This window comes from Ictidomys tridecemlineatus, chromosome 8 (assembly GCF_052094955.1).
Source record: "Ictidomys tridecemlineatus isolate mIctTri1 chromosome 8, mIctTri1.hap1, whole genome shotgun sequence".
Taxonomy (NCBI): domain Eukaryota; kingdom Metazoa; phylum Chordata; class Mammalia; order Rodentia; family Sciuridae; genus Ictidomys; species Ictidomys tridecemlineatus.
The window spans coordinates 68,982,760-69,054,848 of NC_135484.1; positions in this window are offsets into that span (position 1 = coordinate 68,982,760).

Genomic DNA, 72,089 nt, shown 5'->3' on the forward strand with positions numbered 1-72,089 from the left:
AAATGCAATGATTTTATTTTTTTTAAATTCTGAGTAAAATTCCATTGGGTATATATGCCACATTTTTTTAATCCATTTATCCACTGAAGGGCATCTAGGTAGGCTCCACAATTTAGCTATTATAAATTGTGCTGTTATAAACATTGATGTGGCTGTTGACTTTACAAAATTATTTTCACATTTACAGGTTCCATATTGCCACATTTATTTTTTTATTCAGTTTTTTGATTTTGGTTCTTATTCTGAAAAGTCTTTTCTAAAAAAAGAGAAAATGTGAAATATAATGTTTTATATAGTTCTTATATATGTAAAAAAAATTAGATTTAAATAGCCTTCTTGATCTCAGTATAAGTTTAAGTGGTACAGTTTTTCTTCATGCTGTGTGTTCATCATATTTATTTATTTTACTTTTATTAATTTTGCTTCAAAATATTTTTATGATAAACTACTGTCTGTCATGTGACTTATGCATTAGATGTTGATTTTGTTGTTTTATTATTGCTTAACATAATAAAGTCACTTTAAAGTATTATATCACTCAATAAAAAGGCCACTTTTCTGATTTTAGGATAAAAAATACATTATCTCTATTAAACCATGCCTGCTAGTTTTAAAGATTCTATTTTTCCTTAAATTTTACTTAATTATTTTAAAATTAATTTGTAGTCAAAATTATGTGTTTTGAAAATTTCCTTCTTTTCTGTGTCTGCACAAACCTGACATGTTCATGATTTAGCTTTGTAAGTCACAGATGTGTGATTTGGCATAGCAGTAATATCATTAGCTAATGTAGCTAACAGTATAAATATGATAGACACTAAATAGTTTTCTTTTCCTTTGCAACTCTGGTATTCTTTTTCTTGTCAAGCCAAGAAGTTCAACTTTCAGCCCTACTACATCATCCAAAGGGGCGAGGGCACTCCTGATTTACCCACAATCTTGTGTTTACTACTTCAGATGTGGGGGGTTAATGTATTGTGTTCAGAACCTTGGGAAAGTCTTCACACAGTAAAATTATATGTTATATTCTGAGAATCCTCTCTAGACCTATTCAAGACTCACTATAAAAGTACAGCTTGAGGTTTAGTTGATGAGCAGTTTTCCTGTTGTGCTACAGAAGAAATTATTTGCTTTTTAAAAATTATTAATTTGTTTCTTGAGAAGAATGGGAAAAATGATTTTCTGAGCAGCCATCTCAAACTAGAAGAATCAAATGTCTTGCTTAGGGAGAGTTTGAGTTTCTCTTTGCCTATGTGTATGTAAAACATCAAGTTTATTTATTTCCAGTCATTCTCATTCACACACAAAATACACACACACACACACACACACACACATATTTTTCTGGCTTTTAAAGGACCAAGTATAGTGTTAATATTCCTCATTTGTACCAAAATTAAGTATAGTTAGCATAATGTATGTTGTCCCTTTGGAAAGAAGAATATTAGTTGGTCAAAATAAAAACCATTGAGGTTTGTAACATCTCACATAGGAGATGAATATGTAGAGGAGGAAAGAGAGAGGGTGATCTGTTTAGACACAAAGGACAAGTGACTGAAAACAATACATATGTAGTCTGTATCTACAAAGAGGGCTCATATGAACACGTATTTTAGGAAAGTGGGTGGAGTCAAAATCTTAAAAATCTCCAGAGAAAATATTCCACATACCTACATCTTGGATGGATCTTTACAGATGTTTGTTACTCTTGTACACCTTGTACATTTATTGAGATTAGTATGATATAAGTAGACAAATTCAGAGTTTACATACCTCTATAGCAAGTAAAATTTGGGTAAAGAAAGATATTTCATTTTGGTACCAGGAAATAGGATGAAACAGTAATAAAGACACTCCTGAATTTTGCCAAAACTTTATAATGAATGAGTATGTTCCATAAAGGACATTATGTTGCTAGGAAATGGTGGTAAAATATTCTAAAGAAGAAATTAAAGGTCCTCCCTTCTTCAGAATCCTTTAAAAATAGAGTTGCATAAATATAACTGTGTGTGTGTGTGTGTGTGTGTGTGTGTATTTGGCACTACTATAGGCTCTTAAGGAAAATAGAACCCCCCAAAAAATATTTACAGATTTCTAAAAGCAAAACTAGAAATCTCTACATGTCTTAGTGGGCCAACTTGCTTACCTAATCATCTTTACATGTTTTACTTCAAGGAAAAATTAATTTCTCTCGTTACAAAAAACTATGCATATTTCTGAGTAGACAAGTCAGTTTTTACTTTGTATGAGACAAAGAAAGAAAGAACATCAACTCTGTCTCCAGAGAGTTGTTTTTCTAATCAACTTTCAAAATATTTATACATTGAAACTTTCTAAACAATGTTTGTAAAGAAGTGTAAAGAAGGTCAAAATATGAAAAATTAAACAAATACGTGTTTTTAATGCAGACATAAAGGCAAGACAAGATTCCAGAGAATCAGCTATTGCACTTTCCCTTCTCTCCTTCCCCAGGTTATGCCCTAGGCAATCTCAATGAAATCCTGCAAATCTATTGGAGCACTATATTAAGTGCACTGTCCAGCTAAAGCACAGCCTTACTCTTCTTGATATTACGGTAATGTATTGTTTTAAATAGTGGCCCACCTAAAGGATACATGCACATCTTAATCCTCAGAATTTGGGAATATAACCTTATTTGGAAGAAGAGATTTTGCAGAAGTAAGCAAAGATCACAAAATGATATCATCCTGGATTATCCAGATAGACTCTAAATATATAAGTATTATTTTAATGAGCATAAAGAAAAGAGAAACACAGAGAAGAAAAGAAAGTCATGTTAGGACAGAGACTAGAATTATGTAGCTACAAATCAAGAGACATCCAGATCTACCAGAAGCTAAAAGAGGTAAAGAAGTTTTCTCCCTATAGATTTTGGAGGGAAGGATATGACTTTATTTCATATATACAAGAGTATTTATTAGTAAATTTACTCTAGTAATGCATATGTAGAACAAAACCAACCTTTCATCTAGTTATTACTATTATGTTAAATAATTATTACTATTATTTAACATACTATGAAGCAAGAATTTCAGAAAGACTCATCCATCCACTTATCTATTCAGCCAATCATTTCTGAGAATGTACTAGGGTCCATTTTTTTCAAAGGATATAATAATTTAAAAAAATCAAAGATGCCTGCTCTTGTAAAATTTGCATTCTAAGGGAGATCACTAAATAGCAGTTTATCAAAATAGCATATTTTAACCCTAAAAATATATTATTTTTGACAGCCCTTTGGTTAATATCACTAAAATATATAGGAAAATATCCTTAGACACTAAAATAATAATATAAGACTTTGAAACTCTAATCAATGTAATGTGTACCTCCATGTTTCTCACAATGTTACATGTGTAAGAAGTTTGTGTTTCTTTTCAATATTTTCTAATAAATTACCATCTTTTTAGAAAACCAAAATGGGAAAAATAAAAAATAAAAAGAAGCAGCTGAAAATTAAATGTCAGAATAGATGAAAATAAATATTTAATAGTGTGACTAAGTGTAAGGGTATGGTGTTATTAGAAAAATGTTGAACCAAGAGTACTTCAGAGGGTATTTTAAGCTTTTCTTTCTTTTTTGTTGATGCCAAGCAACCTCAGGCAATTGAGACTCAAGAGGTTTCGTGGTATGAACTGTTAGGCCATAACTTAGTGAACTAAAACACAGCATATGGCAATTAGTGGCGTGTGGTTTCCTTTAAGCTATTCATTTGGCGGGTGTCGCAGAAGCACCCAAATTCCTTCAACTTATCATAATTTGGTGTAATGGAGGGGGTCCAGTGCAAAGAAGGGCACTGCAGGAGATGAGTGTTTCAAATGCACCAAGACTCAGATGATGAAGGATAAGGAGCAATAACTAGGTGCACGAGGCAAATTAGACACCAAAGAGAGTAACATCCAGAGAAGATATATGATATAAAGAATTAAGTCCTAGACATCGGAGACTCTACAGAAATTATTCTGACCTATTACCCTTTATTATTTCACATTTCCATTTTATGAATTTTTAAAGGTGATTCTTAATGGGTGTTCTTTTGAAGGAGTGAGTAGCTGTGGATTATGGTCCTAAATTTAAATTTTCTGCGATTTTGTTTTTAGTTGAATACATCAGAAATCTGAAAGACATCTTCAGAGCATTAGAATGAAATATCTAATATAGTAATTGTCCAAGAGAAATTTTATTCTGCTATTATAGTTGAAAACTTATCTTGCTTTCATAAATTCTATCATTTTATCACATTTCCTTTATTGCTTATACAGATATTGGGTGGTATTCAATTCTTCAATCCTGATGATGGGTTTTATTTCATTACTGATGAATAATAAATAAACATAAATCTGCAATAAATAACATTTGTATTTTATAAACAAGATTGTTTTTATAACCCAAACTATAATCATTAAAAATAAAATGAAGATTTCTAATCTTATTTTTTATGCTATCTTGTTATTAATTTATGAAAATAATAAGGAAAAAAAGTAATAATGATGATGACCTGGAATATTTGGTGAACCTGTATGTGCAAGATACGATGTCAAATGATTGACATGCCTATTCTTCCTATCTTCACAGTGACTTCACTAGATTGGTGGTTGCTGGATCATTTGTTTACTATTTTCTTCAGCTATAGCTAGCCATGATTGTATAAAACCACTTTCTTAAACTAAAATCTATAAGCCTATAAAATGTGTTCATTTTGCTGCTATTTTATTCAATAATGGAGAGCATTACACCAATACAATACATGGAAAGTGGTGGAAACAATAGCTTGATAAAGTACTATATGCATATATATTGCTTGTAGCTTGCTTTTGGCCTCATTTCATAGCTTTATTCAGAGAAATAAAATTACTCATACACCTCAAATGAAACAAACATGGACAAATCATCTATATTTGTGGCACTCATCAAGACTGCCCATGGTTCTTATTTTATTCCATCTCTTTGATTGGGAAGGAAAGTTGCATAATAACGACACTGGAGATGCAGTCCTCCAGTGTCTTTTGGTTCTCATCATTCATTATTGATGCAATCTTTTTGTTATGTTTTCCTTTCATTTTCAATGTTGGTGGTCTACAAAGAGCTGTGCTTTAAAGGTCCATCAATGCAATTGGACAATTACATTTATCTCCTTCAAATGCCTTGGACTGTCATCAGTATTTTACTATTGTGAAGGTTTAGAATTTTATTATATCTGCTTACATTCTTCTTCATTATTTTCAGTATATTTCTAATCTATTTCTTTGAATTCATTTATAAATCATAACATTCTAGCATTAAAATGCACATAATATATGGTGCCTAGGAAAAAGATATCCCATTTTTTACTCTATTTTGGTAAAAATGTATATTGAATTTTTGGATAAAATATATTCATTTAAAAAATAAGTAGGAATAAACAAGAACAATTTAAATGGGATTGTATAACTAAGCATTAATACTTAGTAATTATATAAAATGCACTTATGAGTATATGTGGCAATGTAGAGATTATTTTGTAGTAAAAGATTCCAATGACTATTAAAATCTGAGGAAACTGGTGTGTGAGTATGTGTATCTATGATGGTAATAATGGTGTATATGTGTATATGCATACAATGATCCTATCTCCCACGTAGAAGAAATTCTTGTCTTTATTTCTTTAGTAATAAAGCCTTGGGCTGGGGCTGGGGCTCAGTGATAGAGTGCTTTCCTAGCATGTGTGAGGCACTGGGTTCGATTCTCAGCACCAAATATAAATAAATAAATACAGGACCATCAACAACTAAAAAAAAAATTAAAAAGTCTTTAAATTATAGACTTGGGAGGATAAAAATTAATCTCATTTACATTCAGCTTAATTAAATCTCTATATAAAGGTAGTATATTGAAAACAAATACCTATTATGTGCTCAGTAAGGTAATATGGTGGTAAACATAAGATGTAACCTCAGGCAACAATTCAGTGGGGAGGGAAATCCTAGACCTGAAATCTTCTTAGTAAGAACTCTTAGGGAAATTAAAGCTAGGCTTAATTAATTGCTTCCTATGTGAAAAGTCTATTGATAAACAGCTAGTTTCTATCATCATATAGAATTCGTGAAACTGAACGCATGTCATCAAGACACAGGGGACAATAAAGAGACTACATGTCACCAAGACACAGGGGACAATAAAGAGACTACTTATCAAGAAGAATTTGGATTCAGGAGGTGAGGAGAGCCAGCAGTAAAGGATTTGGACCACATATGTGGAAAAGATGGCATCTAGTTCCCTGTTCAGGGAAAGGAACACAGTGCTTCAGATAGAGGGAGTCTATCCTTTCAGTATGGTCTGGAATGATGACATAAATCCAGTGAAATTGTCATTACAAAAAAGGGAATCCAGTAGCTTAGTGTACAATGGTGGTATGTGAAAGAGAAAGAAGAAAAAAGAAACAACTTAAGTCAGGACTTCATTTAACTTGCTTTAAGGAAAGGAGGATAACTAAAATGTTTCAAAATTTCTTATAAGTACAATAATTTCTTAAACATTCACATGGTATGTTCATTGCTATCAATGTGTGTGTGTGGTACATGCTTGATAATGGGGAGCAAAGACAGGGGAACAAAATAGGTAACTAAGTTGTGGCAATGTAGAGATTATTTTGTGGTAAAATACTCCAATGACTATTAAAATCTGAGGAAACTGGTGTGTGAGTGTGTGTGTATCTATGATGGTAATAATGGCAAAAGCCAAAAACATATGCAAAAGAAAATTTACAAAGAGCAAGATACAAAACAACTAGAAAAGCTTAAAGGAGCCCTCTTAGCAGCTCAGAGGGCTGATTAAGGGGGATCCCAAATTTAAAGCCAGCCTTAGCAATTTAGTGAGGCCCTAAGCTACTTAGCATGACCTTGTCTCAAAATAAAAATTAAAAAAAAAAAGGAATAGGGATGTACTCAGCGGTTAAGCATCTCTGGGTTCTGTGTTCAATCCTTAATACCAAAAAAAAAAAAAAAAGAAAAAGAAAAAAGAAAAAGAATAAAACTCTTAAAAGACACACACACACACACACACACACACACACACACACACACTCACAAGTTTGGAATTAGGGGAAAAACAGGAAAGTCAACAATTGAATCAAATTCATAGTTCAAAAAAATACAGCAGTTCTACCTATCCATGAACAGGGTATATTTTTCCATCTTCTAAGATCTTCTTCTACTTCTCTTTTTAGAGTTCTGTAGTTTTCATTGTATAAATCTTTCACCTCTTTTATTAGGTTGATTCCCAAGTATTTTATTTTTTTTGAGGATATTGTGAATGGAGTGTTTTTCCTTATTTCCGTTTCAGAAGTTTTGTCGCTGATATACAGAAATGCCTTTGATTTGTGTGTGTTGATTTTATATCCTGCAACTTTGCTGAATTCATTTATTAGTTCTAGTAGTTTTTTTGTAGACCCTTTTGGGTCTTCTAGGTATATAATCATGTCATCTGCAAATAGTGATAATTTAAGCTCTTCTTTTCCAATTCTTATGCCTTTAATTTCTTTTGTTTGTCTAATTGCTCTGGCCAGTGTTTCGAGAACTATATTGAATAGAAGTGGTGATAGAGGGCATGGCAATATTACCAAAAGTTCTCTATAGGTTTAATGCAATGCCAATCAAAATCCCAAAGGCATTTCTTGTAGAAATAGATAGAGCAATCATGAAATTCATATGGAAAAATAAAAGACCCAGAATAGCAAAAGCAATTCTAAGCAGGAAGTGTGAATCAGGTGGTATAGCAATACCAGATTTCAAACTATATTACAAAGCAATAGTAACAAAAACAGCATGGTACTGGTACCAAAACAGGCAGGTGGACCAATGGTACAGAATAGAGGATACAGAGACTAATCCACAAAGTTACAACTATCTTATATTTGATAAAGGGGCTAAAAGCATGCAATGGAGGAAGGATAGCATCTTCAACAAATGGTGTTGGGAAAACATGAAATCCATATGCAACAAAATGAAACTGAATCCCCTCCTCTCACCATGCACAAAAGTTAACTCAAAATGGATCAAGGACCTGGATATCAAATCAGAGACTCTGCGTATGATAGAAGAAAAAGTTGGTTCCAATCTACATATTGTGGGGTCGGGCTCCAAATTCCTTAACAGGACACCCATAGCACAAGAGTTAATAGCAAGAATCAACAAATGGGACTTACTTAAACTAAAAAGTTTTTTTTCACAGCAAGAGAAACAATAAGAGAGGTAAATAGGGAGCCTACATCATGGGAACAAATTTTTACCCCTCACACTTCAGATAGAGCCCTAATATCCAGAGTATACAAAGAACTCAAAAAATTAGACAATAAGACAACAAATAACCCAATCAACAAATGGGCCAAGGACCTGAACAGACACTTCTCAGAGGAGGACATACAATCAATCAACAAGTACATGAAAAAATGCTCACCATCTCTAGCAGTCAGAGAAATGCAAATCAAAACCACCCTAAGATACCATCTCACTCCAGTAAGATTGGCAGCCATTATGAAGTCAAACAACAACAAGTGCTGGCGAGGATGTGGGGAAAAGGGTACTCTTGTACACTGCTGGTGGGGCTGCAAATTGGTTCGGCCAATTTGGAAAGCAGTATGGAGATTCCTGGGAAAGCTGGGAATGGAACCACCATTTGACCCAGCTTTTGCCCTTCTCGGACTATTCCCTGAAGACCTTAAAAGAGCGTACTACAGGGATACTGCCACATCGATGTTCACAGCAGCACAATTCACAATAGCTAGACTGTGGAACCAACCCAGATGCCCTTCAATGGATGAATGGATTAAAAATGTGGCATTTATACACCATGGAGTATTACGCAGCACTAAAAAATGACAAAATCATGGAATTCGCAGGGAAATGGATGGCACTAGAACAGATTATGCTTAGTGAAGCTAGCCAATCCCTAAAAAAACAAATACCAAATGTCTTCTTTGATATAATGAGAGCAACTAAGAATAGAGCAGGGAGGAAGAGCAGGAAGAAAATATTAACATTAAACAGAGACACGAGGTGGGAGGGAAAGGGAGAGAAAGGGGGAATTGCATGGAAATGGAAAGAGACCCTCATTGTTATAAAAAACTACATATAAGAGGTCGTGAGGGGAATTGGAAAAAAAAACAAGGAGAGAAACAAATTACAGTAGATGGGATAGAAAGAGAAGATGGGGGGGGGGAAGGGGGATAATAGAGGATAGGAAAGATAGCAGAATACAACAGTCACTAGTATGGCATTATGTAAAAATGTGTATGTGTAACCAATGTGATTCTGCAATCTGTATTTGGGGTAAAAATGGGAGTTCATAACTCACTTGAAACTAATGTTTGAAATATGATATGTCAAGACCTTTGTAATGTTTTGAATAACCAATAAAAAAATAGAGCAGAATGTGTAACCCTTTACCTGTTTATATGGGTTTTCATGTTTTCTTAATACACTTAAACACATACTGATTCACTTAACATTTACTTAAATGTTTTTTTTTCACTGAGAAAGTACTTATACATTAAGCATTTGTAAATATTTTATAAATAAAAACTTTTATTAGGTGTTATTGACTTTAATAGAATGGGGTCTGGGTTTTTTCAAAACAACTCTATTTTCTTGAGTGTGCCACTTTACTTTCTCTCCGTAATTATATATAGTATTTACAAACTTATTCACTAAAGGTTATGCCATGTTCTCTTCCAGATACAAATAGAAAGTATCTTATCTCTCCAAGGTAAGTATGGACTGTAAGTATTGACTGTCAGAATTTGGTCTCGATGCACTGGCATAAGTAAGAAGATAATCTAACTAGAATGTTGGCTCAAAAACTCTTCTCACACATATTCAAAGGATGTGTTTCTTCTGCACAGAATTATGAGTTGTCATGCATTGTCTTTATTAAAACTTTTCAGAAAAACCAAGCACATTTCTCTGATGACACACTTCTTGAATCAATGCTCAATTATTTATGTTTTTAAGGTAGTTCTTTGAAAGTAGCCATATACTAATATTTAAACTCCTTTTTACAATTCAATTTTCTTCTTACTATTCTGATACTTTTCTTATTGCTGGAATGCTTATGAGAATCTTTATTTCCAGAAAATTTAAAATTGCATACTTTGGGCTGGGGATGTGGCTCAAGCGGTAGTGCGCTGCCTGGCATGCGTGCGGGGCCCAGGTTCGATCCTCAGCACCACATACAAACAAAGATGTTGTGTCCGCCAAAAACTAAAGAATAAATATTAAAAATTCTCTCTCTCTCTCTCAAAAAAAATTTAAAAAATAAAATAAAATTGCATACTATGTTTAATATACAAAATTATATATGACATATGCACAGAAGCTCATGTTACTTCATTCATGTTAAATTTACCTCCTTGTGACATACATATTTAGATTGTCCTTAGGCTAGCAAACCTTTCTTCTATTGTATCTGTGGATTTTATTTTTTTATCATACTATGTGTTCTATAATATTAATAATAAAATTATTAGAATATTGTTTCCCAATTAGCTGTCTTACAAAGCTACTGCCTTTTCTTTAGTCATTCTTATCTATTTTTCCTGTTTGTCTGTATTCTGCATTTGACCTGAGCCAAAGGCTGAGAAACTATCTCCTTTCTAGGCTAGAAGCTTCCAAAGACCTGCTCAGCACTGACTCAATGGACTACATCTTCTCTTTATGGTTTTTAATATTTTTAAATTTGTGATATTTCATTTTTGCCCCTCTCTATTCTTTATGTCTGCCAGCTTAAGTTTTTGTTCTCAATGAGCTCTTTCTGTTTTTTTATCCTTGTTCTCTTCCTTCAAAAAGTACATGTTCTCATTCATTCTTCTCCTGCTCAAGTACTTTCAAAACATATCTAGTAAATTTTCTTTTATAGTGTAATACTTCTGAGATGCCCTTTGAGCTTCCCTCAGAGAGACATATCCTTAGGCTGATTGAGAGTATGGGCTCAGGCCAGACTATCTGGATGAAAAGTTTCAGTACACCACTTACTACCTATTTGATCTTAGAAATTTATTTACTTGTTTCTTTATCCATCAAATAGAAACAATAACATGGACTCTCACAGTGTTCTCACTAAGAATTAATATGCATAAGGCACTTTAAACATTGCCAGACACAAACTACTCAAACAAATGTGATCTATGATTGCTCTTAGTTATTAATCTGAATTGGTGGTTGATATAGATTGACGTATCATCAGCTCTGAGATCTATTAGCCTGAAAAACATGGAGAAGTACCTGGGACTTCAATATTCAACAGAACTTTATTTCTTCAGGGATTCTTCTCTGTTCCCTGAAAGGGTCATGCAAGAAGCCTGTTGTAGTGGATATATTTTCTGTTCAGTGTTGCCCTTCTCCATTCAGATGATGTGAGATGGCTCCTGTCTAATAGGTAAGGACTTTATACAGAGCCTTCATACATTTGGAGAGGGGAACAGATGTGAGGAGAGAGGTTGCTCCCACTTTAGAAAAAGCGGAAAAGTTTGAGAAAGATACCTGCCTGATTTTAGAGACAGGGGGACCCTCAGTACTAGAAAGAAGTAGTACTAAGAAGATTTTGCATTTTTAGGTTTTCTATTTGAGATAAAATTCTCCATATCTTGGTGACCATTATCATTTTTTAAAAGAACCTCTAAATGAAATGTCACCTTCTGTTCCAGCATTAGTTTTTGTTTCCAGCCAAGAAAAGTTTAGCTTTGGAACATAGGAATGAACAGGGTTCATGAAGAAAAAAAAATTTAGTGGCAACTGATTTTTTTAATAAAAATATAATTCCGTATTCAGAGTATATAAAATCAGATTTTCAAATTTTGTGATAGTGCATAACACCTTTTAGTACTGTTCAATTAAAATTTCCACATTTTTTTCCACTTTTTAAAGTCACTTTGCTTTTACTTCAGGAAGAAAATCTGCCTTTTCTTATGAGGCCAATTTTGCCAAATGGATGTAGAATTCATATTTTGTATCAATTTATTTCTACCTACCTTACTGTCCCTACCTCCACTTTAAATGGGCATCATCTCTCAGATACACCATTTCAGGAGTCTCCTATCTACTTCCCCACTTGTATCTGTGCCCTCATTATTAACAAGGATGTCTGAGTAGGGATCTTTAAACATGGAAATCTGACTTTGCCAATCCACTGCCTTAACACTTTCCAAACTCATTTTCTAAGATTCTTCCTGTGTTCCAACATCAAAAATTCCACATAAACTCAGAGCCTTGCCAACATTTTTTACTTTGACTGTGAAACTGTTTGGAGCATATCGATTCTTGCTCACCCATGCTACAACTCCTGCCTATAATTCCTCAGTGAAATTAGTTTCCAAGTCCTATGTTTTTCTAATACTTACTTATACTGTGTATTTATAGTCTATCACAATTTTAAGTGTGAAATCATCTACATAATTATTAGTTCCAATCTGACAATACCAAAAGATTATAAGCTCCATGAGAGTAGGTTTCCTATTCAATTTTGTAAGAGTGGGTTCTTATAATATCTATGAATTCATGACAAAAATTAGGCAAAAGTAAACACCAAAAATATTTGTTGAATGATTACAATTAATTCTTCTATGCTTATTTAAATTATATTAATAATTTAAGAATGGCCAGCACTCAGCAGTAAGCTGTAGCTTTTATGAGTTTCCAGATTCTTTCCACACCTGAACCTTTTTGAATTTGGTTATTTGTAAAGTTGCCTTAGAACTTTAAAGGACATCAGGAAGAAAAGAAAGGAAAATTGAGTATGCTGACTTTCTAACAATAATGAAGGGTTTTATTTTTTTCTTTATTCCATAGTCTACTTTTGTTTATACCATAGAGGCATAACATGATTTGATTCATGCTTCATGCTTTCTCAAGTTAAGCAAAAATTTATCACCAAACTATTTTAATATTACATAACCATTGATTTATTTTCCCACATTTATTGAGCCGTTGTTTACTCGAGTTCATTTTGTGAAACAAGTCATCGGTAAATTGTCTCAGTTAATATTCCATCCTCAATACTGAAGCTATTCCTTCCTAGCATCTTGATGTACATAAAAATTCAGCATCTAATGTCTGTTACCTGCAACAAAATTGTTGTAAGATTTGTCTTTGAAAGAAAGCATACAGATAGAATGCTAAAAATAGAGATGGATACTGTTTTGTATACTGTCTTTATAATGAAATACAGATATAATACTAAAAGGCAAATGTTTTATTTCAAATATTTGATGTGCTGGCAGTTTAAAATAAATTTCAAGTTGTTAAAACTAAGTCTTTAAAAAGGGTCATGAATTGCAATAATAATACATATTCAGAGCATAAATGTGCAATTTTGTATGATTGAGATTCTTAAAAAAACAATTTCTGCATTGTGAGTCATCTTTTTGTGCTATACACATTGTCATCACTCCTTTTTGTTGTTCCTTGGGAAGCCATTTATTTGCAAATGACAGACAGTCCTTAGTCAATTCTTTTTTCTAGTCAGCTTTATTAAATTATGATGCTCCCAGGAATGGTTTTCTATGATACATTTAGTTTTAGTTTATTTCTAGTATGTCATCAGTCTTAACTGCCCATCCCCCTGCTGGGGGATTAGATTACCCATTATCTGCATTGGCTTCTGCTTCTTTCAAAGTCATTCTAGTACAGAATTACCACAGAGACATACATGGCCGTGGGCAAGTCATTTAGCTTCTCTGTACTCTCCTTTCTTCATTTATAAAATAGGGATTAAATGACCTTCCTCTACCTCTGTATCAAGAATCTTTAGAAGAAAGTTAATAGTAAACTTGAAAGTTCATGGAAAGTGAAAGTCTACAAAAATTCATGATAATCTACTCTAAAGAATCTAATCAGAAAATCATGTGTGCAGAGGCTTTTCAATGCATACTTTTGGTGATTAATTGCAGTGATGGATTATTTTTTTATCTAAAGAGAAAAAATTTGGAATTCTATTATAACAATGTTTAGTACATAGTATATATGTTTTCAAAATAGTTACACTTAAATTTTACAGTGAGATTTTCATAACTTCTATTCTTCATAGTAGAAACTAATCTGTATCAAAGGCCACACTAGAAACTATAGGTGACTGTGGGTCTATATTAACAGGTAGACATTAGGTACAGAGAGCCATAAGGCATTCATTTTTTATAGAAAGAGAAAGAAAGATGACTATTTGGGGTATTTTGACAGAATGTTTCTAAAATAGAGAAGAAGAAGAAGAAGAAGGAGGAGGAGGAGGAGGAGGAGGAGGAGGAGGAGGAGGAGAAAAAGAAGGACAAGAGGAAGAGGAAGGGAAAGGGGAAGGGGAAAGGGAAGGGGAAGGGGAAGGGGAGGAGGAAGAGGAGGAGGAGGAGGAAGGAGGTGGAGAAGAAGAAGAAGAAGGAGAAAGAAAACTTAACAATATTGATTCTTGAGCAACATTTATTTGGTAGAAGACAACAACTAAGTTTCTAAACAACTGCAATGCCATACTGCCATAGGAATTTCTTGGTTTAATTTTTTGTTGTGGTGATTATTTTATTGTTGTTCTTTCCTTTCTTCCTTTCTCCTTCCTTCCTTCCTACTTTTTTTTCTTTATCCCCCTTTTCCTTCTTGGAAGAGAGAAGAAACTATAGAAAAGCAGGGAAATTCAAAGGACAAAAGTATATTTTTCCAAAGAAATTATAAACAGTAAAGAACTTTTTCACTAGCTCAAGATCAAAGGCTGACTGGAATCCTACAGCAAGAACTTTTAAGACGAAGTTTACTGGATACTCCAAAGCATGCTGGGTTCAAGGAAGAGAATCCCTTAATGAAATTTGGGGTGGGGTTGGGGGTGGAGTGGTATGATTCATCATGGCCTGAGAAAAAAGCAGGGTAAAATCAAGTAATAAATAAAAATAATTAAAGATAATTAAATGAAAACACATACTGTATGAAACCAAATTCTGGAGAATTGAAGTATGGTATTCTTAGCACTCATTTTTACAGTTTCTTAAGAAGTTTTATTTTTACTGAACATGAATGGCAATAGGAAAATTTTTCTATGATATTTGATTCATCATCCCTACACAAATAATTTATTTTTGCTGTAATATTCTATAGTGCAGTTAGCCCTACCTGGTTGCTTGCTGCTGCCCTAAAGGAATTTGTCATTCCAGCAATGCATATGGAAGCCGCCAAAGGTGGGTGCAAGGGACAATTTTGCCAAAAGAAAGGTTCTAAAAAAGAATGGACATATACATTCTTTTCTCATTCTAAAAATAGAATTCTGAAAACCCCTTTAAAAATTTTCATTGTGATATCTAATATTTTTTAACCTTTTCTTTTAAACTAGTTGCTTATTTCATTAGGCCCATGAATGGTCTAAAAAAGTTTTTTTAACTATTTCTTAGAACAATAAAATCATTGTTCTGAAAAGCTTTTTCCAATTTTATTGCTTTTATACTGAAATTTCTGTTTGCAATACATAAAAAGAAACAATAATAAAGTAATCAAAACATATAGCCAAATTGTTGTATGATTAATATTATGTATTATCTTGCACCTTGGAAATTAATTTGTAAAGAGCAGGGGTCATTATTTGCATTTTTCTTTCATTGCAATAAACAATGTATGCTGAGGACTCTGTGAAGCAATGATACAAACACCAATGTCCATAGATATTATGGATTATATTTTATGGATTGTATATATTATGAATATGTATTTAGAGACATGATAAAAAGACTTCTGTATTTGTTTTCTAATCACTTGTCACAAGAACACAATATCTTCTGTAAATACCAATAATTGTAAGAGCTATTTTTTAATTTAATGGATATTATGAATTCTTGGAGAGCTCTGGTGATGAAAATATATAAAAACCTTTAAAAATAAGTAATTTGTAATACTTATTTGTGATGACATGTAATAACTTTGATGGACATATTTTCTACCACAAAGATAAATGTTGCAATTATTGACAGTTTGGAATTGGGAAACTTTCAGAGTGTACTCCATTTCATAGACACTAAAAGAAGAATGTATCATCGTGCACAGGAAGGAAATAAATGCACAAATCAGAGAACAGTAATTTTTGTAATGGCAATTTTGTTATCTTTGTTTTCATCTAAAATTTAAAAAGCAAAAAGTGGCAAGTTAGTTCCTGTAACTAAATATGACCCAAAATTTCTCATAGGACATTTGGTCAAAAATATTCCTGACATAATTTTCTTTCTTTAATTTTATAATTTTTCTACCAATATTTTATTTCTGATCACAAATTTTTACTTAATTTCTAACACAATTTACAATACACTTGATTCTTTATTTCCTTTTTCTCTTATTCGTTTTGACAAAATCATTGATAATTAGCAAGGATAAAATTTAAGTAATTTCATGATAACTTTTGGGTTATCTACAATCATAGATTTGTAGTTGAGCCAATTTATCACACACACACACAAACACAAAAGGTAACAGGTTTGTGAAGCAAATTAACTGGGGGCCAAATTTAGCCTTCCAAACTCATTTCATTTGCACCTTAGCTTGGACATAAGCCATTAGCACAGCAGGGAAAAAGCAATGGTTATGCACCAGGCCACCAACACTTCCATGCATAAGATTTTGCAGAATGACAGAAATAATGAATGTAATTAAAACAGCATGTAGCCAAGAAAAAATAATTAGTATACAAGTTGGATGGCTCTGGGAGGCCCATGACATGACAAAAGCATTTTCAAGGGTTTTAATGATATCTGAAACTAGTTTAGTTTCCAAATAAGAGTTCAAGCATCATAATATTTGATAAATGAATGTTCTTCATAATTATATCTAAGCTTTCGACTGAAGGTGTTCTAATTTTAATAACTTCAATTTTTAATATTGAAATTTCCCATTTATTCATGAAATGATTTTTTGAATTACTTCATCATTATTTTCAGGAAGAAAGAGGAATATAATTATCCTCTGGCATTTAAATTATAAATATTAGTTTAGATTTAATAATAATAAGTCATATTTGAGCACCAAATTCTGAATTACTCATTGCAATTAATCAGGCTGTAATTTTAAAAGTCATTTTAATTTTGAGAAAGACAGAGAAATATCCAAATTTTTTCAAAAGCAATTATTTTGGAAAATAAAAATAAGCACCAATGCTAATAGTGTTAATGCCTTAAAGTTTGAAAATATAATACATTCTTATAATATATAAAGTTAGAAGTACATATTGCAGATAATTCTTTCCATTTAAAAATACAAAAAGTATAATAATATTTGTTAAAGGTATAGTTTTATGATGGAGGGTATGTTGTATTTTCCAACTTAACCACTGAAAAATTTTATTATTCTTTATACTTGTTTCTAAAGATAAATCTAAAATGATTTCTAAGCCTGAAATAAAAATTCTGAGAAATAATAACAGAAAACCAGCCAAATTGGTTTTGAAAGGCAACATATTACAAGAGAGGTGCAATTAGATCTAGCTTTCAAGGGTGACTGAATTGCAGAGAAACCGTGAAGTCAAAGAAGAGCTCACTGTGTGACTGAATAAGGAATTGGAGAAGATAAAGAGAAAGTCAGGGTTTGGACCATTAGATGCTATAACAATAGTAATATTATTGATAGAAGTGAGAATAGGAAATCATGTTTGTTGAAGAAATGATGAAATGAAGATGTTGAGACTGAAGTAACCACGAGGTGACCATAAAGTAACCATGAAGTAACCATGAGTTTGTGAAAAATGTTTTTCTGTCTTGAACAGTAAGAGACTGTGTGTGTGTAAACTGAAATCTTTGGTGATTTCAAAGATAACAGTAGCTTGGAAATACATGTACTTAAAACTGTAAATTTATGGTTTGCTAATGTGGCTGAGGCCAAATTTTCCAGGATATTCTCTCAAAATACTTTTAGAAGAAGAAATCTTATATAGTGCCATATTATTTTAAATGTTACAGGTATGGGATTATTTATATTGCAGCTATTAATTTTTTTTAGAGAGGGAAGGGGGAGAGAGAGAGAGAGAAAGAGAGAGAGAGAGAGAAAGAGAGAGAGAGAGAGAGAGAGAGAGAGAGAGAGAGAGAGAGAGAGAGAGAGAGAATTTTAATATTTATTTTTTAGTTTTCGGTGGACACAACATCTTTGTATGTGGTGCTGAGGATCGAACCCCGGCCGCATGCATGCCAGGAGTGCGCGCTAGGGCTTGAGCCACATCCCCAGCCCCACAGCTATTATGTTTTAAATATTTTAAAACAAACTAGTAACAGTTTTCCTTCTGTATGTAAGAAATAGGCAATTTAATTTTACAACTGTATTTTAAAAACTAAATTTAAGAATTCATCTGCAATAGTTCCAGCCACAGTTTTTAAATTATTTTTATTCTTGAAAAAAAAAACCCACAATTTTCTCAAGGGAAGCACCTGAGGTAGTCTAGAAAGTGAGCTTCCTGGAGTAAAGCATGCTTCTCCAGTTTTACCAAAGTTGTAACTAAAGACATAGAATGTAGTAAACTTAGTCCATTCTATTTTGGGGGAGTAGGTGGCATAGCATGCTGCTTTCATATGATGAGTATCATAAAACACAATATATTCCTGCTCTGGACATTCACAGTGAGAAAGGGATAGGCAAAACCATGACTCAAGTATTATGAGAAAGGATTGAAGTCACATGATATAAAAAAATAAAATAAAATCTTGAGTTAATGGTCCTGAGGTGCTATTTAGTTCATTTGTGGATGATTTTCTTATAAGAGTCTTTCTTATTTAACAACCTAAGTTCTTGCGATTCATTCTATACTTGAATTTATTTTACCTGGCAGAGGTTCTCTTTGTGATGTATGTGACATAAAGAATAATTTTGTGATAATATTCCTATACATGAAGTGATAAAATTTCTCTTTTGGTTTTTACTAGTATTCTCCTGTAAATAATGATCTTAATTTGTACTTATGCTTCCAAGGGTTGACTCTCAATGTGATAGATATTATCACCAGATTTCTTTTTATTTAACTTGGAAAGTTATTCAATATCTTCGTAAGAATGGAAACAGTTGAAGTAAAATAGTTAGTCTGCATGATTACATGTACCAGAGCACCTAAATAATAGGTTATTACAATGCCTTATTGGAACCAGTCATTTGTTCTAAGCAGAGGTTTTAACTGAAACAAATTACCAGTGGCTAATGGCCTATTTGTCATAACTCATGGTGAGCATTATTTTGGTCATTCTTGATTAGTATGTGTACTGTAGCAGGCCAAGGGATTCTTTATTTATTGTCTTTAACAGTCTATGCATTATATATAATAATGAATGAGGGTAAGGAATGGTGTTATTTTAAAAATGTCAGTGCTAAAGAGAATTATGGTTATAAAATTCTCAAATATTGTTTGGATACATGTTGTCTTAAAAGCAGCTCAGAATCTGCATACCTCGCTTTCTAACTTGTTTCTCAAATGGCTTGAAAGAAAGAAAACAAATTTTTAAAATAAGAGCTGCAAAATCACATCTAAGATAGAAATAGTAATATTCCAAATATAAAACCTGGGCACATTGTAGTCAATCAATTGATTAAAATATACTTAATAAAACTTGGAATTTTTCTGAATCTATGGTTTTACTAAATTAAAAGTTATCATGGTATAGTAGATGAAAGGAAAATTCTTGTCAAATTAATATCATGGTAATAAGTCCTCCTGAACATAAGCATTCTATCAAGGTCTATAATTGGCTCTTTATATTTTTAACTCTGACAGAAATGCCCATTTACTAAGTACTGATATGTCCCATGCTTTGACTAGAAAGAAGGCAAAGCAAGAAAAGACAAGACTTGATGATGTTCTTTAAATTAATTTTATAACTTGTCATGGGACCACTAGTGGAAACCACAAATTATTAAATGGGATGTTTATCTTATTAGTAGTGTTTTCCTGTTACACAAAACACCCGAAAACAACAGAGAATAACAGGTTAGATACAATTTTCTCAGTTTGGCTAAACACTACTAAAAAGTAATTAAATAATTCCTATCAGGCTGTGAAACAAAGGAGCTGGTATTTATGTGATTTCCAACAGGTGAATAACTTTGCCTTTGAAATAAAACGTACATTATACATTGCCAAAACCCAATATGGTCCTTCAAATGAAAGTGACTAGCTTTGTTTCAAGTAACAGGTATAAAAAATGGGTGTTATATGCATGTTGCTGTAACTGCTTTCAATTATAATGGTGTATATGATTTCAGAAGCTGTAATACCAACCCGATAAAGTGTACTTAGTTACCAATGTTTTCTTAAGATTTATAAAATGCATCATATTGGAACCTGTCAGCAGTAGCTAGAAAGACAGAAAGATCAAGAATAGTTGGCTGTACAATTAATATATGAAAAACTGTTCACCATCTCTAGCAAGTAGAGAAATGAAAATTAAAAGCATGCTGAGATTCCATCTCACTCCAGATGTTAAAGAATACAAGTAACAATAAATGTTGGTGAGGATGTGGGAAGAAAGGCACTCTTATACATTGCTACTTGAACTGCAAATTGGTGCAACCACTGTGGAAAACAGTGTGGAAATGCCTTAGAAAATTTGGAGTGAAACCACCAGTTGATCTAGTTATCCCACTCCTTGATCTATACCCAAAGGACTTAAAATCAGCATACTACAGTGATAACAGATATATAAAAAAAGGGTGTTATATGCACGTTGCTTTAGCCACTTTCAATTATAATGATGTGTAAGATTTTGGAAGCTGTAATACCATTTCAGAATTGCTGAGTTCAAACTCCAAGAAAATGATAGCAAAATTTAAACCATGTGCTTACAGTTTCTAATTGTTCTATCCCTCTCCAGAAGATCCTCTTTGAAAAAAAAAAAATAATGTCACCATGAAGTTAATAGGTGTTTCTCAAAAGGACACTGGTTCAGCCACATCAATGATTATAGAAGCTCAATTCACAATAGGCTGTGGAACCAAACTTGGTGTCTTTTAACAGATGAATGAATAAAGAAAATGTGGTATATATACACAATGGAACATTACTCAACCACAAAAAAGAATGGAATTATAAATTTGCCAGTAAATGGATGGAACTGGAGAATATCATCCTAAGTGAAATAATCCTGTCCCCAAACCAAAGGCCAAATGTTCTCTCTGATATGTAGGCGCTAACCCACAACAAGGGAGTATGAGGAGAGGAAGAATAGAAGTCCATTGGATTAGAAAAAGGGGAATGAAGGAAAGGGAGGGGGGAGAGGAATAGGAAGGACAGTAGAGTTAATCAGACACAAATTTTCTCTTCTTGTGTTTGAATACATGACCAGGATAACTCTGTATTATTTATAACCACAAGAATAGGATCCTAATTAGAATAAGCTTTACTTCTTGTTTATATAATATGTTAAAATATATTATACTTTCATATATATCTAAAAAGAACAAATAAAAGATAAAAAAGAGTCGTTGGTTATAAAAATATGCTTGTCTGCATTAATGAGGATAAGATCCATTGATGGTTAAAACCAGTTTATTATATTGTTAAGTAGGTAACTGAATAAATTAGATTTGAAATTTACCATTGTAGTCTATACAATTTTCTGGGAATTTTCTCCCCAGTATTTCTCAAGTAGAAAGATGCTACTACTATTTTTAATAATTCAGTTATGCAAAATCATATAATAATCATATTGACTAAAATTTGCATTTTGAGTTGTTTTATTCCAAATCTATTACACATTAAAATTGTAAAATACTCCATTAACAGAACCAATCTGTGATATCTTACAAATATATATGTTTGCTATCTTAAAAAAGTGAATTAATGTAATGAAAAAGTTTAGAAGTACAATTCAAGTAAACCAAATGAAAGGACCTTTGGATAAAATGACAGTTTGAACAATTTCTCTACCAATTCCTTGTGTGATCTTGCTTCGTCACTGAATACTAAAAAAGGATGGCTTTCATGTGGTTAAAAGATTATAATTTTCTAATAACCAAATTCCAGGAAATTCATAAACACTGGAAAATACAGCTATTACTTTGAATGGAGTTAAATAATTGAGTAGAAGATATTTTGGCCAGAATGTAAACTAAATCACATGTCCTCATGGTTAACAATGAAGAATGAAATTATAACAATAATCCAAACACCAGAGATCCTGAAATGTTCTCCATACCCTGTTATTGGATAAATATAAAATGAAAGACACCTTTACTTGTGCAAACATGATAAAAATTACTAAACTAAAGATGGTGGAATGAGATGAACATCATTATCCTAGGTACATGTATGAAGTCATGAATGGTGTGACTACTTCGTGTACATTCAGAAAAATGAAAACTTGTGCTAAATTTGTGTACTATAAATTGAAATGCATTCTTCTGTTATGTGTAACTAATTAGAACAAATAAATTTTAAAAATTATTAAACTGGAGGAAAAAAGATGTATTATGGGAATTGTATAAATATATAGCTATATAGAAAGCAAGACTCATTCTTCATAGTAAATAAATAGTTTTTAAAGTATTTTTTTTAAAAAAAACTAGGCACAATGTATCTTTTAAATAATCCAATTTGTGATTTTCATAAAATAGAATAAAACATTGATTTGTGAATACAAAATTTTTTTTTGATTTTTTTTAAAGAGAGAGTGAGAGAGGAGAGAGAGAGAGAGAGAGAGAGAGAGAGAGAGAGAGAGAGAGAGAGAAAGAGAGAGAGAGAGAGAGAGAGAGAATTTTTTTTTAAATATTTATTTCTTAGTTCTCGGCGGACACAACATCTTTGTTGGTATGTGGTACTGAGGATCGAACCCGGGCCGCACGCATGCCAGACTAGCACGCTACTGCCTGAGCCACATTCCCAGCCCCAAATACAAAAATTTAAAACCAAATTTTAAGAAGAAAGGAGAACATAAGAAAATAAAGACACAAGAAGTTTAAAGGAAGAAATTGGAATACAAAGTGATAATAATGAATATATACTTTCAAAAATGTAAGAGTTCATAAGGGAAATGCAAATCAAAACTAGATTGAGATTCCATGTCAGCCCAGTCAGAATGGCCATTATCAAGAATACAAAAATAGTAAATGCTGGCAGGGATTCAAGGAAAATGGAACACATGCACTGTTAGTGGGAATGTAAATTAGTATAGTCATTATGCAAATCAATATAGAGATTCCTCAAAAAAACTAAAAATAGAGTCAACATACCATCCAGCAAATATCATTCATTCAGATATATCTGAAAAAAATTAAAAGTCAGCAAACAATAGAGACATTTGTATGCTCATGTTTTTCAAGGTATTACTTACACTAGCCAAGTTATGGAATCAGTCTCAATGCTCATCAATGGAGGAATGGATAAAAAAGAAATCATGATACAAATAGAGAATGGAATATATTTCAGCCATGAATAAGAATCAAATCAAGTCATTTGCAAAAATAATTTGATGAAACTGGATATCATCCTGTCAAACAAAATAAGTCAGACTCATAAATAAGAGTACCACCTTTTTCTCTCACATGAGGAACTAGATAAATCAAAAACATCATAAAAATAGATCATTAGGGAAGGGGATAAAGGAAATGGTTGGAGGGCTAAGAGGAAATAATGATGATGGTGAATGTGATCAAAGATATTATATGCATGCTGAAAATGTCACACAAAGGCCCATTATTTTGTACAACTAATATGTTTTTTCACTTTTAAAAATTTAAAAGTGAAAAGTTTTAGGAAAAAACACCATTAATGTGCCATTTCTATACGTAAACATACATAGTGGTAGACTGAGATTAAATCAAGATTATGTTCTCTTAAATGGTAGTATAAAAGGTCTAATATTGAACCATGCAAACAGGGTTAAAATAGATTTTGTAATACTGCAATATGGTTATTAATTCCATGGATTTATCAATAAATGTTAAGGAAAAAATGTAATTGTGAAATTCACATATCATTCAGCATCTAAATTTATCCCATATCAACAAAATATTGGAAATCATGAAAAGTAAATTTTTCTAAACTCTATATATCTTCCAGGTGAGGAATCAGTAGATATTGGTTTATTCTTAGCTAGATTCATAAAGGAACAGTTTTGAAAAGATAAACTTATATTAAAAGTAACAACTGGTAAACTCATAGCTTTTCTTCCAATTACCATAAGATAGAAAAGCAAATGAAGCCATACATATGAGGAAAGAAAATGTAATAAAAATCCAAACAAAATGGAAATGAAGGAGAAACATCTAATACAAGTTGTAATCTATTAGCGTAATAGAACACATCAGTACTTACCAAGTAAATATACACCAAATCCTTCCCTGATATTTATGAATGTATGTCCCTGATATGAACATATGTATGTATACAAATACATTCATATTTGTATATATGTGTGTGTATATATATACATGTATATATACATATACATACAACTGCGATATGTGTGTGTGTTTGTGAGTGTATATCACAATTTCTTAATCCATGGATCTATGGACAGGCATTTGGGTTGACTCTGTAATTTAGCTATTATAAATCCTACTTCTATAAACCTTGATGTGGCTGCATTGCTGTATTTGCTGATTTTAGATCTTTTCCGAAAATAACAAGGAATGAGAGAGCTGGGTCATATAGTGATTCCATCCCTACTTTTTTAAGGAATCTAAGAAGAGAGTTTTGTTGTTGTTATTGTTATTTTTTTTAGGACCAGGGTTTGAACTTAGTGGCTCTCAATCACTGAACCATACCCTCAGCCCTATTCTGTATTTTATTTAGATACAGGGTCTCACTGAGTTGCTTAATGCTTCACCATTGCTGAGGCTGGCTTTGAACTCGTGATCCTCCTGTCTCAGCCTCCCAAGCCACTAGGATTACAGGCATGTGCCACAGCTCCCAGACTGATGACGAATGTGAGCCAGCCATGGTGATACACACCTGGAATCCCAGCAGCTCAACAGTCTGAGGTAGGAAGATCACAAGTTTGTGGACAGTCCCAGAAATTTAGCAAGACCCCATCTAAAAAAATAAATAAATAAAAAGTAACGGGGATGTAGTTCAGTGGTAGAGCACCCCTAGGTTCAATTCTGAGCACCAAATATAAATAATAAATAATCTAAAGCATGATTTCACATTATATTCCTACATTCCTACTATGATAAATAATTCTCAGATTAATAGGATATTTTGGGGGAGCTAAGTATATCATGAAATACACCTTTTCATATATGTCCTCAGATCTTAGATACTTACAGTATTGATCCTTTGTTGAAGGCCCTTCCTATTTTACAAGCAGTGTTTTATTGTGCAAGTGCCCTCCACTGTCTTTCTCTTTCTCCTTATCCCCTGCCACACACACATGTACATGTACACACACACACACACACACACACACACACAACACACACAAACACACTTCTTTAGCTCTTAAAATATCAAAAGTGAAGGTACTTTCTCACCTCTGGAAAGTTTTACCAGACATTTGATATCCATAATGATTTATTTTTTCTCTGAGAATTTATTCCTATACAAGGCATGTAAAGACTCATGTCTTATTTTTTTTTAATTTTTTTAAGAGAGAGTGAAGAGAGAGAGAGAGAGAGAGAGAGAGAGAGAGAGAGAGAGAGAATTTTAATATTTTATTTCTTAGTTTTCAGCAGACACAACATCTTTGTTTGTATGTGGTGCTGAGGATCGAACCCGGGCCAGACGCATGCCAGATGGGCGTGTTACCGCTTGAGCCACATCCCCAGCCCTCATGTCTTATTTTATGACCTTTCTGAAATACTTTCAAGTGTTATTTGACTCTGTATGCATGTAGCTTTTTGCTGCCTGTTTTATTTCCCCAAGTAGAGTGTAAGCCCTTTGAGCACAGGGAAAATTAGATTATAATATTTTCTATCCTCCACATCTTTGAACAAAGATTGTACTGAAAACCTGTTTGTTGATTTATTAACTTTATCACATCTCAAAAATAATATTACTAGTTGGAGTGGGAAAATAACTTTCAATATACTTTTAGAATTTATAAGCTGCAGGTATTACATTTAGAAGAAACTTGAATTATTCAACTTAAAGTTACTAAACTATGAAATGCTCTGCAGAAAAGCCAAAGGTATAAGTGCAGTCATGTAGAATGTCATTGTAGGTTAACGGTGAAATAGATCTTTTCCACATTTTCAGTAAAAGCATTTGTGAAAAGATGTATTGCTCCAAGTTGGAAATCTATATTCTGCGACAGCTGCTGACTAGTAATGAGATCTAATGAGCTGTCTCTTTATTGGAAAAAATAACATTTGTGATAACAGCCCCTTTGCAAATTGTAAAAGAATATGGGAGTACAGATATAACCCCCAAGTTGATAGGGATATATTCCTGTCAATGTCATTTCAATTCAAATCTAAGTTTCTGTTCTCATTTAAAATAAGTTACTGTACACTCAAATGTGTAAATCAACTCTTTTTTCCTCTAATAGCCTCTAGCTAAATTCATGTAATATTAACGTAACACTGATACTAATGTTATCATAGTAAACGTAAGACGATTAAATTAAACAATGATATCTTCTTTAGATATTATTTCCAAATTTAACAGAAAGCTATTGTCCTTTCTCATTGTTCTGTTCAGTTAATACTCAGGGTCCATTATTTGGAATACAAATACTGATGTATGAATGGGTCCCTCTTCTCTCACTTCAGAACTCCTCCACATACACATTAAAACTGTGATCAGTACTACAGTAAAAATTTGAAAACCACCAGTGGTTTGCATTATCTTAGAATGCCTCAAGGCTCAAGTTGAAAATCACTTGAAAGTAGCAGTGGCAGAAAAGATACAATTGATTTGGGGAATATTAAAAAATCTAATATTTCACATAATGAAAACAGAGGTGTTGTCAAAAAGTTGTCAATAAAATGCAATTTCTTTTTTTTTAAATCACTTTACCCTTGACTCACATTGAAATCACAGAAGTTTAAAGCACAAAACACATACAGCTCCAAAGCAATAATTTCTATGGCTTCTAAAATGCTTCCATGTGGGCAGTGACTTCCTACATCCAATTCATCCTTTCCTCTTCCTCCCATTATAGGATGAAGATCTGTGCTATTTTTAATGTTACACCCTGAGGTTCTCTAATTCTCTTTACACACATTTTTTTTTCTATGATCTTTGTCTACACTTTTCCCATACTCTCTCCTGCATTTTCATCATGGCTATACTTACTGGCTCTCAAATCAGTTCTTAACTATACCTAAACATCTCATGTTAAAAAATAAAATAAAAACAACACCTCAGACTCTTACCATTTGAAAACAAAATCTGTATATTGTTGTTTTTATGTTTGCACCTTCTTTTCAATCTTTAGACTACTTAAGCACCCTTCAGTTGTATTTACAAAAGAATCTACCTCTTGATTTACTTTTTAAAATCTGATTCATTGAGCATATTTAAGGTATGCAGCATGATATTATAGAATACATGTACACACATTTTTAAGAAGTAGCTATAGTGAAGCAAAGGGAATCTCTATCATTACACATCATTATCTATTTTGATTTTGTAACAAGAACAGCTAAAATATACTCTTTAAATATGAACCCCAAATATAGTACAATTTTATTACTATAATCCTCATGTCATATAGCAGAACCTTCAATTCTTTGTCCTTTATAACTCTCAATTCATTTTAAATATTTAACACTGAAGTTTTTAACAAAATTCCATGCCATTGGTTACTTTTTTACTTGGATTTCATATCCATTTATTCTTTTGATTGTCTTTCTCTTCCCATTTTTTACCTTCTTCGATCACATTTTCAAAGTCTGGCTTGTCTTATCTCCTCTATGTCATTCCTTCTTAGGATTCTGTTCTAACCAATTATTTCATTCTCTCAAAGTGAACTCAGAAATTCCCAATAATTTCTATTCTGGTACTGATGTACCTCTATTTTTTTTCCATATGAAATTTGGCTCTAGAGTATTAAAGTCATCAAAAATCTACTGAGCATATAGACACCTGCATAATCAATGTACTCGAATTTACCTTATGCATAAATATCCTTTCCCTCTATAGTACCCTAAAGAGTTTTATACAGTAATGAATAGTTCCACAATATAATTAGTTTCATAAGCCAGAAAACATTGGCCCTTCTTTAAGAAGATGCTCTACATCCAACAAAGTCTCTAACCTTTTCTAATTCAGCCTTGCTGGTATCTCTCATACTTGTCAGCTCTCTTGTGTCATGCCACTATCCGAACTCTGCTGACCATTAGCTTATCTTTTATTCAAACATGGATTAGTTAATAATTATGTCTCCCATCTCCTTCTGTTCCTGTGACCACATGGAACCAAAGTGACCAGTCTATAACATAAACTTGATTATATCATTTACCTCCTTAAAGTCATTCTATAGTTTAGTTTGGCTTTTGCTTTTCAGTCTAAATCTTTAGCTTACCTTCTTAACCCTTCGGCCTTCTCTATCGTTTGTTCACTTAGTTTCTGGGAAATGACCTGCTGCTGTGGATCCAAGTGTATCTATTCCATTTGAACACAGGTTGTTCTACCACATCCACCCAGACAAAATAAAGAAAAAATATTACTTAAAAAAGCTAACATTTATTAAATGCCTACCATGTACCAGGTTATGGACTCCACATTTCTTATTTAATCATGACATCTAAAAGTTATTCAAATTCATAATAATGAATTTGAAGTTTACATGTAATGAGAGTTGAGTAAATAACTTGCTTAAGTATACCTGGCTGGTTTTGAACAGAGGAGTGAACCAGTTTCTTGCCTGAATCCAAGTTCACAGCAACGTCATTTGCTCTAAGAAGTTTTGAGTTCAAAATCAGTATTGGTGACTTTCCTGTGGTTTTCTAGAATAGGCACTACTTTCATTTGCATAACACTAATTACTCTGTACTGTCATTACATAATTGTATACTTACATCACCCCCTAGGATCTCTAATGCTCTTTTTCTTTCCCTGTGTACTACCATAGAATAGTGCTTAGAAAAATACAATTACTCAATACCTAAGGTCTAAGATATCCATGAGAACAACATCAAAAATATCTGGCCCTGTTTGTTAGCCAATTTTTATTATTGTTCCTGATACCTGACCAGAACTTCTTAGAGGAGAAAAACCTTGTTTGAGACTCACAATTTCAGAGATCTCAGACCATGGTCAGGCAATTATATTACTCTGAGCTTAAGGTGAAGCACAACACTGTGTCCAACATATGTGACAGAGAAAAGCTGCTCAGTGCATGGTAGCCAGGAGGAAGTGAAGGGCCAGGGCACAGGCCCAATGACTTATTTTCTCTAGCAATCTGTACCTGCCTTCAGCTACCATTAAGTAGTCCCTTCAAATGACTAATCCCCCATATGGATTAATCCACTGATGAAGTTACAGCTCTCACAATCCAAACTTTTTTACCTCAACACTGCTGCATTTCCAAACACCATAGCATTACTTAATAAACAAGCTTTCAGGAGGACATTTCAGAACCAAACCAGAACACCTTTCATATTTTTTTCCTAAAAACTTCTCACTTGATTTTTAAAGGTAAGAGCACATTTTAAATGGACAGTCATTTTCATTAAAAGCACTATGTTGAATGTTTGTAGGCCAAACTTCTTTCCTCCTTTGTTTTGAAATATACATGTTTCTTCGTTTGTGGAATTGTCACTACTTCAGTTATATGTATATATATTGAGTGCCTGCCCATCACAATATTCAACCTTCCTGAACATACAAACAAGAAAGTAACCAAAATCTAGCCAATATTAGAGTTCTTTGTATTTGGGGATGTGACCCTTTTATGTGACATAAGAAGCAAGGCTAATGGGAAACATAAAGTGCACGTTAAAAGAAGTAATTTTTAGAAAACCCTCAAACACATGTCATCTTAAGCAGTATTTATTAAGGAAAGTGTGGATGTTTATGCTAAATATTTGTTCTTAGCCTTTCTTCATGCAATTTTGTTCTTTCATTCAATATGTATTTAGGAAAACTCACTATGCGCCTGCCACCTTCTTTGAAAAAATTACTTCAATCCCACATGAAGCTTCCAAACCATTTTAACGAGAATACTCAGTAAAAGTAATCTAATGAAATGCATATTATTTCCCTAATTCTAGAGTTCAACCACATTCTGATATGTTTGTTCAGACTACTAAAATAGTGGAAATATCTTAAGTCAAAATATGCCTAAGCTTGATTACTCAGTTTTCTTATGGATATAAAATAGGAATTATTTCATGTAAGTAGGATCCATTGATGAGCTTCAAGAACTACATGATCATACTAAATTCATGGGCAGTTCCATGGTATATGTGAATGGGAAGCATGAGCAGCTCATATTATTAAAGTGTCCATGGTTACAAAATGCTAATATCTAAATAAATCAAATGCATTTCTCACACGAGAGTCAATTGATTTTCTTCTCCTTTACTACTACCCCATGTATAAATGGTTGAAGGGAATCTTGACTCATCTAGATATAAAACAACAATGGAAATATTATGAATAGCAATTAATAAAAATTATTGAGACCATATTATGGAGAAGACACATTATTTAAAATAGGCATATTATTTTGCCTATTTACACAAGAAAAAATTCTTAAGAATTAGCTGAGTAACTGCTCCACAGCCATATACTTTATGATAGAAGTATGACTCAGATTCATTGTATCTGATTTAGAGCTTGGGTGTACTTTTTTATGCTTTTATTAGTGAATTATAGTTATCTGTAATAATTGAGTTCTTTTTGACATATTCATTCATGCATGGGATTTAATTTACTTCATTTCAGTTTCAGTCTCTATTAACCCACCCCCTTTTCTTTTCCTCCCCCCTCCCCTTACTTTCATGTTTCTCTGTTAGCATTTCTTCTATTTATTTATTTTTAATCAGTGATATATATCACTTTATTTACATATGTGTGTGTGTGTATAAGAGAGAGAGAGAGAGAGAGAGAGAGAGAGAGAGAGATTCATACATTTTGTAGGTTCACTGTTTTCTATGAGTTTAATGTGGTATATTTGTACATGTGCATAGAATAATTTTGTCAAATTCATTCCGCATTCCTTTCCCTTAACATCTGTCCTTGTTTCCCCTCAATCTTCTTTTTGTACTCCACTAATCTTCCCTCTATTTTTATGATAGCTGACCCCCCACCCATTTTCCCCTTACTTTGCTCTAGCTTTCACATATGAGATGTTACATTCAACACCTGATTTTCTAAATAATATTACATTTAACATAATGATCTCCAGTTTCATCCATTTACAAGCAAATGCCATAATTTTATTTTCATTGTTCATTAATTTGTTGATGAGACCTTGGACTGGTTAAATAACTTGATTTTTGTGAGTCTGTTGCTGTAAACATTGATGTGGCTGCATCAGTGTAGTATGATGATTTCAGAACTTTAAAATATATACTGAGGAATGGGAAGGTGGATTATACTGTGGTTCCATTCCTAGATTTTTGAGGAATCTCCATATAGCTTTCCAGAGTTTTACTCATTTTCAGAAACAACATATGAATGTACCCTTTTTTCTCATATTATTGCCAGTATTTATTATTCTTTTTGTTATTGATAATTGCCATTCTTACTGGAGTTAGACGAAATCTTAGGGAGACTTTGACTTGCATATCCCTGAAAGCTAGGGATTTTGAACATTTAAAATATATATTTGTTAGTTTTTTGTATTTCTTTTTTGGGTAATGTCTGTTTAGTTCTTTTTACCATTTGTTCATTGGGTTATTTGTATTTTGAGGCTCTTTGTATTTTCTGAACGTTAATCCCCTATTAGAGGTGTAGTTGACTAAGGTTTTCTCCCATTCTGTAGTCTCTCTCTTCCTGCTCTTAAACACCTCCTTTACCAAGCAGAAGTTTTTGTTTGTTTGTTTGTTTTGTTTTAATTTTATTCCATCCCACTTATTGCTTATTGGTATTATTTCTTGAGCTTTAGGGGTCTTTTTGAGAAAGATGGTATGTGCAACAATTTATTGAAGAGTTGGCCCTAAGTTTTTAATTTTTATTTTTTCACATACTTTCAAAGTTTCTGATCTACTCCTTAAGTCTTTTATTCACATTTATTTGGGTTTTGTGCATGGTGAAAAAATAGGAGTCTAGATTCATCCTTCTTATACAAATATTCAGTATTCCCATGACCAGTTGTTAAAAAGGTTATTTTTTCTCCAACATAAACTTTTGATACTTTTGTCAAGTATCAGATGACTATAACTATGTGGATATGTCTCTGTGCCTTTTATTTTATTCATTGATTATTATATTTATTCTGGTGCTAATATTATGCTGTTTTTGTTACCATAGCTCTGTAGTATAATTTCAGATCAGGTATTGTGATGCCTCAAGCAATCTCTTCTTTTCAAGATTACTTTGGCTGTTCTGAGTCTTTTATTTTTTACAAATAAATACAGAGTAATAGTAATTAAAACAGCATGGTACTGTTACCAAAACAGGCAGGTGGACCAATGGTACAGAATAGAGGTTACAGAGACTAATCCACAAAGTTACAACTATCTTATATTTGATAAAGGGGCTAAAATCATGCAATGGAGGAAGGATAGCATCTTCAACAAATGGTGTTGGGAAAACTTGAAATCCATATGCAACAAAATGAAACTAAATCCCCTCCTCTCGCCATGCACAAAAGTTAACTCAAAATGGATCAAGGAGCTTGATATCAAGTCAGAGACTCTGCATCTGATAAAGGAAAAAGTTGGCTCCAATCTACATATTGTGGGGTCGGGCTCCAAATTCCTTAATAGGACACCCATAGCTCAAGAGTTAATAACGAGAATCAACAAATGGGACTTACTTAAACTAAAAAGTTTTTTCTCAGCAAGAGAAACAATAAGAGAGGTAAATAGGGAGCCTACATCATGGGAACAAATTTTTACTCCTCACACTTCAGATAGAGCCCTAATTTCCAGAGTATACAAAGAACTCAAAAAATTAGACAATAAGATAACAAATAACCCAATAAACAAATGGGCCAAGGACCTGAACAGACACTTCTCAGAGGAGGACATACAATCAATCAACAAGTACATGAAAAAATGCTCACCATCTCTAGCAGTCAGAGAAATGCAAATCAAAACCACCCTAAGATACCATCTCACTCCAGTAAGATTGGCAGCCACTATGAAGTCAAACAACAACAAGTGCTGGCGAGGATGTGGGGAGAAGAGTACTCTTGTACATTGCTGGTGGGACTGCAAATTGGTGCGGCCAATTTGGAAAGCAGTATGGAGATTCCTGGGAAAGCTGGGAATGGAACCACCATTTGACCCAGCTATTGCCCTTCTCGGACTATTCCCTGAAGACTTTAAAAGAGTGTACTACAGGGATACTGCCACATCGATGTGCATAGCAGCACAATTCACAATAGCTAGACTGTGGAACCAACCCAGATGCCCTTCAATAGATGAATGGATAAAAAAATGTGGCATTTATACACCATGGAATATTAGGCAGCACTAAATGACAAAATCATGGAATTTGCAGGGAAATGGATGGCACTAGAGCAGATTATGCTTAGTGAAGCTAGCCAATCCCTAAAAAACAAATACCAAATGTCTTCTTTGATATAATGAGAGCAACTAAGAACAGAGCAGGGAGGAAGAGCAGGAAGAAAAGATTAACATTAAACAGAAACATGAGATGGGAGAAAAAGGGAGAGAAAAGGGAAATTGCATGAAAATGAAGGGAGACCCTCATTGCTATACAAAATTACATATAAGAGGTTGTGAGGAGAATGGGAAAATAAACAAGGAGAGAAATGAATTACAGTAGATGGGGTAGAGAGAGAAGATGGGAGGGGAGGGGAGGGGGGATAGTAGAGGATAGAAAAGGTAGCAGAATACAACAGTTACTAATAGGGCATTATGTAAAATTGTGGATGTGTAACCGACGTGATTCTGCAATTTGCATTTGGGGTAAAAATTGGGAGTTCATAACCCACTTGAATCTAATGTATGAAATATGATATGTCAAGAGATTTGTAATGTTGTGAACAACCAATAAAAAAAAGCTAAATAAAAAAAATAACACTGAAAAAAAATTTTCAGGATTTTTTTTCTTTCTGAAGAATGCCATTGGTATCTTGATGGAGACTGAATTGAATCTGTATAGCACTTTTATTAGGATGACCATAGTATTTTAACAATATTAATTTTGCCTATCAAAGAATATGGAAGTCTTCCCATTTTCTAACTTTTCTTACCATTCTTTCTTCAGTGTTTTATTATTTTTCATTATACAATTCTTTCACCTCCCTGGTTAAATCGATTCCCAATTTTGGTTGTGTTTGGTTTTATGTTTCTTGGTTTTTTTAATGTTATTTCAAATGGAATCTTTTTCTGATTTATTTCTCAGATGACACTATTTCAGTATAGGAAAACTATGGATTTGTGAATGATGATCTTGTATATTGCTACTTTGCTCATTTATCAGCTCTAGAAGTCTTCTAGTGTAGTTTTTGGATTTTCTAGAATAAAATTCATATCATCAGCAAAGAGAGATAGTTTGACTTCTTTTCCTATTTGTATCCCTTTTATTTCCTTTTCTTGACTGGCAGCTTTAAGTAGAATTTTTAAAAATATATTGAATAAGAGTGGTAAGAATGGACATTTCTGTCTTATTCCTGATTTTATTTCAGATTTTTCCTATTGAGTATGATTTTGGTTTTGGAATTGTTATATATTGTCTTTATAATATTGAAGTAAGCTCCTTCTATTTATAGTTTCTCCATCATTTTTAACATGAATGAGTATTGAGTTTTGTTCAAAATTTTTTTTGCATCTATTAAGGTGATCACATGATTTTGGTCCTTTTATTTAAGTGAGGAATTATATTTATTAATTTGAATATGTTAAACCAAACTTGCATCCCAAGAATGAAACCAACTTGATTATGGTTAACATGAAAAGCAATACATTTAGGAGATACATTTTATTATTTATTCATCACATAGTTGGAGGCTAGGATTTCAAGAACTAGAGATGATCAAATATGAATTCTTTTTTCAATTAGTTATTGAAAAATGGTAAGATATAATAGTGAAAAAAATAAATGATTACAGAATAATATGGTTATTTGCTGGAAGTATTTTTAATTAATGAATTAATTTTTAAATTACCATTAAGGGCATACTAGAGGAAGAATTTATTTTTCTTGAGTTGTGCTTTAGAAGAACTGACAGAAACATTTGTGCAGAGAAGTTACATAATGAAGACTTGTCTAATGTCAATTCTATATTCATTAAGCTGAAATTTTGTAACAAAAAGTATCAGAAACATTTACAAACAAGATTTTATTTAATTGATTCCATTACCTGCTTCTATCATGTATTCCTCCAGAAACAAAGAAATTGTGTTTGGGGAGATTTGAAGAAGGAGAGAGAAAGGATGAGGTCTTTGGTTACATTATTTTCACTGAATTACTATTTTTTCATTAATTTGATTAACATTTTTAAAGTTTCTTGTTTATGTAAGAGTGTTATTTTTAGGCATGAAAATCAGAATCTATCCCTGAAAAAAGGGAGTCCTTCACTCCTTCATGCTTCTCCTTTTGAACTTATTTCTAGTGGAGAAAGACAATTCCAATATATGCTAATATACAGTTTGCTATGATAATTACTTCTATGAAGAAAATCACTGCAGAAAAGGCCATTGTGAGTATTGGGTGTAGTGGTAAGCATGTAAATAGCGATGCTATTTTACAAATTACTGTTTTATATCATGTGGTATTTGAGCAGACGTGTGAAGGAAATGACAGACTAAGAAGACTGATATGGAAGGGCATATCAGAGAAAGAGAGAAGCAGGTGCACTTGCCAACAGTGGGGAGGGTGGGGTGGAGGATGGGGGGTGGGGAGGTTTGGGGGTAGTTTTCCTTTGTTCCAAGAGAGTGAGGTGTTCTTTGTGACTGGGCCACAGTGACTGGGAAGTAGTAGGAAGTAAACGTAAGGATAAGAGAGTCAAGTCATATTGGGTCTGAAGGTCATAATAAGGGGAGAGGTCTTTTTAGGAAATTGAAATCAAGTGGATCATTTAATACTTTAATGATTAAAATTGTAAACTCTGGTATAAGTCACTTAGACCAATAAACTACTTAAATTCTTTAATCATCTCAACAGAAAATTCTCCTTTTAGATTGATTGGTTATAAATCCTCACTGAAATCGGGTAAGAAATCATTTTAATTTTAGTACCTGGAACTATGATAGTCAATATTGAAAGGATAGATTAAAATTCAGGGTGTTGTTAATCAGAAATTAATTCAGTTATAGCAATATCAACACCAAGGTCATCAGTTCAAATCAAAGTTATGGAGTAATAATTGTTAACATCTGAAAGCACATCAGTGGGAATTATGAAATGTTGGCCTGTCTCAATCTCTTTTTCTTCTCAAGAAAAATTCATATGCGTCAGCCAAGAGCACCCCTGCTTTTGATATGCAATGAAGTGCCTGCTGGAAGCCTTTTTGTAGACTCTAAGGTTAAATGAATCTGGAAACTTGCCCATTGGGCTGGGGTAAAATACTTTAGCAGAACACATAATCAAACATTTTCTAAAATGGCATCAGAGTGTGTGTTCCCTAGTTGATTCTAAACCTCATTATGCAAAATGCACTGAAAAATGTAATGCAGAACATGATGACTTGATTATGTAACAAAACCAGTTAAATGTTTTCATTAGCTACACAATATTTTTGCACAATAAAGATAATTGAGTGTTGAAAATGTACTAATTCATTTAATCCCAAGAGGCAAAAAACAATATTGAGGGAAATAATGATACTGTTACAGACTTTTATTAGTATAACACAAAACAATTTTTTCTTTTTTTTTTTTTGCTAATAAGCATAGAGTAAATTTAGAGGACAATACAGAAAAAAAATCAGGCATTTTACTTGTTGAATTATTTAAAGTTAATAAAGGATTTGATTTTGCCTTCTTATAAAGTTCAGAGACTTGTATCAGTTGGGTGGAGCAGCAGGAATATTATTCTTAGCCCACATGGAGAAATGATATATGAATATTTGTGTGCATATGGATAGGCTATGCTGTGATTTGCTAAATTTTTAGAACTGTGTGAAGGAGAAGAATGAGACAGTGGATTGCCTGAGGGAAGTTTCCTGTGAATGATGTAATTCAATACACTGCAATATGTCCTTTTGTCAAGATAGGGTTATTTTATTATCTGACTTTATAAAAAAATGAATAAAATATTAAAAATCTTGAAAATATCACCTGAAATATTGTTTTCATTTTTCAATAAATACTGAAGTGAAGATGTTTAGGCAGTCACTGATACAGAATTAGTAGTGCTTCCACTGAATTAAACACATACACCTTCCCTATACTACTAAAGAGACCATAGAATCCATGCTGATTATTTTATTATTATGCCAGCACATCATTCAGTATGGCAATACAATCCTAGTAAAAAAGGATTTCTTATTTTTAATGTTGATTTTCCTTCCCAGGTAGACTTATTTTCATCAAAATTTCAATTTATAAATTTATAGCATAAACTGTTTTTTTAAGAGGGATTTAAAAGTGATTAACAAAAGTGATTATTAAATTCATCTTAACAAAGTACTTTGAGCATCACTAGATCTACTTTTATTGACTGATTTTATTCTTGCTGATGGGAAACATTTTATTGCTTCACATGTTTCATTATTTGAACTTTATATACAATGTTGAAAGTAAAAAAAAAAAAAAAAAGAAAAGAAAAATAGTGATGACTACTTTTTTTCCCCAGAAGGAAGCATATACCTTCTTCCATAAGCTTCTAACTCTTGTATCACTCTAATCTGTTTTTCAGCTGGTCTGATTATTATATTTGTTAGATGCTGTTCAGCATTCATTTCAAAGCTGTGAGTACATGATCTAACTTACCTGTGTCCTGGTATTAGAGCACTGCAGAGAATCTAGCAATTTCTTTGTTTTTTACATTCCAGCACAAACTTTTCAAATTGCTTGAGATCTCCTTCTTAATTTACAGATTACTCTTCCAGGGATTTCTTTGCTTTTTGTTGTTGTTGTTCATTTGTTTGTTTGTTTATTTTGTAGACTACAGGAGATTTCCTCCATGCTCCCTTTTTTTCTAGTGTTCTCTCACGCAGGCACAATCTGCCTTGCTTTGTTACAGTCCTGTGAAACTTTTGATATGTACACAATGAAAGTCCAGAGCATCTTGATATGGTTCATCTTGGTTCCCAATCTTTCTGTTAATGAATCATGAAGCCAGGGGTGTTTCAAGAGGTGTTTCCAATTTTCCTCTTCTGTCTTATGACTTTGATTGGTCTTACATAGCTGTCCACCAGAGCCTTCTCTTTTCTTGCTCACTCTGCTCCAAATCAACATTTGGACATTGAATTATGAACTACAGGAAGACTTAGTGGGTGAGTACAGATTTTTGTTTTGTTTTGTTTTGGGGCTGCTCAATTTTTAAAGCATTTTGACAGTCAAATTATGACCTGTAATATTCATAAAATTTTAGCCAATTTACTCCTACCCTTGTAATGTTTTGTTTTTTTCTTTGATTTTTTCCATTAGAAATAAAATTTGCTACAGGTTTTTTTTTCTCCTAGAAAGGGATTGGCATTTTCTATTTGTAATTCATTTTATTTTCTTTATATTCTTTTTTTTCTGTCATAGGATTAAAACAAAAACAATAATTTAATAAAATCGTCCAGTTTTCCTCCTTGCTGAGAATGACATTATATAATTAACATCTTCATTTTCAGCAGCAGTAAAAATTTCAAAGTCATATTTTGTAGAAAAAAAAGATATCCAACATTATGTTTAAATAATTTATGTTGTCTTCATCTCTTTGGATTGACATAATAAAACATAGACTGGGTGGCTTATATACAAAAGAAACTTGTCATACTCTGGAAGCTGGGAAGTCCTAGATCAAGGCAATGGTGGATTTGCTCTCTAGTCAGGGTCCACTTCATGGTTTATATATATACTTCTACCCACTATGACTTCACTTAGTTTAAAGAGGCAAATGCCTTTCTGAGGACACATTCGTATGAACATTAATTTCATTATTTAGGGTTCCATTCTCATAACTGAATCATATCCCAAAGGCCAAACATCTAAATATCATCACATTGTGGATTAATTAGGCTCTAATACATGAATTAGGTTGGATACAGACATCTATTCTCTACCACATAATATTTCAATATGTTAGAATATTATTTGAACATAAAAGTGATATAAGAGATTATTCAATGCCAAATAAAGCTTTATATTATATTTAGATGACAATTGCAAATCATTACATTTTTCTTAATGAATTTTTTAGTTATGGTTATTTCTGCTAGGCTTATATGCTCCTTAACTGGGGGTTATTCAGCTCTATGGAATTTAATCCCTCTTTGTAGCCTAAGTAAAAGAACTGTTCTTTTAATTCTAAATTAGAGTAATCCCACAGAAACTGACAACCAATAATAAGGAATTTAATATTATCTTAGATTAAATAATCTGTTATATTTGATTCTCTTGACACACTGGTATCCCGTTATATATAAAACAATCCTCTAGGTCCCCACAGGCAAATATGTTGGAAGAATAATATGGCAGGTTATATTACAGGGTCAACCAGGTGTGACAGTGAGATGGGTATACAACTTTCATGATATATAACATGGAAGTTGGGAATCTTTATTTTTGATTATTGTTTATTGTTATTTCTTAGTTATGATATTTATCTTCTTTGGTGTACAACTCTTTCAAGATCAAGGACTTTGCTGATTTATTCTGTTGTATCCCTATTATGAAAAAATGCGATCAATTCGAAGATATAGAGTAACTGAATAGATAAAAATATAAGACCCAAATATATATATTTTCTTTTGGGAGTACTGAAAATTGAAATCAAGGGCACTTGACAACTGAGCCACATCCTCAGCCCTATTTTGAATTTTATTTAGAGACAAGGTCTCACTGAATTGCTTAGCGGCTCACTGTTGCTGAGGTTGGCTTTGAACACGATACTCTTGTCTCAGCCTCCCTTGCTGCTGGGATTGCGAGGGTGTGCCACCAAATATATGTATTTTTAATAACAATTTTGAAATAATTTCAAGCCTTTTTTTCTGCCACATGAGTGTTATTTTAAATGTTTTTTCCAATATATATGAAGTCAAACATGGCACTTAATGTAACTGACAGTTATACAATTTAAATAGCTAATGCATATGAAGTTTACGTTTTAATTTAAAATATTGTACAAATATTCCTACCAAAATTATATGAAATATGAACAGAAAATAGACAAGATGAATCACAAAAATTAAGTGTGGATTTGGGGTTTTACTTTTTTGAATAGCATGTGACTTATTCAATATAACAAATTTGAGATAAATGGTTATCAACTTACTGACAGGGCAACACATCAAATAATCAATACTGTATGGAGTAGAAGACAAAAAGTTTATGAAATTATTGGTGGTAGAGATGTCTTTTAAGGTGTCTTGGTTATTTATCATGCTCCATTAAGCAAGCATAATGAAAAGATTAGAGAACATTTGAAATTTCATTATGGAATATTTGATGTTTAGTTTTGTTTTCACTTTTTTTGAGCCATTACTGCCCATGTATTTGTGATTTCTGTGAGGGTATTTCCAAAAGAGAGTAAGTGAAGCAGACTGCCTTCTTCACTGTGGGCAGGCATTACCCAGTTTGTTAAGAGCTTGAAAAGAAAAAAAGTGGGTAAAGGGAGAAATCTTTCTCTGTGCCTGAGTGTTCAGTTTAAGACATTGATCTCACTGACACTCAGCTCCAATTTCATTTCTAAGGTCCTAAAATTTATACTGAAATTTGTAACATTAGTTCTCCCAATTCTCAGGTTTCCAGACTCAGACTGAAACTATGCCACTGGATTCCCAGGGTTTCCAAGTAGCAGATAGCAGATCATGAAACTCAGCCTCTGTAATTTCATTAGCCAATTCCACATAATATATACCTTCATATCTTTGGCGTATGCCATATGTGTGTGTGTTCTATTATCTTTTTCTTAAAACCTCTGAAGTCTTATTAGCAAATTCTTTTTGTTCTTTTTCTCTTCTTTGCTTTTTCTTTCCATACTTCTCCCTTCCTTCTTTCCCTTCACAAAATTGTATTGCTTGCATGCTACATATCAGGCTGGGCACCTATTTCAGAGTTATGGACATAAGAATGAAGAAAATGAATCTCTCCCTTTCATAAACATTGAAGTTTATGGAATAGACAGGTGATGATAGATAGATAGATAGATAGATAGATAAATAGATAGATAGATGATAGATAGATATATGCAATTAATGTAATAGTATGAAGTAATAATAGCTGCTCATTTATATGTCCTCTGGTCAAAGGCTATGTTGTTGTGCTTAAATAAAGGGAGAAAAGGCACAAATATGAAGTGAATTGATAAGGAAAAGCACATATAAGGTGTAAATATTTGGATATAGTCTGCTTATTATACTAATCTAAGTTCAAGTATACTGGAAAAGCTGCAATTAGGTAAAGAGTGAATGGTGGAAGATAAATTTTGAGTGCTAACATGATACCAATTAGATCATGAAAAGGACTTCAGGTTTTATAATAGGGGAAGTTACCAGAGGGTTTAGAGAAGAAGAAAAGATGTGATCTTACTTAAAACTTAAATTGCTACTTAGGCTACTCTGTGAAGAATCTGTAGAGAAACAATAGGGACTATTACTCTTGACAGAATTGTTCAGGTTAAGGATAAATTTTTAAATTATTTCCTGAGAGAGTGTTGGGCATATGAATATCTTCTATTATAGTTTTAAAGATCACTAGAGTATTAGACACAAGATATGTTTTTAAGATTCTACTGTCAGTCAACAAAAATGCATTTGTTTTACTGATGACACTAAGATATTCAGATAGAAATAAAGTGAAATTATCATGATGTCTTTTAATCCTCTAAGTACTGAAGGCATTATTAGGCTGAGTGTACCTTTTTTAATCTTATGAAAGCAGATAGCACTTACAATAAATAGTTTAATGTCAAATTATAATTTTAAAGCACCATTCAAAAATATAAAATCATTGATGTAATCAACTGAATATAAATGTTCACCAAGAAAATAGTAGTTTTATATATTGATTTTTTAAATGAATAATTTACCAAAAGCAAAGATTTACAAATATGCATGTGGGATATTTTTAAGCATCACTAACAATTACATTAATTTAAGAGAATTTCCAAAAAAAAAGTTCTAGATTAGAAAATATGAAGATCTACCCGGAGTTATTGATATATCTAAGGAGAAGGAGGTATTTCACTTTTGATCAAATGTGGTATAAAGGTCATCATTTCAGGATTGCCTACTCTGACAGCCACTAAGTTTGATCCTACATATGCATAAGTTCTTTTCAGAGTCTCCTAACTCATTATCAAAGAGAGCAAATTGTGATAATCTATTTAGTAATTTCTTGGGTATCTAATCTAGGTAACTACCCAACTTTTAATCGAAAAATTAAAAATATGATTTTATCAGATTAGCATTAGAACCATTGAGGAACTTACAGAGTCTCATGCCTTCCTATTACCCAGTATAGAATCAGCTAGAACTTATTTAGCTGCAATGGTAAAGAGGAAACTAATATATGGCAGTTTTATATTTCATTTGTTTATTTCCTGAAGCTGCCTTGCAGAAAATGTGTGCATCATCTAATTGGGAAGGTGTCCACCAGCAATTACATCAAATGGAAACCATGGGATCCAGCAATTATAACAAATTGGATTAACAGCAAATGCATGCTTACTAAGTACTTCTTGATGATGATGATGATGACCATGCTAAGAGTATTGGTGTGACATTAACAGTCAATAAAAGACTATTTATTTTCACTCTTCTTTTCCACTACATTTTCAATAGGACTACTAAAATTCTAATTTTGCAGTAAAAAGGATCTTTTCAAACTTTTTTACATGACAATAGTCTACGTCTTTATAAATAAACTGAACCATTTCAGTAGCATATTTTACTAGACATCACACAAAGGGCAAGTAACAGTAATCATAGCTTTTTCTGTGTAATTCATTTCAATGGCAACCTGAAATTAAATTATAAAAATTATAAATATCTTAGACTAAAAAGATCATTTTCTCCAGAAATGAACTTCAACTGCATTTTATTCAGTGTACAACTATCCAGTTTAAGCTCAATAGAGGATGGGGAAACATGAATTAGCTCAAAACGCAGAAAAAATGTTTTTCAACATTTGTCTTAGAATTTAAGGTAACTTACCATTTCAATATTAAAAATAACCAACTTAATCACAAACTCAATTATATGTAATATAAATTACATATATGCTTTGTAAAAAGTATAATACACATGATTCTTTTGCTACTACAAGTGTCAATGACTAATATAATTTATGGTATGTTTCTAGGAAATAGGAATTATATTTAAAATATTCTCCAAAACTTAACTTTGCACCAATTTTTGTACAGAAAAAAAGGAACGGGTATTGTAAATCTTGATATTGTAAACAAAAAAATAAGTAAAATGCTAAACTTGATAATACTAATTTGGTTGACTAAATTAGAATAATTCTGTAGGGGATGTCAGATTTTTTTTTCATATTTGGGTTGGAATATAGCTCAGTGTTAGAGCACCTGTTCTTCATAAAGCCATGGGCTCTGTCCCCAGCACTGCAACAGAGAAAACATATGAGTCAGATATGTTTATATTTTATGATATAAATATGGGTGACATATTTTCAGTAGAAAGGTAAATTTTTAGGAGTTTATGTAGATAACCTAAATATAATTAGAATAGTTGTTTAGGGAGATTGTTTTGTGTATGTGTGTGTGTGTGTGTGTGTGTGTGTGTGTGTGTGTGTGTGTGTGTGTGTGTTTCTTTGGATTTTGTTTTTAATGTACTAGTTGCCATTTTTAAAATTCTGGTCTGTACTTTTTTTTACAATTTTTCCCTTGAGTCAATCTATAGATAATATGGATAGCCCTCCATTTATGGTGATTTGATGTATAATTATTTTTATATTTTATACATTATATAAAAATAAAATTATGCATAAGTTATATAATTATATATTTCTTATATTTATTATGGTGTGAAAGCAATTGACACAATAGAAACTGTATTTGAAGTTTTGGATTTTGATTTTTTTCTTGGATATTTTAATCAGTGTTTTCTTAACAGTGACCAGAAGACCTGAAAAGAACAATTTTAGAGGAGGTAAATTTTATTTGATACTCACAATTTCAGAGGTCTCAGTCTGTAGACAGCTGACTCCATTCATTACTCTTGTCCCCAGCTGAGGCAAAACAGAAGCATGTGGAGAATAAAAGTAGCTCAGGACACAGCTTCCAGGAAGCACATGAATTTGGGGAAGGGACATTAATAATCAGAATATAGCAGGTGCTCTACAAACCTTTTGTCTTTTGTGTAATTAATAATATTTAATTTCCTGACTCTACTTTCAAAATTAACTCTGCTGTGTGATGTTGTAAGGATAATCTACAGAGAACAAGATTCTAGCATTGATGACCATTTTTTTTCTTTATTTCTGTAGTGTCTCCTAGGAGTTACTGGCCTTGCATATGCATTTAGTCTTCCTTAGCATTCCTACTGTAAACATAACCTTTATGGTTTATAACATTTATTTTGCTTTAATAACTAAAGTAAATCCCAGAGATCTTTACGGGCATACAACAGGTCTCATACATTATCACTTTAATTAAATCTCAACTTCTGATTATGATAACAGGGCACTTACAGCTATCTAACTTATGTCAGCTATATAAATGCCTTACTTTTGTGTCATCATGTCATTCACATAATTTTGCCATTGTTTTGGAGAGTATAGAAGTTTCAATAAAATCCATACTCTGATACATTTTTGTGGGGGGAAGCTATGTCTTTTTATAACGGACTTTTCAGCCAGTAAAAGAGAGGGGCAAGTAAAAAAGTGGAAGAATTCAAACAGGGCCTGGGACGATCTGAGTGCTGTGAAAATCCACATTTCAACTCTAATATTCCTGTGCAGATACCAGGATAAAATAAGAAGACTATTGTGTCATAATACAATGTAGAGAAACTAATGTTCTAAATATCTACTAAATTTTCTGGTGTGGAAGAGGTAAAAATGAAGAAAAATACAACATGACATAATTCAGTATTTCTCAGAAAGGAGGTCTATATTAGCAATTGGACATAGGCTTAAGTTTTGTTATTATCAAATGGAGCTGTGGATTTAAAAGATTGCAGACTACTCTCAGATTACCCATAGCACTGGGCTGCAGTAGAGAACATGGACTAATGTCCAGTCTCTGTATCTATTAGAAATATGTCACTAAATTTATTTATGATTCCAATTCACGGATCATAGACACACATTTGGAAAAACCTCAGATAATGTCTTTCCCTAGTCCAATGTTACCACCTCTGGAGACATCTCCTCAGATGCTGTAAAGCATATAGTTACAGAAAATGTACTACCTACCTAGACAGTCCACTTTTTATTTGAAATTGCTTCAATTGCTCTCTCTATTGCTAAATTTTCTTTCCTACAACTTCCCCTCACTATCCCAAGTCCACTTTCTGGATGTGTACAAAATTATCTAATCCTTCTTCTCTATGACAAATCTTGACATAGTGAAAAACACCTATCAGGTCTCCCTAATATTTTATTTTCTAGGCTATTTACCCATCACCAAAATAAAATTAGCTATCCCTGACCTGTCTCATTTGAGGATGCAGAAGAGAATAAGGTGAGATAATAGATGTGAAAGTGTGTCAAGAGTAGAAATAAAATCCATGAAATTTATCATTGTTATATTTTAAAACTAGTAAGTATGAAATTATTCTTCAACTAAAATGTCTTTTACCGTGGTATGTGAATTTTTCAATTGTTTATATTTCTGCATTTTTTATGATTGAATTTTATTAGTGGTTGGGTAAAGTGTCAGTCAAAATAGAATTCAAAATGTATAATAATTAAAGTAAGAAAGGCAAATCAGAGCTCTCTCCAGGAAGGAAAGAATATTTGCTAAGGACAGTCTTCCAATTTTGCAAACCAGAATAAGTCAAGGAACAATGCTCAGGGATCATTCCTATTTAAGACAATACCCACTACCAAAATAGAAGTCCAAACATGGGACCACTCACCTTGATATAGACAACTTGTTTCCTGCCAGCTTTGGAAGTAAATCAAGTTCTAGCATAATTATTCAGACTTGATTGCATCAGGTATTGTAAGGATTGCATAAATTAAAACAAAGTATGTTGAACAGACTCTATTTTGCTCAATAAGTCCCAGCTATGGTAAGCATGATAAATTGTGCAGTACCAGGGTTAATTTGGATATGTTTATATACTTTCTTAAATTTGTATATAGGTATGATTAGTGGGTGCAAAATTATCCCATGATCACAAAGTTGACTTTCCTATTCCTTTTTGAGAGAGAGAGGGGTGGGGGCGGTCAAATATCATGCATCATCATTGATATAGTGATTAGAAAATACATGATTAATAACTTACTTGTTTGTATATAAAATCGGCTACATGTTTCAACCCCACCACAAAATCTGTGGAGCCTGATTCTTTAAGAAAAATCCCTGTTTAAATTGTTCCAATTTAAAGTCAGATAATAAGAGCCACTCATGTCACAATGAGAAGAACATTTTAGTCAGTGATTCAGTGAATTGAACAGGAGGGGGAAAAAATGTAGAAGCTAATACCGGATTATTTTTCTCACTAATGCTATCCAAAGTCAGAGAGAAAGACAAAACGAGTTTTCAATGTGACTAAGTTGTCTTAACTGCACAGGCTCAAGTTAGCACTTCTATTAATAATTCATTTTGTTTCCTCCTGATCTCACCTTTTGCTGCATAAATCCCTTCAAAACTTCTATTCAAAGTAGAAAAACAAACCATGTAACCAGAAATTCTCTATATATCATTAATGTTATTTTCTTTGCCTATGGATTTCTCATTTCAGTAAAATCAGTATGGGCTCTCTTTGCCTGCCACATTGGAGTGCCCTTTGTTCATTGTTGATATTTCTGGAAACACAATAGGTATTTACCTCCTCAGCTTCTGTAAAAAGTTGGCTTACTTCTCTATGCTAGTCACAAAACCACACATGCCATTTCCCCATTTTCTTTCTGTCTTGTTTTCCATAAGGTCCTGATGACTGAATTCACAACTTATATCATTTTATTTTTCTCATTTTTAAATACCTTTCTGAGTTTTTTCCTCTGCTCTACTTTTCTAATCCCTTTTTCTGTACATTGAAAATATAGTAGAACCTGGGAAGTACATTCTTGAATTTTCATGGCTTGGTTTTATTTTCTTTTTTTCTAATATGGAACATCTCTTTTTTCTCATAGTATTAAATTCCTGAGTTTCATATGATACTGAGTTGTTTCACCAGGCTGTTGCTTCCTTAGACTAACCAGAGTCAATTAGTATTGTATAATTTGAGTTCTGAAACTCTGATTGCTGGAAGGCCCCTCAAAGTTTTGATAGGAACACAGTCCCTTTACTTCCTTCTCCTGGAGATTAGCCTTAGGGACTCTGATTGGTCCTGCACCAAAAGCTTTCATCTTCTGCCCTCAAAACTATTTTATTCTGTTTTCTCATGGTTTCAGTTGAGATGTTGACCAGGGAATGCCTTTTCCAATCTATTTTTCTCTTAATTCTCCTTGCATATTTCAATTACATAATCTATATTATAGTATATTTCTGCTGCTTCCCTATACTATGATCTATGTGACCAAGAATTGTCATCAGCAGATAAAAATGCCAATAAATACTGATAGAAAGACACTCTATCATTAGAAAAGCATAAATTCAATAGACCACATATAAGGATGCCAGAATTACCTGGGTATATGGGAAATTCTTATGGCTATAGAAGATCTATTAATATAAGCAGATATAAAATTTAATATGCCATTATCAGCCTGAAAAAATATAGGAATCCAAATTAATAAGGTTATATAGATTCTGAATAGTGTACTTAAGGAAACTAGTTTCTTACATAAAAATTTTTCTAAAATCAAAACTGAGAGGGAATTTTGAAACAAATATCGAAATAATTTGAAAGTCAAAAAAGAAATAAAATTTGAATTTAAAAGCTATTTATAGCATCATATAATATACATTTATATGATGCTATAAATATATCAAAACTTCTGGAATATTTTAGAGATATTTTCAGGAAAATATTCTTAACATGAACACTGATTTCAAGTAATTAAATCATTTGAATACTTACAAAATTAAAACAAATCTAATACAGTTATTAGTGAAGACAGGAACAAAAAAAATAATATTGAACTGGGAAATATAGAATGAGAAAATTAACAAATCCAAAATGTGGTTGTTAAACACACACACACACACACACACACACACACACACACACACTAAAAGCAGGGCATGTTGACACACACCTGTAATCACAGAAGTTCTGGAGGCCAAGGTAGGAGGGTCATGAGTTCAAAGTCAGCCTCAGTAAAAACGAGTATGCAGCTCTGTCTCTAAATAAAATACAAAATAGGGCTGGGTATGTGGTTCAGTGGTTGAGTGCCCCTAAGTTAAATCCCCAGTAGCACCCCCCCAAAAAAAAAACAAATAATAAAACAAATACATTGACAATCAAACGAAGAAAAAGAAAAATTAAACACAAATTTTTCAAAAGAAGAAATGTAAATGGCCAAAGAATGTATGAAAAAAAAATGCTGGACATCTATAGCAATCAGGGAATTGCAAATTAAAACTACATTGAGATTTCATCTCACCCCAATAAGAATGGCAATCATTAAGAATATAAATAATAACAAATCCTGGCAAGGATATGGAGGAAAAGGTACACTCATACATTATCAGTGGGACCACAAATTAGTATTATCATTTTGGAGAGTAGTATGGAGATTTCTCAGAAGATTAGGAATGGAACCACCACATTACTCAACTATTCCACTCCTTGGTATTTATTCAAAAGAACTGAAATTAACATACTGTAATGATACAGGCACATCAATATTCATAGCAGTGTAATTCACAATAGCTTAGTCATAGAAACAGCCGGGTGCCTGTCAACAGATAAATGGATAAAGAAAATGTGGTATACATACACCACAGAGTTTTACGTAGCCATAAGGAAGAATGAGATTATGACATTTTCTGGTAAATGTATGGAACTAGAAAACATAATGCTAAGTCAAATAAGCCCAACTCAGAAAGTCAAAGGTCAAATGCTTTCTCTCATATGCAGAATCTGGAGGGGAAAAAAAAGGAGGGTGGTGTAGATCCCAGGAAAATATATGGAAGATTGGTAGAGTAGAGAAAACAGATGAAAGGGGAAGGAGGAGAGACAGAAAAAGTGAGGAACTGCAGGATAAATTTGGCCAAATTTTGCTATGTACGTACATAAACATATCACAGTGAATTCTACCTTCATGTATATCTATAAAGAAAGATTAAAACTAACAAAATATATAGGAATAAGATCAATAGAGCAAGGAGAGGAGGGAATAAAAGGAAATTAGAAGTACTGGGGATTGAAATGTAGCAAATAATATTTTATGCACTAGTGAATCTGCCAAAATAAGCCCCATTATTATGTAAAACTATAATGTACTAATAAAACATAAAAATGAAAAATTAAATTAAATTAAATTATAAAGTATAAGGTCTAGGTATAATGTTAGAGGCAAAATTATTTTAATAGGATATTCTAAAAACTTCTATACAAACAAATATAGTAATGTGGACAGCGGATTGATTTATACTGGAGAAACAGAACATAGTGCCGAAGAAGGCAGAAAAAGATTATTAATATTCTTTCCAGCATTATCTAGGTATGTGCATTTAGGAAATGTGCTCTTCTATCTGCACTTTCATTCCATCACTTAGAAAATGAGAATAATTCAAATGGGGATTTACCTCATCACATTGTTCTGAGGATTGATTAGGCAGTGTATAGAAAGATCTTTGCCAATTCCTGAAACTTAGCTTGTGATTCATAAAATTTAGGCATTAGTAGAAGTGGCAATCATTTTGGTTTTATAGCCTTAATATCAGCCACTGAGTCAGCTGTTTAAACAGATAATTTTGCTTTTTAATTATTTTGATTTTAACTCTTAGCACTGAAACTGAAAAATGGCCAACAAGTTATTGTATGTATTTTCAAGTAAATAGAACCCAAATCAGTGACCAGTCAATTAATTCAAAGTGAATCAAATAGTTTCATTTCAAAGCCTACTGGGCTCAATTGTAAGGGACCTCCCCAGGGTTTATTCTGTCTTTTGGCTTGGTTGCCTGTCATATCATGAGAGCTTATATGAACAGAGCTGGGCGTTGGCAGATGAGAGACCTCTTCCCTTTTCTAAGACATGTCTGCATTTAGATCCTATGATGTCATTGTTATCAGTTGCTAGTGACCTCATCATCTATTTTCCTGGCACAAAAATTACCATTCGTAGTTCTAGCAGCTTCATTTTGTTTCTCTGTTTAGCTGTCTGACATAAGTGATCCTCTGGGGAAGGTGGTCTGGTAGTTTAGAAGTGCCTTGCCCCATTTTGACCCAACTTCCAACTACTAGAAATCTACACTTAGGCCATAAAGTATACCTTCATTTCCTGTCTCATTCAGTGCAGAAGTCAAAGGAGCACAGAAGTCCCTGCCTACTCTTCCCCTCAAATTCTCCTGTTGGAAACACAGTTTCTTTTTGTTGTTGTTGTTTTTTATTTGTTTGTTTCACTGCTGTAAATAATAGTTGGGTTGATTTTGACATATTCATAAATGAATGAAATTTAATTTACTCTATTTCAATCCCCAGTGTCTTCCTATACTCTTCCCTTCTGCCTCCCTTCTTTTACTCTACTGGTCTATCTGCCCTTCTTTTACTCTACTGGTCTCTCTTCTACTCATTTATAAATTTTTAATCAGTGTTTCATACATATACATAGAAGTAAAATTCACTGTGATAGATTTATACATGCATTTAAAATAATTTTGTCAAATTCATTCTACATTTTTCTCTACTTTCCCATTTCTCTTTCTTCCTCTTTAATCTTCTGTTCCAATGATCTTCCATCTCTTTTTGTGATATCTGACTCTCTGTTTTCTTTCCCCTTACTTTGCTGTAGCTTGTGTATATGAGACAGAACATCTGAACCTTGATTTTCTGAGTCTGGCTTATTTCACTTAGCACAATGTTCTCTAGTTCCATCTATTTACTGGAATATACTAAAATATTCTTCTTCTTTATGTGGAGTGAAACTCCATTGTGTATATATATAACACATTTTCTTATTCCATTCATCTATATGGACACCTCAGCTGATTTCATGTTGGTTATTGTGAGTTACACTGCTGCAAACATTGATGTGACTATATCACTATAGTATGCTGATTTTAGCAATTTTAGATAAATACCCAGGTGCATGGTAACTGGGTCTTATTGTGAGTTCCACTGGAACTACAATTTGCTACTGTCCTCCATTTTCATTCTTTAATTTGGTTTCTTTTTTATTCAACTCCACAGGCTGTGGTAGGGTGAGTAAAGTGCTGATATTGATTAGGAACATCATATCTCATTTCAAATCCCCAAGCTGTCAAATTGAACTAATACTCAAAAGTTTTAAACTGACATAAGAAGGTTGGACTATAATTAGAAGAAAAAAGAAGTTGTCCTAAAAGAATATTTACTATGAGTGGCAAGTAGTACATAGATGGGAATGTGGAAGGAATCAAATCAGACAAGTGAACAGGAGAGAATGAATATAGTTGGGAATCAATATGAAGGAATTTGAATTTTTATTCTGTTTGTAATGATAAGCAATACATGAGTTTTCAGGGGCTGGGATATAGAGCAATTGCCTAGTATGCAAGAGGCCCAGGTTCCAATCCTCAGTAAGCAAATAAATAAATAAATAAATAAATAAATAAATAAATAAATATTTTCAGCTGAGGCAGGGAATGATCTGAGTTATGCTGCTAAAATATGTGGATTCTCAAGGCAAGAAAACAAGAACAGCACTGAACAAATCAGGTGAGAAATTAGATGATGTTTATGTCTAACATAACCATGGACCTTAGGGTGAATTAGGTGTGGGATGGATAGAAAATAGAATAATCAAAATGAAATCCTTTGCTGTGGACCTGGGAAACTGAAGCAATTGGTGTGGTCATTTGGTGAGGTGAGGCATCTATGTTATTCTCCATTTGAGATGTGTGTAATGCAGAGGAAAAATAGTATGCATTTGACAATGATATTCTAAAAGAGATTAAAATAATGTTCAAAAATGAGAGCGAAGACTCAGGGTAGGTCTTGAATATTTATTGCCTCTGGTTGAAACAAGATTTAAACAGAGAAGAGCATGAGGGAATTTTATGTAGTAATGGAAATGTTCTATCTCTAGGTACATAAAGCTACATGCATTTATCAAAACTCAAGAAACTATACACTTAAGACATTTACAGTTCACTGTATATAAATTATACCTTAATATAAAAAATTCTGAGTTAGAGAAACAAAAGTGGTGTTGTTTACTTATAGAAAAGGATGGTGGAAATACAAAACAACTCAACATTGACAGCTATACAATGAGATAATAGTGCAAAGCAGCTTTAACATTCTGAGTAAACTGTTTCCACTTAGCTTATTATACAGGTGTCTGACAGTGGTGGTTACAAAGAATCCATGGCAACTCAACTTGAAGAGGTGATTTATTACAAGAATTTCCTTTGTAATAATAATAACGTATCAGTTAATTTTCCTTATATGATCAAGTATATGAAAGCTTGTGCCATCACCAACACCTAAACTTTCTCAGAGAGGTACAAGGAAACATTTATCCATGCCAATCTCAGTTCCCTGCATTGTCACAGCCTTAATGAGAAAAGGGCAAATATATCTTGGGTGCCACAAGACAGAGAAACCCAGAGATGTTCCAAGATAGTGTAGTGGTTAATTATATGCATTGAATGAAATCTCCTCCTTACTGGAAATATTTCATTATTTTCTAGGTTAATGAGTAATTAGTCTCTCAAAAGAAAATGGTAAACAAATTGCCAAAAGACCATAAATCTTAGAGATTTAGAGGTTCCTCTCCTGCACTGCAAATCAAATAAAGGCAAATCAGGTGAGAAATTAGGTGATGCTTAAGCGTCTGAGGTGAACACCTTGCCTTCATTGTGCTCTCTGATGTTAATGGGGCATGGAGATGAGGTGCGGAAATAATGCCCTAACTACTGCTTTTTTTAAGTTAATTTTTTATTTATATATGACAGTGGAATGCATTACAATTTTTATTAAACATATAGAGCACAATTTTTCATATCTTTGGTTTTATACAAAGTATATTCACACCAATTCATGTCTTCATACATGTACTTTGGTTAATGATGTTCATCTCATTTCACCATCATTTCTAACCCCAGACCCAGTCCCTTACCCTCCTACCCCTCTGCCCTATCTACAATTTATCTATTTCCCCCATTCTCCCCTCCCTACCTCACTATGAATCAAGCTCCTTATATTAGAGAAAACATTCCATATTTTGTTTGTTTGTTTTTGGGGGGGAATTGGATAACTTCACTTAACATTATTTTCTGTAATTCCATCCATTTATCTGCAAATGCCATAATTTTATTCTCTTTTATTACTGAGTAATATTCCATTGTGTATATATGCCACATTTTTTTATACATTAATCTATTGAAGGGCATCTAAGTTGTTTTCACGGTTTAGCGATTGTGAATTGTGCTGCTATAAAACATTGATGATGTGGCTGTGTACTCGTTTGTGCAAGAATTAAAATCAAGAATCAATAAATGGGATGGATTCAAACTAAAAATTTCTTCTCAGCAAAAGAAATAATATGTGAGGTGAATAGAGAGCCTTTATCTTGGGAGCAAATCTTTACCTCTCACACATCCGATAGAGCACTAATCTCTAGGGTATATAAAGATCTCAAAAAGTTAAGCACCAAAAAAAAAAAAAAAAAACAAAAACAAAAACACAGAGAAATAACCCAATCAATACATGGGCCAAGGACCTGAACAGATACTTCTCAGAAATGATATACAATAAATCAAAAAATATATGAAAAAATGTTCATCATCTCTAGCAATTAGAGAAATACAAATCAAAACTACTCTATCATCTCACTCGAGTCAGAATGGCAGCTATTATGAATACAAACAAAAATAATGTTGGCAAGGAAGTGGGCGAAAAGGTACATTCATACACTGCTGGTGGGGCTGCAAATTGGTTCAGCCAATATGGAAAGCAGTATGAAGATTTCTTGGAAAATTGGGAATGGAACCACCATTTCACTCAGCTAATCCCTCTCTTTGGTCTATACTCAAAGGACTTAAAAACAGCATACTACTGACTACTGCTTTTGCTCTAACAAACTATGTGTGTCTCAGGCCCAGGAGTTTGGTGATCTTCTATCATGTGTAAAATAAACAAACTAACTTGTCATTTTGCAAGTGGAATTCATTAGATGATCCACAATTTCCAAATTGGATGATTCTAAAGGAACTGTGTTATAGATTCTCATGATTTATATCAGAGCCCTAGATCAAGGCCTTAGGTCTAAAGCCAGAAGACCCAAAGAATATAGAAAAAATTTAGGAGAGAATTTTAGTTGAGCTTCATGGGACTTATGAAAATTTAGTCAATTTATTTCTTTTTTAGGGAGAGAAATAAAATGTCTGTAGCAATATTTATTATGTCTCCAAAATCCATATATACCTATTAGTAACCTGTTCTCCTGTCTAGGTCTAGTTATATGACATCAGTTGTCACTTTCTCTCTGTTTTCAAAGATCAGGGTACAAATAATAAGAATCATTCAAATTTTCCCCAACAAGAGAAAACAAAACTGTATTTAACTTTGAATTTAAACTGAGAATATTAATTTACACTCAAGTCTTTGAAAATTTTCCCTTGATTGCAAACATATACATTCTCAATTCTGTAACAGGAGCTCAGTTCTTATTTTGCCTAAAGTGGCATATACAGACAATTTAACAGTGGGCTTCTATTTAGAGGTACACCACCACCTTCCCATGAGGTAGATCAATATAGTGTGGGCATACCTTTACATTAATCTATGGAAAGATCAGAAGAGCTAAAGCCTGCTATCTAGGAAATACTCCTATTGATTCTACATCCTCTTTGGAAAATAAGGTCTCTTTGGGTAGCTTCCTTCTTCTTGCCTGGCACCTCTGATTTCAAGGTTTGTCCTCCCTTGAGGAGAACTCCTATGTTTTAAGTAGACCACTCTCCTCGTCCTGCATCAAAATCGTTAAATTAATCGTTGATTCTCACTCTTGTTGAGAGAAGCATATAATTTCAGTACATGGTACCATATTGTCAATCTCTGGAACTCAATTTCTCTAATCTTGGATTCCGTAGGCTAACTAAAACATGATCATTTCATGCATCCAGCCATAGCCAAAAATCCTTTGCAAGTTTAGGTAAATAGAGGGCTAGTAAAGGAGTTACTTGGGAAATTTTATGAATGTGTGTGTATATGTTGAAAGTTAGATAAAGTTGACTTTAGTCTTGACAAAATAAAATGGCATTTATGTTTACATTATTAACAACTGAATAGAGGCATGGAGGGAAATATTCATTGTACTGTTTATACTATTACTTTATCTGTGTGCACAGGGTTATTTCTTTCCTGTGTACTAAACACATGCTAAGAAATATATAGTGTTTTAGATTAGATTTTAATCAAAACCTCATACTAATTGTTATTCAGTTTGTTTTGTTAGTGGAAATCTAAGAAGTAAAATTTTAGATCTATTATATATTCAAGGGTGTTAAAAACCAAAATAAATCTTTTACAGAAGAGATTGCTCCATATCTCTTTTCTTAATGTCAAAACTCTACACATCTAGGATTATTACATATCTCCTAGAAAACTCTGATCTTTCATGAAAGAAAGAAGTGCAGGCACAATCTACCTCTAAGTACACAACCACTGAATATCTTTCTTTTCAGAAAGGCAAAATAATCTTAAATTACCTTAAATTCTAAGTGATTTTATCTGGACTAGAACAAAAAGATAGAAAATGTCACTGTATGCTTTATATCATTCACCAATACACACTCAGGGATTAATTAAATGAAAATTTCATAGTAGGTAATGAGATGGTAAAATAAAAAAGTATCTTTTTTTATTTGTCTTAGTTCTTGCATCTATATATTCACTTAAATATTTACTAATAGGCAGCCTATCTTCAACATCGAATATCAGTGAGATATTCGATTACCTTTAAGTTACCTGATGGAATACAGGCACTATTTTATTCTTTTTTAAATGGCCCACCAAGAATCTGCAATTTGGTAAATTCTTCCAAATTCATCAAAGCCAAATATTTTGTCAGTACTATGAAGAAACTATTCACCATGAATTAATAAAATGCCTAAGGCAAAAATAATTTAAAACTGTCCAATCTCCCAGGGGAGCCAGGATATAACTTCTCCTGCCAGCGAAACTGTGGCTTCTTCTTCCTTTGGTGGAAAATGGTGAGAAGTGCCTCCCCCTTACTTCCATTTAGTAGCTTTAGTGTGATAGCTATGGTGCAGAGCTGGGACACCAGAAAAAAAGAGAAACAAGTTTCATGGGCTGAATCTATAGACTTGATAGCTCTTAAAAGATGATTTTCAGTGTGTCTGAATGCATGACTACCTTTTGAAGTTTCCTTATGAAGACCCTAGGAGTTAAACTTCTTGCTCCAATTTTCTCCTGACCCTCTAATAAGTCCTACTATTCACTGCAGAATAGAATAGATTCTCAGTATTTCTTCCCTATTCCCTTCATCATTTATGAAACAAGCATTACTTGCAGAGCTTCTCTGTACTCACATATATTCCGTCTAAATGTCCTTCTTTTACAATATGAGCAACATCTGTGGAAATGTGTGATAAAAAAATATTGTCTTCTGAAATTCCTTTTCCTGTGTAAACATTTTTGGTCCTGTAGGTGTGTTCTACGAACTCAGCATTCCAGGTACGATAACTTGAAGTTAATGCACTGCTGATGACTATGAGGGAGGACACAGGCGAAGAAAGAGGAAGGTGGGGAAATGGAAAAGAGAAGAAGAAGGTGGTTTCTCCAATGCAGAGAATAGGACACAGGAGTGGAATTAGACCAGTGTCTTGACATTAGGCAACAGAGCAAAATTCAGGTACCCAGAGGAAATGGAAAATATTGCCTCTGGAGGACAAGGAGAACATGACTGCACTGCTCCTTTGAATGGCCCAGAGGGTGTAGCTGATAACTGCCTAGATTCCTTTAGGTGTAAACAGACATTTGTTTATAAAGCATATTGAGGGACAGAGGTGAAATGGAGTACCTGCTCACCTACTTTTGACTCTGTCTCCTCCTTTTCCATTATCCCTCAGCTATGGGTTCTAAAGAGAGGACCACACTATTGAGTCTTTGGGAACCAGACCAGTCCCAAATGACAATCCTATCCTTTGTTTTTCTCAACCTGTCATGACTCTGTATAAGCAACCAAGAAGGCAGTTTAATAGTGAGCATGGAGAAGTGAAGGTGGTGATAAAGAGTTAATGCAGTAGAAATTTAAAGAGAAAGATTTGAACCTGGTAGCAAGTGAGAGCATAATGTTGAATTGCGTAGTAGATGTTTAATAGCTGGAAATACTTAACACTTGATTAGGAAGAACATTTACCGGAAATTTTCTTAAGAAGAAACTAGAGCATGTTGAAGCTACAATCTTATACATCTGCCTCTTATTGGGCCTCATAAAGAGACCAAGAGGAGTTAATACAATGAAGTTCCAATTGTGCAAATATTTAATTTTTGGCTTTTTCATACATAATGCACAGATAATTCCTGAAAAAAATATCTCTCTTCTCTTCTTTCTGGCATAATCACAGATGAACCCACTCCCACATACACCAGTGGTCTTATCTCAATGCTCTGATGGAGAGATGCTGAATTGAGATAGAGGGTAATGGTAATCTTCATCAGCCCTGGATCCAGCACAATATGAACATAAGTACACTTGCTCCCTTCCTTCATTCTTTATTTCTTTCTTTTTTTAGTTCTATTTCACTTTTATCTTACTTAAGTACTATGATACAATTAAGTTTTTCATATTCTTGTTCTTTTCATTAGAGCCAGATTCCTACCTTGAAGCCGTATTGTAGAAATAGCGCAGTCTAGTCAAGAGTGAACTGACAGTTCAAAGGGAAACTCCTGTGGTTTGAGTTGGAGAAGAAGATTCAGAGAAAGGTTGAGGTGATACTGTGGCTGGTTGTAAGGGGCATTGAGACAGAGCTGAATGTGCTATCCTTTCCCTGATCTTTGAGGCCCAGCAATAAGAAAAGTGGCTCATTTCAAAGTAAACAAAGTGGGTCACAGCTGAGGCAGTCAAAAGTTTCCTGGTAAGTAGCAATGATCTGAGCAGAGTGGGAAACATAACCTCCCCTGGGGACTGCAGCCAGGAGGACTGGAAGGTTTGCCAAAGGATGTAAGGAAGGCTGGCTGGAAAAGCTTGACATGCTGCTAATGGCTGTGAACTTGCTGATAAAAGATCAAAAATGCCAGTAGATGGGGGGAAAAGAGAAAGTACTGATTTCATATAACAAACTCTGAATTAATGTTATTTTATGTTATGAAGAAAAAAATGTTTTATTTGAAATTAAAATTTCCTTTCAGGGGAGCCTTACAAAGGAAAATCTGTGCCACTAATATAGTTGAAGGCCATTTTATTTTAGCTAAGAACCAATGTAGGTCTTGGATATGCAAAATAGGGCCTTGGAGCTGAGTTTGGGAATGGCAATCAGAACCAGCTGAGCACCCTGCTTAGTGGAGTGAGAGGAATTTGAGTTCCTGGAGGCAGTTGCAAGGGAGAGGAGGGGAGGAGGGACTGGAGAGACTGGGACAAGGTGTAGGAGACTTGGTAAAGAAAAGCAGAAAAGTAGAGCCCTATACAAAGAACTCTGACTTTTCCATATGTTGCCACATGCTATTGGAAGAACCTAACCTCCAACTTATAGGCAGGAAGTTTTCAAGTAATTAAACATAACAAAATAATTAAGTGACCAGAATATCTTTTCCAGATTTCAGACATTTTTTAGGAGTGCTAAGTAACAGGAAGAAAATAATGGAGGAAACACATTTTAGGAAAGATTTAAGCAGGAATGGACTAATAAAGGCATATACCTAGATACTTTCTGAAGTATGTATCCTCTAAGAGAATGAATTTATTCATTTTCATTATTTCAGTAACCAAACATGTAATAGATGTTCAACAAGCATTTGTTAAATGTAGTAATGCCTTCCCTCTCTCTCTCTCTCTCTCCAAACACACACACACACACACACACACACACACACACACAGAGGTTCATAAACCTTTTTCTTTTACCTATTACAAGTATTCCTTCCATTATTACTTTACGTAAATGTTCAACTCTCAAGTTGGTACTTTCTACTCTTCTGTCTTGTTTTGCTACATGGCCTGCTTAGCATCTGGTCCATTACATATTTTGTGGATATGTATTTTCTCTCACCATGCTTTTGGTATGTAAACTTCAGGATAGCAGGAACTTTTGTCTGTTTTTCTCCCTGATAAATCACCAGCAACTAAAGAATGCCTTGTCTATAGTAGGTACTTTATAGGAATGCATATATGAATAAAAGAATGAATGAGTGAATGAATGAATGAGGTTTATGAGAGTCATGGAACTTGCCCCTTGAAACATAAAACTGATTTTTTTTTTCAGCTGAACTGAATGAATCACACTGAAGAAGTTGAAAGAAAAAGAAAGAAAGAAAAAAAGAAAAGGAGAAGAAGAAGGAGGGAGGGGAAAAGAGAAGGGAGGAGAGGGATGAGGAGGGGGACGAGTATGAGAAACAAAAAGGGAAAAACTATTACTAGCTATGAATTAAATCCTGTCTGATTTTATGTATTCAAAGCCCCAACCAACATACAACAGTAGTCAGAAGCTGGACCTAATTTCAAGGAAGGAAATTAGAAGCTTATTTTCTGTCTTTCCATTGCTTTTGAGCCTGTGTTCTGATACAAGCCAAATGTTGTCCGTCAGCCTACTACAGCATGTACTCTCATGTGCTGCCACACTTTTCATTGCTGTCCCCCTGAGTTAAACTGCTCTGTTCTGCTGCCTTGCTATCTAGGTAGGGCTTGAGATAAAAATGCTCAGTTGCTGCTGCCATGCCGCTTGTCTCCAGTGTTCAAAAGCTTCCATATCATGGTGTTTGCATCTGACTACATCTTGGCAGCTTCCAAGTAAGACTTAGAGAAACCAAACCACCACTGGGATGATAACTAATCATTTTGCAGAACAGCAAGAGTCAAACAAAGGTATAGCTCTGATGGCTTTCAAGTTTTCCTTTGAAGAAACAAAATCACACCACATAGAGAAGCCAGATTATTAGCAAGTACCATCATGGGCACAGCTGTACTTTGTCAACAGCTGCAGCCCTATTACTGTGTGTATCCTGAATACATACAGAATGGAGGAAATTAAAATTAAAAAATAGAGACTGAGACCTTCTTCATTAGAGGTGTACAGAAGCCCCAAAGCCTCCCTCTTCCTTGTTTTCTACGTTTCCAATGAGCAGCAGATGTTGAGAATTCAACACAATTAGAAAAAATGCAAATGTCCACTAAATCCTGAGTGGTGGTTAATGCAAAACTGCAGGAATGTTGAAATTCAGAATTTCCACCAAGTTATGTTTATTAATAAGATCCACATACACTTTTTTTTTCTTTTGGTCTGCAGGGTGTTCTTTGATGTAACTCCAAGTGACTCTACAAAGCTTGTGGAAAAACACGTAGATACTCTTATTGAAAAAGAAAGGGAAGCATGAGGTGAATATTGATTCCATTAGACTGTAAGCCTTATCACAGAAAAGTTATTGAATAGCATGAATTATCATAGAATGTATCTTTTTAAAATTTTTCATAGCTACCATGTATCTACAATATCCTCCTACTAGTATAATAATCTTTTAAATTTCCTTATAATATTTTGAAATACAATTGCATTCAGGATGTTTACCCAATTTTTTACCATATTTTCCATATGTTTATAAATTCTTAAAGTTATGGGACAAAAATGAAAAGTTGTCATAAGGAGTCATTTTTCAATATCTGTTGAATATTTATCTACAATAAAGAAACACTCTTATCTTGAAACATAAACATTTACTGCACATATATTGCCAAGGATATTTGTATAATATTCTAAGTATAACAATATTCAATACTACTATCAATCCTAGAAAATAAAAGCAGGCAAATTTTAAAGTCACAGTTTTAGTGTTTAAATTTAGAGGAAAATATTGGAGGACCAAAATAATTTAATATCTGCTCTCCTATCAATGAGAACCAATGTAAACTAAATATTGCACTCATATTATAGGAATAGGGTTCCTTCACTGACTATTGAGGGAACACATTATGACAAGCAATTTTATTTTAAAAAGTCAAAATTTGAAAACAACAGTAATGCCAGCCTCACAATGCATTTGTAAAATAAATATCAAATCTTGTAGATTAATTTGTTCTTGGAAAAATACGACCATGTTTCTTTTTCTATAAGATCTACCCCCATCATTTAAGGAGAGATGTTTGATCTCATATTGTAGTTCTGCCTTTCCAGTGCCCTCTACTGGACACTACAGAAGATGAATATGTTTATCTCATCTATGTTAGCTTCTGATTATATTTGCCATAATAAAACAAAAGGGCAGAAATGAAAGTAATTTGAGAATGCCATCCCCGCTTTCTACTAGAGTCATCAACAAACCACGGAAGAGACAAAAATCTCTTCTGTTTTTCAAGATGGTTAGAAAAGCAAAGTAGTTCAAAACTATTTTGCATGGTATTTTTACCCACCTCATTTCATACTTTGGCTTCTTAAGTTAGCTTTGAGAATGGCATAAATTACTGCACCTGCCACAGGTGCCTTCAGGTTGTTGTAACTCATAACACTCTCTATTTTCCCTTAAGCACAATAGATGTGACTTTCATTCTGGCTGATGGAATTTATCAGCTCAACATAAAAATTTAAGTATGCTTATCTTCATTATTTTCTGTTTTAGCTATAGTAATGAGTATATATGCACAACTGGGATGACAAGAAAATAATAAACTCATAAATAAGGACTACATTTTAGTATAAAGGGTAAAATATCATTTATTAGAACAGAATTTAATATAAACTATCCATTTATATTTAGCACATGTACATAATGTAGAACTTATTTTGATTTGGTATATGCAAAATCTCCAAAAAATAGTATTTAGAGATCTGCATCAAAATTAGTCAAATAATTTGTCTAAACAACTTTTCCTATTATTTTTTCTCTCCTTTTGGTATCAGTGGAATTTTCCAATCAAAAACATTATAAGGAATGAGATTTAGTATATTTAACAGAGGATTTTCATTGAGTTTTGACTCAATGAACATTAAGTACATATGAATATTTATATCAGAGCATAGCAAACCTATACTATACCTTCTGTTTCTGAAATAGGCAGAGGTTGCTTGGTCGTCCTCTATCTATGGTCAAATAATAAAACCACCATTACCCTCAGCAGTCTTCTAGAGGGTACATAATTGCAAAACCCTGATAAAACCTCCTGATAGATATCACATTATTTTTTATTTTGTGAAGTGACTCTAATATTTCTTACAGTTACAGCTGATCAACAGCTAAAATTATGAATAAAAAATAGCCACAGAAGTCCTGTTAAAATACCAATCTATATTTGTAAAAAATAGTTTTAAAGAGGCTAAAAGGATTACCCCAATTTCCACATTCACATGTATATTCCAAATATGTAGAATGTATGTATGTGTATATTATAATATTATAAATAATACCGATTTTCATCACTCTGTATATTCACTTTTGACAAACGTTCTATTCAAAATGAAAAAAAAAAATCCAGAGGAAAAGTACAGAGACTTTTATTTTAACTTAAAAAAAAAATCAAACCTTGTTCAAAGCTGGCAGAAGAAAATGAACACACTGATCATATCTTTCAGAAACTCTTGAAGTGTAAATTTAGTCAGAGGGCCAAACATAGAAAGTTGATCTCACCAAATCTTCAAATGGACAAAACATCCTTTTGGACTGCACAGGGATTGAGTCAGTCAAGGAGCTGACTGGTGAGCTTTCTGTTTCTGTACTTCAGATAGCACTCTTTCAACCATCTGTATTGGAGCTCTGGAAATATTAGAAAATAAAAGAGCATGCTCAATTTTCAGACTAATTCAAGCTTGCAATATTTTGACCATTTATGTGTTCATAAATTCTGTGATTCCATATTGGAGAGCAAGGACCTTAAATATACCAGCAAAGACCTGGTATGTTTTTCATACTGGGCATAGATAGTACAGATATTTAATTTTTAATATTTTTTTTTGCATTAGTCTACCAACTGCTGTTCAGTAATTGCATGTGGAACTAAGTACATGCTGATGAAAGCCTGCTAATGTAATGGGAAAGTGTTGGTTTGGAAATCTAGGGAACCGAGTTTTATATTGTTGGCTTTTGTGGTTCTTTTTTTTTTTTTCCTATTTCTGTCAGTAGATATTTCAGAGTCGCTGATGCAAGATGTTTTGTTATATTTCTGAAATAAAACTTTGAAAAATATATATTTTAATAAGCTAGATTTGTATATTCAAATGCTTTATTAATATCTCTGCTTCTCAGTCTTTTCACATCTGACTGTTAACATATTATCATGTCCCAAACTACAAATTTTTAAATTTTCTTTTATATATCTGCTTCTCACCTTAGTCTTCTCAGTCTCAGAAAACAATAATTATTCATGACAAAACTACTGAAGTCTTCCTTCTTCCCTCTCTGGTTTGCTTTAAAAATCAGAGATTCCAGTGTTTTTGTAGCGTCCTTCAGCTGGTTGGCATAAGAACATTGAAGCAGTGAGCCAGGATACACAGCTTTAGGGAAGCCTCCCAATAAATGACACCTCTTTTAGATTCGTTATTCTACTACATGTTTGCACATGCCATGTCCATTAGTGAAATAGTCACCTCTTTGCCTGTCATACAATCATTAGCACTACTGTCGCCACCAACAAACTTTCAAGACTGCCTAACTTGAGAGTTCCCATTTTTGTGAAACCTCTTTAACTATTTTGGACACAAGTAATTTCTCTTTCATTTCCAATATTACAGGGCTTTGTTCTCATCTCTACTGTGGAATTTATCTCCCTGCATTGACCCTTCACCATCATGCCAATTTGATAGGATGCAGGATACTATGGAAACACTGGAATCTCTGATTTCAAAAAAGCAAGTCATGGGAATCTTCTATAATTGGAAAAATTATCCAAGTTCCCTTTATTTAAGTGTTCTACTTGCCAATAAAACGGGAGACCAACAAAATAGGAACTGGATGCTGACCCCGCTTTCAATTGAGCTATTGCTTATAGTCTTATATAGTCTTATATAGCCAGCTGCTTCTTGCTGCTGTAGGGTTTCATTATGACTGAATCTCAGCTCTCTTTCCCCACAAAGGCAATCAGGAATGACGTCCAGCCTCAACAAGAAAGAGTGGGAATATAGTCATACTTCATTGATATTTCCTCCTATTTCTGTAACCCCAAATATTTCACAAGATTAATGTTTTATTGTCCCTTTCCTTATATTGCTAATATATGAGGCAGAAATGCAAGACAGCTGGTATTTTCTGATGAGCTTACCACTACTCATTGCAAGGCTTTTAGGTATCATTCCTTACTGATCTTTAATGTAATGTTAATAATCATAACTGTTCTAACATAGTAAAAGAACTATTGAATTGTATTGCTTCTGGTTTCTAACTCTAGTTCTACAATTAATTATTATATATCATAAAACAAGGCATTTGACATTTTTCTTAGCATCTACATTTAGCCAATGAGGAGCTTGGGCTATATAGTGTGTTCATATTCATTATTCTTGATTCTAGAAAGTTAAAAATATAGAGACGTTAAGTAAAATTAAATATAGCTTACAATCACCATCAGTAGTTATTTGACAGCTACTGAGGTTTCTTTTTGACTCTTTCATTTATTTTAAATATTTTTATTTTTCACATGTGTGCAGTCTTTATCTGTTTCTATAACTTAGTAATCTTTCAGCATGGTTAGAACGTTGAATTTAAAGAATTTATTATTTTGCAAGTAGAATTAGTCGTGTGTGTGTGTGTGTGTGTGTGTGTGTGTGTGTGTGTGTGTGTGTGTATGTAAGCCTTAAACTTATCCTCCTGAGCTTCTCAGGCAGGAATGATTTAAATTATTAGAGAAATCTTTACAGTAAATCAGAGCAAGCTTTGCTCTCTCATCGTAACTACTGAGTGGTATGATCATGACTTCAATGAGTGGCTGGTGGTCCATATCATATTATTGGTACATTTAGTTACTTTTATAGATGTTAGAAAGTATTTAATAAATCCCAGGTCTATGACACACCATTTTTTCCCCTGTGCCTGAAATGACTAGGTGTAGACATAAACCCTTCACTTTTATTTCCTTGATGAAATCTTGCACTGCTGGTTCCATTTTGATGCCAGGAAGTGTGAAAGACTCCTATCACAGGAAAGTAGACATCATTACCCTCACAACATTCCACTTCTCCACTTCCCTGGTGGTATTCTAGTCACATTCAAGACTTTAAATAAACTAGGAAGTATTTCTGTGGAAATTATGCACAGGATATCTTCCTAGTAAACTAGAAGTTCATTTAAAAATAGTTATTAAAAATGAGAAAGAACATAGTTTCGAGTAAAGGAATAAGTGTTTTAAAAAAAGGAATTTGTGTTAAAAAATGGTTACCATGACTAATCAAAAAGCCAGGGATATATTGTATAGGTATTTAAAAAAATTTTTTTTTATTGTAGTTGTAGATGGACAGGATACCTTTATTTTATTTGTTTATTTTTATGTGGTGCTGAGGATCGAACTCAGTGCCTCACCCATGCCAGGCAAGCACTCTGCCACTGAGCTACAGCCCCAGCCTTAGGTATTTTTTTAAATAAAGGAATTTTAATTTTATTTTTATTAATCTGTTTTTTAATGCTGTCTTCCTAACACTTATGTGGTGGCAATGGGCAATTTATGTTTTAAGATACTTAAATTAATAATTTAACAACTTTAAATAAAAATTAGTAAGTAGAAATTTTTTTAAATGATGCTTTTAATATCTGGTTCAGTTAAGCACATAGCAATTTCAAAGAAAAATGTTTGTTTATTAGGAAGCTAAATTTTGAATGAATTATTTTGATAATATTTCTCTGTGTTACTTTAAACCACTCACGATCTCATCTTCTCATTGCTATTATATTAAACTTGTTTACATGAATTTAGGATACTTAGATCTGTTTCATTTCCCTTAAAAAATTTATCTTTTCCCATCTAGCAGTATTGATAATAGAATGAATCAGACATTATTACTATATGTACATATATGACTACATGACTGGTGTGATTCTACAACATGTACAGCTAGAAGAATGAGAAATTATACTCCAGTTAATATAATGTGTCAAAGTGCATTCTACTGTCATGTGTAACTAATTAGAGTAAATTTTAAAAATAAAAAAAAAATTGTACAACTCAGACCCATCCCTGATTAATCTTAATTTTTCTGGTCTTCATTTGTGTTTCAAAGATATTTTCAAAAGACTATGATCCTGACAAGTATTTAAAGGAAAGATATCACATTAAGTCAGATATTATAGCTATATGGAAGAGATTAAGTAGGTTAAAAGACATTGTTATTGATTCTATATTCTTCTTTCCTTCTTGATAGCCAAGGTCATGTTTCCCTAGCTGCAACTATAGGGATTGTTCTCAAGGAGTTTTTACAAACCCAGTTCTGTGCACCTCAATTAATTCATTCTCTTGGGGCAGAGGTGGGGGATCACCTTTGTAATGATGTTTGTTAGAACACAAATAGAATTTTTAAAATCATACAAAAATAGCTGCATTCATTTACAGCAGCTGGTGGGGGGAAAAAATCTCTGAGAACAGTTTGCTCTATTTCTACTTAGTTGAAAATAAGCAGGAACAAATCTAGGCACAATTAGAATGACAGGAGTGCCTCCTCTGGGGCTACGCCCCCTTGATGGCTCTGCTTTGCCATTGCCTGCTTCCTGGATCCTATGACCTCCCTATTTCAGCCTCCTGTTACCTAAGGCGCTGATGCCCATCAGGACACATGAACTGATTGACATTGCCATTTACATGAAAGGATTTCAAGTATTCTTTTAAACCAGTCTTAGGATCTTCAGCTTTTTATTTCTAATTGTGAAATAAATGTTATAAATTCATGAGCAGATGGCTCAGTGAATTGTTAAAGTACCTGAAATCAAAATACAGTCAGTTCTGTTATACTTGTTTTGAGAATGTGAATTTGTTCTAATATGATTGATATATTAAGGAACAATTTAAACACAATGCAAATTTCACATTTGCTTCTGTGGGAATTCCTCTACCAGAAACACTAAATGAACTCAGAATACTGCATCCAACTGAATCCAGCTGTCTAGAAATATACAAAATTCAGACATGCACACACCTCAAAAATCTAACAGATATCTCATGTAAACCACAAACATTCCAATATAGTGTTATAAATTTCATCCAGCTTTTGAGTATCAACCTTCTTACTACCTATTAATAACTTAATTATTATTCTTCCATCCTTTACTTCCACAAGTAAACTTTCACAGATTTAAGTGCCATAATTTTGTACTAATTATGTTTTTTAAAACCTTTAGTATATATGAAATTTTGCTACCACTTTTTAAAGTTCTTGTCCTTTTTATTGTATCACTGATGAAGTTTTTGAGTGTTGTGTTTGATAATTTTTGAACAATTTTGCATCAAAACTCAGTTGCCATACAAATACTTGTCTTCTTTGTAAAATTGAAAACAGATTTGTAATGGCTTAGGTATTATTTCAGAGGGTTTGGCTTTTATTGTTAAGGCAAAGGTACTCATGAGGAATTTTAAGCTGGACATTGGCCAAGATAATGACAGGAATCAAGTGCATGCAGGAGAGGGCTTTGCATCAGAGTCTCTATCAGGGGGCTCGGATGGGGACTCTAAAATCTGTGAACTATAGGACACAGATTGTCATATCATCACTGCAGTCTCAATACTGGGAAGGCTGCCTTACCCAGAAGGACTCAAGGAGATTGCTGAACTATAAACTATATTACAATAGAACCCATGAGTTTTAGTCTTCAAAATTGTCATGGAGGGGCACTGAAGAAGGCTTAATAATGATGCAGATAATCATTTTCCCCAATTAGACATGGATGTATTTAGAAACAAAAGCATTGACAATGAGAATTAAAACAAAATGATTTTTTATTTATTCTAACTAAACTTATGTTATTTGAGATCTTGCTTAGGCTTCATAGTACTTAGGCACAGTACCATTCCCATCAGAATATAATTGATAATTATTCAATCCACCAGAAAAACCAATTGATCAGAACATTTTGCTTCCTAAAAAAATGTTCTAAGTGGCTGCTGTACATAGTTTAATGTCTTCACAGACTTTGTTACTTCAACTTTTTGAGAGAATTTTGGATGTTTATAGAATCTTCTATAGATGAAAGATGGAAAATCCATTCATATGCAATTATTTCCATGGTTAAAGCTAAAAAAGGGAATGGAAACCAGAAGTAAAACAATAGAGACTGTGGAATCATGAGTATGGCTTTCTTTAAATGTGGTCGCTGCTGGGTGACTCTGACTTCATTTCAATTAAGTGCATATTACAACTCCCCAGGTGGGTAGCCCATCTGCTCCTTATGGAAAGCAGTGCCACCCAAGTTTCTGGCTCTTTTCCCTGCCAATTAGTCCCCTATATGCATTTTATATGAGTGTTTCAGAGCCTTGGATAGGTGTGAAGAATTCAAACCTTCTACACTATTGCAAAAATCTGGTTTAAGCATCACTGACAAAGGAATGGAAAGAGTAAATATCAATATGGGAACATAGGAATTTCTATATTTGCTGTAGATCTTTATTCTTCAAATGGTTACCTGAATTTGAAATGATGTTTTTCAAGGCTTAAAATAGATGAGTCGCCTAGTAATAGATTTGTTTTGAGTAATAATGTCATTTTTCTCTACCCTACTTCTCAATGAAATTCAAACATGAGACATTTTTCTAAACAGTTTAAACACATGTCACTAACATGGTCCTATTGACCTCTGTGTATGTTCTACATGTTTTCCAGTTACTATGAGTGCATTGCATTTTACCCCAAGCATTTTTTATTGCCTTATAACATTATTCTGTGTGGCAAAAATAAAACTAAACTGGAATTATTCAGGCCAAATAATACAGTGGGTTTCTAGGAAGCCTGAGGCAAATTGACTGTTTTGCATTCAGAAGAAGCTATTGGAGACTGACAATACAAGGAAAACATTTTTGTGAAATAGATGGCTGAGGAAACAGTATTTGGGGAAACTCAAGTTAACACATTAAGTCACTATTCTGTGCCTCCAAAATAGATATCCTAGAGAGAATGCTGCCATGTTCAATATATTTACTCTAGGTTCTTTCTGAATGTTCAGTCATGGTCATGGGAAAGACATGACCTAAATTAAAGTTATAATACTGCTTTATAAACCGTCTTTCAGCTTAATAAAATGAAGACTAAAATGAAAAGCTTTATTTTTACTGTAAAAGTCAGTCTCTTGTTAGTAAATAATTCTATTATAATTTTCATAACAGTTATTTAGGATTACTGGTAATAAGTATAAATTAAGTTGGTATTTTGAAGAGAACCAAAATAACTGTGGTTTAAGAAAAAACAGTAGAATTTTATTTCTCTTGATGTGACAGTTGCAGACTTAGGCAAGAAGTCCAAGACAGGTAGTTCTGATCCATGAGGTCAAAGAACAGATTTATTTTTCTCTGTCATTTCAGAGGAAGTTGTGTTCTTTGTCTGCATTGTTGAAGCTGGCAAATATCGCTAAATCACTGTGTTTCTATCATTAAGAAAGAAATGAGGAGATGAAGCATAATTTCCTTTTTAAATGATGTGATCCAAGAGTTGTGCACACAATTTCCCATGCCTACTTGCCAGAGAGGCTCTGAAATATGGTTTCAAGCTGGGAGCTATTTGTTCAGCTAAACTCAGCATTCTATTAATCAAAGGAAGAAGGAGAGAATGGGGACCACACCTACTGGTTGGTGCTGGTTAATATTTTAAACTAATTTAATAATAAAATATTTTCCACAGATATAACAGGGGTGTCTTTTAAATAAATCATAAAAGGTTTCTTCTGCTTAAAATCATTTAATGGTGCACTACGCTACATCACTACAAACTCCTATCATCAATTACAAGGCACTGCAGACTCTGAGTTTTGCCTATATACATTTTGTTCCTAGTATCCCACTTTCCAACCACATTGATTTACTTTCTCTTTTGCTTACATCCAATCTTCTAGCTGCTTCTTTGCTCTTGCTATCCCTCCTTTCAGAACGGTTCTTACCATGTGTTTTAGTTAGATTTTTTTGTTGCTGTAACCAAAAGACCTGACAAGAACAATTTTAGAGGAGGAAAATTTTATTTGAGGCCCACAGTCTCAGAAGATGAGGCTCACAGTCTCAGAAGTCTCAGTCCATGGCTAGTGGACTCCATTACTCCCTGCTCAAGGCAAGGCAGAATATCATAATGGAAAGGTGTGGGGGTGGAATACAGCTCAGGACAGGATAATCAGGAAGCAGAAAGAGACTAAGCTCCGCTCATGGGACACAAATTAATATATATATCAAAGGCACACCCACAATGATCTAGCCACACTTTACCTGTCTATCGTTATGACCCAGTTATAACTGAGTCAATACAATCAATGCATTGATTCTCAGAACCCAATCATTTCACTTCTAAACTTCCTTGAATTGTCTCACATATGAGCTTGTGGAGGACATCTCATATTTAAACTGTAATACCATGGTTCTATGTATAATTGTCTCATTCAGTGTATAGTTCAAGCATTGCTTCTTCAGTCACCTTTCACCAACCTGCCTGATTCTCTAACTCATTTTACCATATTAAAATATTTACTTCATAGCACTTATATTATCAGTTATTATTTGATTTCAGGGGGTTTGTTTCCTACCTGATTTATTCCCTAGAATATAGGCTGAAGACACAGACCTCATTTTTTTTTTAAATCTAAGATAACCAGCTTCTACAATAATTATAGTTACTGGATCATAGTAGATGCTCAAGATATTTAGGAAACTAAGTAACAATATATAATTATAAATATGCAATGTCTATGTATGATACTTTTCGTGCCTTTGGGGAACACTTTGTTGTCAAAATATGTCTGCAGTTTTTTTTACTATCTTTTGAAGAATTGAAAATTAATTAGGGCTGGGGATATAGATCAGTGTCAGAGTGCTTGCTTAGCATGCTCAAGGCCCTGAGTTTGATACCTGGTCCTGCAAAAAATAAAACAGAAAATAACGTAAAGAATCGATATACAGATCATCACTTATCTCACCTGAGATGTAGGCAACTTCCTAACCATAGCAGTTTTCCTAATATGGTTTCATATAATAGTATGTTTAGATGAGTATAATGTGAGTATAATGTTGTATTTTCTATTGTGATTGAATTACCAACACAGTTTTGTTTATTTTATACCATAGACATGTATCTGTACCAAATCCTGACAAAATAACACTCTGAAGTAGAGTCAAATATTTGTTGATCTGAAAACTAAAGACTGAACTTAATCAGAAATAAATAGCTGTTTCCAAATCATACTAATCTTCAATCACAAAAGAAACAAGTCATTTTAGCAGGAACAAACAATAATGGTATTAGAAAGCTAGAAGTTAAATAAATAACATAGAATTTTATATATACTTACATATATAATTTTTGTTATTACAATTTTAAAAGGGTTATGTTCATTTAGCTCTTCATATTCAAAACTGTCATATGAAGAGACTTAACATTTAGAAAACTTG